This window comes from Electrona antarctica (assembly GCF_951216825.1).
Source record: "Electrona antarctica genome assembly, chromosome: 21".
NCBI lineage: Eukaryota > Metazoa > Chordata > Actinopteri > Myctophiformes > Myctophidae > Electrona > Electrona antarctica.
Window position 1 is genome coordinate 25,537,746 of NC_136802.1, and position 53,168 is coordinate 25,590,913.

The following is a 53,168-nucleotide window of genomic DNA, read 5'->3' on the forward strand; positions in this document are numbered from 1 at the left end:
CTAGAAACTCCATTCACACTTTTTTATAATTCAGCTTACTGTGGAGACACATGCTGGAACTTTTGGCTTTGAAATGTTTTGTAGTTTCTGAGTTATTTAACTTAAACGCTCAATGCATTCTCTATGGCAATAGCACAAACTTTGGCATGCTATTAGTCCTACATACTTACACCTAGAAACCCCATTCAAACCTATTTAGGTTCATCCTACGGTGGACATGTTTGCCTGAAAAGGAAACTCTGAAATGTTTCATAGTTTTAGAAATATAGTGCTTTCAAATTTGGGACATTTATAATGGGGCTCAATGGCAGATAATGGCACATCAAAAGGTCACTTTCACCTAGAAACTCCATTCACACTTTTTATAATTCAGCTTACTGTGGAGACACATGCTGGAACTTTTTACTTTGAAATGTTTTGTAGTTTCTGAGTTATTTAACTTAAACGCTCAATGCATTCTCTATGGCAATAGCACAAACTTTGGCATGCTATTAGTCCTACATACTTACACCTAGAAACCCCATTCAAACCTATTTAGGTTCATCCTACGGTGGACATGTTTGCCTGAAAAGGAATCTCTGAAAAGTTTCATAGTTTTAGAAATATAGTGCTTTCAAATTTGAGACATTTATAATGGGGCTCAATGGCAGATAATGGCACGTCAAAAAGTCACTTTCACCTAGAAACTCCATTCACACTTTTTATAATTCAGCTTACTGTGGAGACACATGCTGGAACTTTTTGCTTTGAAATGTTTTGTAGTTTCTGAGTTATTTAACTTAAACGCTCAATGCATTCTCTATGGCAATAGCACAAACTTTGGCATGCTATTAGTCCTACATACTTACACCTAGAAACCCCATTCAAACCTATTTAGGTTCATCCTACGGTGGACATGTTTGCCTGAAAAGGAATCTCTGAAATGTTTCATAGTTTTAGAAATATAGTGCTTTCAAATTTGAGACATTTATAATGGGGCTCAATGGCAGATAATGGCACGTCAAAAAGTCACTTTCACCTAGAAACTCCATTCACACTTTTTATAATTCAGCTTACTGTGGAGACACATGCTGGAACTTTTGGCTTTGAAATGTTTTGTAGTTTCTGAGTTATTTAACTTAAACGCTCAATGCATTCTCTATGGCAATAGCACAAACTTTGGCATGCTATTAGTCCTACATACTTACACCTAGAAACCCCATTCAAACCTATTTAGGTTCATCCTACGGTGGACATGTTTGCCTGAAAAGGAATCTCTGAAATGTTTCATAGTTTTAGAAATATAGTGCTTTCAAATTTGAGACATTTATAATGGGGCTCAATGGCAGATAATGGCACGTCAAAAAGTCACTTTCACCTAGAAACTCCATTCACACTTTTTATAATTCAGCTTACTGTGGAGACACATGCTGGAACTTTTTGCTTTGAAATGTTTTGTAGTTTCTGAGTTATTTAACTTAAACGCTCAATGCATTCTCTATGGCAATAGCACAAACTTTGGCATGCTATTAGTCCTACATACTTACACCTAGAAACCCCATTCAAACCTATTTAGGTTCATCCTACGGTGGACATGTTTGCCTGAAAAGGAATCTCTGAAATGTTTCATAGTTTTAGAAATATAGTGCTTTCAAATTTGAGACATTTATAATGGGGCTCAATGGCAGATAATGGCACGTCAAAAAGTCACTTTCACCTAGAAACTCCATTCACACTTTTTATAATTCAGCTTACTGTGGAGACACATGCTGGAACTTTTGGCTTTGAAATGTTTTGTAGTTTCTGAGTTATTTAACTTAAACGCTCAATGCATTCTCTATGGCAATAGCACAAACTTTGGCATGCTATTAGTCCTACATACTTACACCTAGAAACCCCATTCAAACCTATTTAGGTTCATCCTACGGTGGACATGTTTGCCTGAAAAGGAATCTCTGAAAAGTTTCATAGTTTTAGAAATATAGTGCTTTCAAATTTGAGACATTTATAATGGGGCTCAATGGCAGATAATGGCACATCAAAAAGTCACTTTCACCTAGAAACTCCATTCACACTTTTTATAATTCAGCTTACTGTGGAGACACATGCTGGAACTTTTTGCTTTGAAATGTTTTGTAGTTTCTGAGTTATTTAACTTAAACGCTCAATGCATTCTCTATGGCAATAGCACAAACTTTGGCATGCTATTAGTCCTACATACTTACACCTAGAAACCCCATTCAAACCTATTTAGGTTCATCCTACGGTGGACATGTTTGCCTGAAAAGGAATCTCTGAAATGTTTCATAGTTTTAGAAATATAGTGCTTTCAAATTTGAGACATTTATAATGTGGCTCAATGGCAGATAATGGCACGTCAAAAAGTCACTTTCACCTAGAAACTCCATTCACACTTTTTATAATTCAGCTTACTGTGGAGACACATGCTGGAACTTTTTGCTTTGAAATGTTTTGTAGTTTCTGAGTTATTTAACTTAAACGCTCAATGCATTCTCTATGGCAATAGCACAAACTTTGGCATGCTATTAGTCCTACATACTTACACCTAGAAACCCCATTCAAACCTATTTAGGTTCATCCTACGGTGGACATGTTTGCCTGAAAAGGAATCTCTGAAATGTTTCATAGTTTTAGAAATATAGTGCTTTCAAATTTGAGACATTTATAATGTGGCTCAATGGCAGATAATGGCACGTCAAAAAGTCAATTTCACCTAGAAACTCCATTCACACTTTTTATAATTCAGCTTACTGTGGAGACACATGCTGGAACTTTTTGATTTGAAATGTTTTGTAGTTTCTGAGTTATTTAACTTAAACGCTCAATGCATTCTCTATGGCAATAGCACAAACTTTGGCATGCTATTAGTCCTACATACTTACACCTAGAAACCCCATTCAAACCTATTTAGGTTCATCCTACGGTGGACATGTTTGCCTGAAAAGGAATCTCTGAAATGTTTCATAGTTTTAGAAATATAGTGCTTTCAAATTTGAGACATTTATAATGGGGCTCAATGGCAGATAATGGCACGTCAAAAAGTCACTTTCACCTAGAAACTCCATTCACACTTTTTATAATTCAGCTTACTGTGGAGACACATGCTGGAACTTTTGGCTTTGAAATGTTTTGTAGTTTCTGAGTTATTTAACTTAAACGCTCAATGCATTCTCTATGGCAATAGCACAAACTTTGGCATGCTATTAGTCCTACATACTTACACCTAGAAACCCCATTCAAACCTATTTAGGTTCATCCTACGGTGGACATGTTTGCCTGAAAAGGAAACTCTGAAATGTTTCATAGTTTTAGAAATATAGTGCTTTCAAATTTGGGACATTTATAATGGGGCTCAATGGCAGATAATGGCACATCAAAAAGTCACTTTCACCTAGAAACTCCATTCACACTTTTTATAATTCAGCTTACTGTGGAGACACATGCTGGAACTTTTTACTTTGAAATGTTTTGTAGTTTCTGAGTTATTTAACTTAAACGCTCAATGCATTCTCTATGGCAATAGCACAAACTTTGGCATGCTATTAGTCCTACATACTTACACCTAGAAACCCCATTCAAACCTATTTAGGTTCATCCTACGGTGGACATGTTTGCCTGAAAAGGAATCTCTGAAAAGTTTCATAGTTTTAGAAATATAGTGCTTTCAAATTTGAGACATTTATAATGGGGCTCAATGGCAGATAATGGCACATCAAAAAGTCACTTTCACCTAGAAACTCCATTCACACTTTTTTATAATTCAGCTTACTGTGGAGACACATGCTGGAACTTTTGGCTTTGAAATGTTTTGTAGTTTCTGAGTTATTTAACTTAAACGCTCAATGCATTCTCTATGGCAATAGCACAAACTTTGGCATGCTATTAGTCCTACATACTTACACCTAGAAACCCCATTCAAACCTATTTAGGTTCATCCTACGGTGGACATGTTTGCCTGAAAAGGAATCTCTGAAATGTTTCATAGTTTTAGAAATATAGTGCTTTCAAATTTGAGACATTTATAATGGGGCTCAATGGCAGATAATGGCACGTCAAAAAGTCACTTTCACCTAGAAACTCCATTCACACTTTTTATAATTCAGCTTACTGTGGAGACACATGCTGGAACTTTTTGCTTTGAAATGTTTTGTAGTTTCTGAGTTATTTAACTTAAACGCTCAATGCATTCTCTATGGCAATAGCACAAACTTTGGCATGCTATTAGTCCTACATACTTACACCTAGAAACCCCATTCAAACCTATTTAGGTTCATCCTACGGTGGACATGTTTGCCTGAAAAGGAATCTCTGAAATGTTTCATAGTTTTAGAAATATAGTGCTTTCAAATTTGAGACATTTATAATGTGGCTCAATGGCAGATAATGGCACGTCAAAAAGTCACTTTCACCTAGAAACTCCATTCACACTTTTTATAATTCAGCTTACTGTGGAGACACATGCTGGAACTTTTTGATTTGAAATGTTTTGTAGTTTCTGAGTTATTTAACTTAAACGCTCAATGCATTCTCTATGGCAATAGCACAAACTTTGGCATGCTATTAGTCCTACATACTTACACCTAGAAACCCCATTCAAACCTATTTAGGTTCATCCTACAGTGGACATGTTTGCCTGAAAAGGAATCTCTGAAATGTTTCATAGTTTTAGAAATATAGTGCTTTCAAATTTGAGACATTTATAATGGGGCTCAATGGCAGATAATGGCACGTCAAAAAGTCACTTTCACCTAGAAACTCCATTCACACTTTTTATAATTCAGCTTACTGTGGAGACACATGCTGGAACTTTTTGCTTTGAAATGTTTTGTAGTTTCTGAGTTATTTAACTTAAACGCTCAATGCATTCTCTATGGCAATAGCACAAACTTTGGCATGCTATTAGTCCTACATACTTACACCTAGAAACCCCATTCAAACCTATTTAGGTTCATCCTACGGTGGACATGTTTGCCTGAAAAGGAATCTCTGAAATGTTTCATAGTTTTAGAAATATAGTGCTTTCAAATTTGAGACATTTATAATGTGGCTCAATGGCAGATAATGGCACGTCAAAAAGTCACTTTCACCTAGAAACTCCATTCACACTTTTTAAAATTCAGCTTACTGTGGAGACACATGCTGGAACTTTTTGATTTGAAATGTTTTGTAGTTTCTGAGTTATTTAACTTAAACGCTCAATGCATTCTCTATGGCAATAGCACAAACTTTGGCATGCTATTAGTCCTACATACTTACACCTAGAAACCCCATTCAAACCTATTTAGGTTCATCCTACAGTGGACATGTTTGCCTGAAAAGGAATCTCTGAAATGTTTCATAGTTTTAGAAATATAGTGCTTTCAAATTTGAGACATTTATAATGGGGCTCAATGGCAGACAATGGCACGTCAAAAAGTCACTTTCACCTAGAAACTCCATTCACACTTTTTATAATTCAGCTTACTGTGGAGACACATGCTGGAACTTTTTGCTTTGAAATGTTTTGTAGTTTCTGAGTTATTTAACTTAAACGCTCAATGCATTCTCTATGGCAATAGCACAAACTTTGGCATGCTATTAGTCCTACATACTTACACCTAGAAACCCCATTCAAACCTATTTAGGTTCATCCTACGGTGGACATGTTTGCCTGAAAAGGAATCTCTGAAATGTTTCATAGTTTTAGAAATATAGTGCTTTCAAATTTGAGACATTTATAATGTGGCTCAATGGCAGATAATGGCACGTCAAAAAGTCACTTTCACCTAGAAACTCCATTCACACTTTTTATAATTCAGCTTACTGTGGAGACACATGCTGGAACTTTTGGCTTTGAAATGTTTTGTAGTTTCTGAGTTATTTAACTTAAACGCTCAATGCATTCTCTATGGCAATAGCACAAACTTTGGCATGCTATTAGTCCTACATACTTACACCTAGAAACCCCATTCAAACCTATTTAGGTTCATCCTACGGTGGACATGTTTGCCTGAAAAGGAAACTCTGAAATGTTTCATAGTTTTAGAAATATAGTGCTTTCAAATTTGGGACATTTATAATGGGGCTCAATGGCAGATAATGGCACATCAAAAAGTCACTTTCACCTAGAAACTCCATTCACACTTTTTATAATTCAGCTTACTGTGGAGACACATGCTGGAACTTTTGGCTTTGAAATGTTTTGTAGTTTCTGAGTTATTTAACTTAAACGCTCAATGCATTCTCTATGGCAATAGCACAAACTTTGGCATGCTATTAGTCCTACATACTTACACCTAGAAACCCCATTCAAACCTATTTAGGTTCATCCTACGGTGGACATGTTTGCCTGAAAAGGAAACTCTGAAATGTTTCATAGTTTTAGAAATATAGTGCTTTCAAATTTGGGATATTTATAATGGGGCTCAATGGCAGATAATGGAACATCAAAAGGTCACTTTCACCTAGAAACTCCATTCACACTTTTTATAATTCAGCTTACTGTGGAGACACATGCTGGAACTTTTGGCTTTGAAATGTTTTGTAGTTTCTGAGTTATTTAACTTAAACGCTCAATGCATTCTCTATGGCAATAGCACAAACTTTGGCATGCTATTAGTCCTACATACTTACACCTAGAAACCCCATTCAAACCTATTTAGGTTCATCCTACGGTGGACATGTTTGCCTGAAAAGGAATCTCTGAAATGTTTCATAGTTTTAGAAATATAGTGCTTTCAAATTTGAGACATTTATAATGGGGCTCAATGGCAGATAATGGCACGTCAAAAAGTCACTTTCACCTAGAAACTCCATTCACACTTTTTATAATTCAGCTTACTGTGGAGACACATGCTGGAACTTTTTGCTTTGAAATGTTTTGTAGTTTCTGAGTTATTTAACTTAAACGCTCAATGCATTCTCTATGGCAATAGCACAAACTTTGGCATGCTATTAGTCCTACATACTTACACCTAGAAACCCCATTCAAACCTATTTAGGTTCATCCTACGGTGGACATGTTTGCCTGAAAAGGAATCTCTGAAATGTTTCATAGTTTTAGAAATATAGTGCTTTCAAATTTGAGACATTTATAATGGGGCTCAATGGCAGATAATGGCACGTCAAAAAGTCACTTTCACCTAGAAACTCCATTCACACTTTTTATAATTCAGCTTACTGTGGAGACACATGCTGGAACTTTTGGCTTTGAAATGTTTTGTAGTTTCTGAGTTATTTAACTTAAACGCTCAATGCATTCTCTATGGCAATAGCACAAACTTTGGCATGCTATTAGTCCTACATACTTACACCTAGAAACCCCATTCAAACCTATTTAGGTTCATCCTACGGTGGACATGTTTGCCTGAAAAGGAATCTCTGAAATGTTTCATAGTTTTAGAAATATAGTGCTTTCAAATTTGAGACATTTATAATGGGGCTCAATGGCAGATAATGGCACGTCAAAAAGTCACTTTCACCTAGAAACTCCATTCACACTTTTTATAATTCAGCTTACTGTGGAGACACATGCTGGAACTTTTTGCTTTGAAATGTTTTGTAGTTTCTGAGTTATTTAACTTAAACGCTCAATGCATTCTCTATGGCAATAGCACAAACTTTGGCATGCTATTAGTCCTACATACTTACACCTAGAAACCCCATTCAAACCTATTTAGGTTCATCCTACGGTGGACATGTTTGCCTGAAAAGGAATCTCTGAAATGTTTCATAGTTTTAGAAATATAGTGCTTTCAAATTTGAGACATTTATAATGGGGCTCAATGGCAGATAATGGCACGTCAAAAAGTCACTTTCACCTAGAAACTCCATTCACACTTTTTATAATTCAGCTTACTGTGGAGACACATGCTGGAACTTTTGGCTTTGAAATGTTTTGTAGTTTCTGAGTTATTTAACTTAAACGCTCAATGCATTCTCTATGGCAATAGCACAAACTTTGGCATGCTATTAGTCCTACATACTTACACCTAGAAACCCCATTCAAACCTATTTAGGTTCATCCTACGGTGGACATGTTTGCCTGAAAAGGAAACTCTGAAATGTTTCATAGTTTTAGAAATATAGTGCTTTCAAATTTGGGACATTTATAATGGGGCTCAATGGCAGATAATGGCACATCAAAAAGTCACTTTCACCTAGAAACTCCATTCACACTTTTTATAATTCAGCTTACTGTGGAGACACATGCTGGAACTTTTGGCTTTGAAATGTTTTGTAGTTTCTGAGTTATTTAACTTAAACGCTCAATGCATTCTCTATGGCAATAGCACAAACTTTGGCATGCTATTAGTCCTACATACTTACACCTAGAAACCCCATTCAAACCTATTTAGGTTCATCCTACGGTGGACATGTTTGCCTGAAAAGGAAACTCTGAAATGTTTCATAGTTTTAGAAATATAGTGCTTTCAAATTTGGGATATTTATAATGGGGCTCAATGGCAGATAATGGAACATCAAAAGGTCACTTTCACCTAGAAACTCCATTCACACTTTTTATAATTCAGCTTACTGTGGAGACACATGCTGGAACTTTTGGCTTTGAAATGTTTTGTAGTTTCTGAGTTATTTAACTTAAACGCTCAATGCATTCTCTATGGCAATAGCACAAACTTTGGCATGCTATTAGTCCTACATACTTACACCTAGAAACCCCATTCAAACCTATTTAGGTTCATCCTACGGTGGACATGTTTGCCTGAAAAGGAATCTCTGAAATGTTTCATAGTTTTAGAAATATAGTGCTTTCAAATTTGAGACATTTATAATGGGGCTCAATGGCAGATAATGGCACGTCAAAAAGTCACTTTCACCTAGAAACTCCATTCACACTTTTTATAATTCAGCTTACTGTGGAGACACATGCTGGAACTTTTTGCTTTGAAATGTTTTGTAGTTTCTGAGTTATTTAACTTAAACGCTCAATGCATTCTCTATGGCAATAGCACAAACTTTGGCATGCTATTAGTCCTACATACTTACACCTAGAAACCCCATTCAAACCTATTTAGGTTCATCCTACGGTGGACATGTTTGCCTGAAAAGGAATCTCTGAAATGTTTCATAGTTTTAGAAATATAGTGCTTTCAAATTTGAGACATTTATAATGGGGCTCAATGGCAGATAATGGCACGTCAAAAAGTCACTTTCACCTAGAAACTCCATTCACACTTTTTATAATTCAGCTTACTGTGGAGACACATGCTGGAACTTTTGGCTTTGAAATGTTTTGTAGTTTCTGAGTTATTTAACTTAAACGCTCAATGCATTCTCTATGGCAATAGCACAAACTTTGGCATGCTATTAGTCCTACATACTTACACCTAGAAACCCCATTCAAACCTATTTAGGTTCATCCTACGGTGGACATGTTTGCCTGAAAAGGAATCTCTGAAATGTTTCATAGTTTTAGAAATATAGTGCTTTCAAATTTGAGACATTTATAATGGGGCTCAATGGCAGATAATGGCACGTCAAAAAGTCACTTTCACCTAGAAACTCCATTCACACTTTTTATAATTCAGCTTACTGTGGAGACACATGCTGGAACTTTTTGCTTTGAAATGTTTTGTAGTTTCTGAGTTATTTAACTTAAACGCTCAATGCATTCTCTATGGCAATAGCACAAACTTTGGCATGCTATTAGTCCTACATACTTACACCTAGAAACCCCATTCAAACCTATTTAGGTTCATCCTACGGTGGACATGTTTGCCTGAAAAGGAATCTCTGAAATGTTTCATAGTTTTAGAAATATAGTGCTTTCAAATTTGAGACATTTATAATGGGGCTCAATGGCAGATAATGGCACGTCAAAAAGTCACTTTCACCTAGAAACTCCATTCACACTTTTTATAATTCAGCTTACTGTGGAGACACATGCTGGAACTTTTGGCTTTGAAATGTTTTGTAGTTTCTGAGTTATTTAACTTAAACGCTCAATGCATTCTCTATGGCAATAGCACAAACTTTGGCATGCTATTAGTCCTACATACTTACACCTAGAAACCCCATTCAAACCTATTTAGGTTCATCCTACGGTGGACATGTTTGCCTGAAAAGGAAACTCTGAAATGTTTCATAGTTTTAGAAATATAGTGCTTTCAAATTTGGGACATTTATAATGGGGCTCAATGGCAGATAATGGCACATCAAAAAGTCACTTTCACCTAGAAACTCCATTCACACTTTTTATAATTCAGCTTACTGTGGAGACACATGCTGGAACTTTTGGCTTTGAAATGTTTTGTAGTTTCTGAGTTATTTAACTTAAACGCTCAATGCATTCTCTATGGCAATAGCACAAACTTTGGCATGCTATTAGTCCTACATACTTACACCTAGAAACCCCATTCAAACCTATTTAGGTTCATCCTACGGTGGACATGTTTGCCTGAAAAGGAAACTCTGAAATGTTTCATAGTTTTAGAAATATAGTGCTTTCAAATTTGGGATATTTATAATGGGGCTCAATGGCAGATAATGGAACATCAAAAGGTCACTTTCACCTAGAAACTCCATTCACACTTTTTATAATTCAGCTTACTGTGGAGACACATGCTGGAACTTTTTACTTTGAAATGTTTTGTAGTTTCTGAGTTATTTAACTTAAACGCTCAATGCATTCTCTATGGCAATAGCACAAACTTTGGCATGCTATTAGTCCTACATACTTACACCTAGAAACCCCATTCAAACCTATTTAGGTTCATCCTACGGTGGACATGTTTGCCTGAAAAGGAATCTCTGAAAAGTTTCATAGTTTTAGAAATATAGTGCTTTCAAATTTGAGACATTTATAATGGGGCTCAATGGCAGATAATGGCACATCAAAAAGTCACTTTCACCTAGAAACTCCATTCACACTTTTTTATAATTCAGCTTACTGTGGAGACACATGCTGGAACTTTTGGCTTTGAAATGTTTTGTAGTTTCTGAGTTATTTAACTTAAACGCTCAATGCATTCTCTATGGCAATAGCACAAACTTTGGCATGCTATTAGTCCTACATACTTACACCTAGAAACCCCATTCAAACCTATTTAGGTTCATCCTACGGTGGACATGTTTGCCTGAAAAGGAAACTCTGAAATGTTTCATAGTTTTAGAAATATAGTGCTTTCAAATTTGGGACATTTATAATGGGGCTCAATGGCAGATAATGGCACATCAAAAGGTCACTTTCACCTAGAAACTCCATTCACACTTTTTATAATTCAGCTTACTGTGGAGACACATGCTGGAACTTTTTACTTTGAAATGTTTTGTAGTTTCTGAGTTATTTAACTTAAACGCTCAATGCATTCTCTATGGCAATAGCACAAACTTTGGCATGCTATTAGTCCTACATACTTACACCTAGAAACCCCATTCAAACCTATTTAGGTTCATCCTACGGTGGACATGTTTGCCTGAAAAGGAATCTCTGAAAAGTTTCATAGTTTTAGAAATATAGTGCTTTCAAATTTGAGACATTTATAATGGGGCTCAATGGCAGATAATGGCACATCAAAAAGTCACTTTCACCTAGAAACTCCATTCACACTTTTTATAATTCAGCTTACTGTGGAGACACATGCTGGAACTTTTGGCTTTGAAATGTTTTGTAGTTTCTGAGTTATTTAACTTAAACGCTCAATGCATTCTCTATGGTAATAGCACAAACTTTGGCATGCTATTAGTCCTACATACTTACACCTAGAAACCCCATTCAACCTATTTAGGTTCATCCTACGGTGGACATGTTTGCCTGAAAAGGAATCTCTGAAAAGTTTCATAGTTTTAGAAATATAGTGCTTTCAAATTTGAGACATTTATAATAGGGCTCAATGGCAGATAATGGCACATCAAAAAGTCACTTTCACCTAGAAACTCCATTCACACTTTTTTATAATTCAGCTTACTGTGGAGACACATGCTGGAACTTTTTACTTTGAAATGTTTTGTAGTTTCTGAGTTATTTAACTTAAACGCCCAATGCATTCTCTATGGCAATAGCACAAACTTTGGCATGCTATTAGTCCTACATACTTACACCTAGAAACCCCATTCAAACCTATTTAGGTTCATCTTACGGTGGACATGTTTGCCTGAAAAGGAAACTCTGAAATGTTTCATAGTTTTAGAAATATAGTGCTTTCAAATTTGGGACATTTATAATGGGGCTCAATGGCAGATAATGGCACATCAAAAGGTCACTTTCACCTAGAAACTCCATTCACACTTTTTATAATTCAGCTTACTGTGGAGACACATGCTGGAACTTTTGGCTTTGAAATGTTTTGTAGTTTCTGAGTTATTTAACTTAAACGCTCAATGCATTCTCTATGGCAATAGCACAAACTTTGGCATGCTATAAGTCCTACATACTTACACCTAGAAACCCCATTCAAACCTATTTAGGTTCATCCTACGGTGGACATGTTTGCCTGAAAAGGAATCTCTGAAATGTTTCATAGTTTTAGAAATATAGTGCTTTCAAATTTGAGACATTTATAATGGGGCTCAATGGCAGATAATGGCACGTCAAAAAGTCACTTTCACCTAGAAACTCCATTCACACTTTTTATAATTCAGCTTACTGTGGAGACACATGCTGGAACTTTTGGCTTTGAAATGTTTTGTAGTTTCTGAGTTATTTAACTTAAACGCTCAATGCATTCTCTATGGCAATAGCACAAACTTTGGCATGCTACTAGTCCTACATACTTACACCTAGAAACCCCATTCAAACCTATTTAGGTTCATCCTACGGTGCACATGTTTGCCTGAAAAGGAATCTCTGAAATGTGTCATAGTTTTAGAAATATAGTGCTTTCAAATTTGAGACATTTATAATGGGGCTCAATGGCAGATGATGGCACGTCAAAAAGTCACTTTCACCTAGAAACTCCATTCACACTTTTTATAATTCAGCTTACTGTGGAGACACATGCTGGAACTTTTTGCTTTGAAATGTTTTGTAGTTTCTGAGTTATTTAACTTAAACGCTCAATGCATTCTCTATGGCAATAGCACAAACTTTGGCATGCTATTAGTCCTACATACTTACACCTAGAAATCCCATTCAAACCTATTTAGGTTCATCCTACGGTGGACATGTTTGCCTGAAAAGGAATCTCTGAAATGTTTTATAGTTTTAGAAATATAGTGCTTTCAAATTTGAGAAACTTATAATGGGGCTCAATGGCACGTCAAAAAGTCACTTTCACCTAGAAACTCCATTCACACTTTTCACAATTCAGCTTACTGTGGAGACACATGCTGGAACCTTTTATTTTGAAATGTTTTGTAGTTTCTGAGTTATTTAACTTAAACGTCCAATCAATGTCTATAGCAATAGCACAATGCTAAATCAAATCTCACGACTCACGAAAAACTGTGTCCTAATGTTCAATTTGGAAAACTGTGTGAATGGAGCCACGGAACACTATTTCCTAAACAATTAACACAATATGTAAAATGATGATGTTATTGTAAATCCTACTGTTCTACATACGGCCAACCAGTTGAACAAGACCGAGGCTTTTAACCTTTGCTTTTTTTATATGCAATATACTATTGCTAGTTTGACCACTTCAAATGCTCTTGTGGAAGTAGTAAATGTTAGTAGGCTACTAGAGGTATACTTTATAGTACTGAAAAAGAAAAAACTCACGTCTTTAAATGCAGTTAAAGGCTTTAATGGGAAATCGCAACATTTCAGTATACGAAAATCATGTTAAATAAACAACAAGAGTTAGGGCACAATGAAAGATAAAAAATAAAACATGTCAGGTTGGAGCTTCACGTAAAACTGTTCCTGTAAAAGAAAATGGGAACAATTTGCGAATGTTTCAAGGTAAAATACAGCCAAAAAAGATTATAAGAACCAGCACAAGAAAAAAATCTGAAAATGTCCATAGTTTTTCCACTGTACAAAAATATATAATTTGAACCACATGTGCTACACATTTGTAGTTGTAGTCTTAGTGACTACTTACTGCAATAGTAATAACAAGTTCGATATAGATTTTCGATAAGTAGTCTGCTCCGGAATTCATCAAGGGGCAGCCAGGTGGGTGGTAGAAGTTATAGCAACATACTCTCTTGGCAGCTTGATTGACAGTGAAATAAATCATAATTCCCACATATAGATAGGCCTACTTTGCAAAATGCCTGCCAAAACTGCTCTGCCTCTGAAAGAATGTTGGTAAGATCTATATATTCTATATGACCCTTTCTTATAATGTGGCTGCAGGTATGGCAATCTCAGTGTCAAGGGAAAAACTGCACTTTCCAAAAGAGTGAAAGTCCAAACTAAAACCTTATAGGGATAATGCAGACCGCTGGGATTTTTCTTCGCAATGCTGTAAATGCGTAATTTTATGTTGTGTTCTGAAAATAGCAGATCTACAAGCTCAAAGTCGTCGTACAGCTTCCTAAGTTCCTCCTCCACATCACAGCACCTCTGATGGTTGACACACACGGCCACTCTTGACCATGAGGAACATTCCCCCTGCTGCGGCCAGAGTGCCCAGAGTCAGTCCCACTGCACATACCACATCCGCTGTAGAACTGGCCTTCACCACCTGCTCAGGTTCTGAATCTGCAGGGGGACAATAAATCAAAACACCACCAGAGACACAACAAAACTATCAAAGATTTAGCTGGAACACCTGGAGCCCCGTCAATGACCCCTATGGTTTTCCTTTATCTACAATGTTGCTGTAACAGACTTTTTACCTAAAACTTCCACTTCCTTGTTTAATGTGGAATTTCCCCTGTGCCATTATACGGTATCCAAAAGTATAATTTAATGTTAAATTTAACTATTCATTGTGTCTTAGAGTTTTGGGGTATAATGTACATGGTGCGTTAATGTTTGTTTTTTTGTTTTTTACCAGTGGTCCGGGTACCACCAGTGGTCCTTGAGGGGGTTCCAGGTGGTCCCCAACTAAATCATTGTATTTCTTCCAGTTCATGTATTTATGAGGTGACAGTACTTCATTAGAACCCTTGGTGTGGTTGTTATATGCAACGATGTCTTCCCTTTGTATTTAGGGTTTCTTCCTGGAGGCTGATCGAAACCTTGATAGCCAAACGTGCCAATGAATAAAACAGTGATAGTGACGTCACAATATCATCCCCTCCCCTAACCCCTCCCCCTTTATCATACAACAACATCTGCATGTGTGGCTTCACCCACCCACCCACCAGGCAAACCACTTAATGAACTGGTGGGCATGTCCACATAAAAACGACGTTTTAACAAATACTGTACACTTCTTCCTCCTTATATAATAATAATACCTGATGCTCATATTTTGGGGTGGAAAAAAATCACAGTAGAGCCTACTCCATCATTAAACATGCAACCAAGTGTAAAATGAAACAATATTACACGAGAGGCTGTGATTATCGGAACGATAGCGTTGCTGCAGGAACGAGGCTATAGTAGCCGAGTTACGTAAGCAGCGCTAAAACATTTCAGATGACAAAAATATGACTATAAAACAAAATGGAATTTTAGTCAAAAGACTACTAAACAAGAATGACTCACGTCATAACTACCAGGTGCAGCAAAGAGACTATGGGTTTTATCTCCCATTGGCTTAGAGGCGCTAGAGGCAGTCAATCATGAAAAGGTGTCCACTAGGTCCTCACTATAGTCTCAACATTGACAGTAGACAGGTGGCACGCAAGGCCCCAGTAAGGCTATCCAACGTTGAAGCTGCCATTACCTACATGCCGAAAAACGTTCAGTGACATCATGTGCGTAACGTGCATCATCCTGTACCTCAAATTTGAGGTCCGGGCTTAACTTCCGCTCACTCGAGCCATTGAGTTATAATTGTACCTCCGGCAGTCTTCCGGGTGCTTCAAAACGCCACTGAGCAACTTCCATCTAAATGAATAGTGGGGGGGCGGGGCAGCGGGGCTAACGCTCCGGTTCGGTCTCTATCCTTTTATTACTCTATGGTGGCACCTGGCTAAAAAACTAAATCAAAATGTGCTATGGCGGTATACTGACCCCAGAACCTGACAGTGGGCTGGTCCAGGGCAGGGTGCGTCACACTGCAGCTGTACTCGTCTCCCTCGTGGGGAATGAAGTCCAGTGAGGAGAACTGGTGGAAGGTTCCGTCCTCATTAGGGTAGAAGCGGCTCAGAGACGCTCCGCTCACCACCTCACCGTTCCTGCTCCAGCTGACCTGCAGTGGTGGAGGACAAGTACGTTTACTTGATAATTTGTATTTTTGTACCTCAGTACTTTGGTCAGACGTACTAACAGAACGCCAGGCAATAGTCCGACCCCCTACCCCAAAACTCAAACCCTAAACATAACCTCACCAGTCACCGGAAGCCACAGGTTAGTTTTAACCTGCCACGGCTTAGATTTTATCTGCCACGCATGTCGGAAGCCATAGGTTCGTTTTAACCTGCCACACATGCTGGAAGCCACGGGTTTGTTTTAACCTGCCACACATGTCGGGAGCCATGGGTGAGTTTTATCCTGCCATATGGGTTCGTTTTAACCTGCCACGCATGTCGGGAGCCACGGGTGAGTTTTAACCTGCCACGCATGTCACAGGAGCCACGGGTAGCCAGACAATATCACCCTGGGAAATTTACATTGCAAAAGCAGATAAGTCTGGCTACGCGAGGCTATAGTAGGCTACTACACTAAAGGACAGATATTGCGCTTTTGACTCAGCTGTGTAAGGAGTGTTGATTTTAGATTTTAGTTTTAGCCAGTCTTCTGAATAGTTTGCATTTAGTTTTAGTCACATTTTAGTCACCTGTCATCATAGTTTAGTTTCCATTTAGTTTATGTCAGTGAAAAAAGGTAGTCGACGAACATTCGTCATAGTATTAGTCGACGAAATCAACACTGGTAAGAAGTGAGAAAAGTACAATATTATGAATTAACCTAATTAATTTTAGTTCTATTTCAAATAGAGCTATTTTCACTAAATACTGCAGTGAGCTTCAAGATTTTTCAAAAATGTAAAAAATAGCAGATGTGCCACGCTGCAAGCTTGTGCATCTGCTGATTTTTAGAAGGTCACAGTTCCGCCCGCTTTCAGAATGATGAGGGCACCAGAAGAGAATTTCCCATTCATTTTTCCATAGACGTTTCAAGCCTCGGACAAAGCCAACTCGGCTCCTGACAAATCATGATAATAAACAAAAATAATTGGGCCGGACAAATAATTAAAAAGAAGAAAAACAAAGAAAAAAAAGGGTTTATTCTTTCTAATTTGTTCGGCCCAAAATGTTTTGTTTATTGTCATGATCCGAGTTGACTGTGTCCGAGGCTTAATGGTCTTTAAATAAATACTATCTGAAACGTCTATGTCAATGACAATGGGAAATTCTCTTCCGGTGCCCTCGAACGGGGCACTGGTAGCTCTATAACCAACGCAAAATGCTTTCCCGGTTTTAATTCCAAATTAAATTTCCACTTGGAGTTGAGGTCATATTTGAACTAGGAGTACTTGGGTTGGGTACTGACCTGGATGGATGGAGGGTAGAAGTGTTTGACGTAGCAGATGAGTGTGTTCTCCACCCCCAGCTCCACCTCCTCTGATGCGTACAGGAAACTGTCAGGAGCTTCTGTTGGGTGGAGAAATGGGTCCCAAAATGTATATGTGCAGTAAATATAGTGATTTTTTTTGGTAAAAACACAAAACAAGTGTTAATATTCTGATAGTAAGCATTGCTGGAGTGTTCATGGGTTTCATTTGACAGTGGTGAAAAGTAACTAAGTACATTTACTCAAGTACTGAAAATGAACGGGGAATTATTTTCTGGGCCCTCGCCGTTCTGAAAGGGGGTGGGACTGCGATGCTCTGAAAATAGCCGATCTACAAGATCACAATGCTTCACGATGCGACGCATTGTGAGATTGTAGATCTATTATTTCCTAAAGATCTTTTTTTTACATTTTGAACTTGTGAAATAGGATATTCTGCATAATGAGTACTTTCTACTTTTGGTACTTTTAAGTAACAAATGTGAATACTTTTTCCACCCCTGCTCTTTGGTAAACAAAAATATGTCAGGTCGGGATACCAATTGTATCGAGTGTGCGAGTGCGAGTGTGTGTGCGCGCGCGTGCGCGCGTGTGTGCATGTGTTTATGCATAATTCATTCGACTAATAATCGGAAGCCGAGTTAAAAATGTACTTACTAAATCGACTACTGAAACAAACAACCAAACAAATAGAAAATGTCCACAATAGAGCAAAGAAAGTGTATTTTGTCCTTTACCCCGGGGGTTCTCAACCTGGGGGTCGCGACCCCTTGGGGGCCATTTATTTTATTTTTTGGGCAACTGAATGACTGGAAAATGGAAATTAAGAGTTTGCATTTCCAGGGTCCCCAGCCAAAAAAGAACCCCTGCTTTATACCTTGTTCTTCTGGTGGATGCTTCTCCACGTCTGTCATCGCTGACAGAAGATCATGACACACTCTCTTGTTCTTCCCAGCATTGACAAACCAGTGGTGCTTGTCAAAGATTGAGGGTACCAAGGTGCTAATGAATGGAGGATAGGTGAACACGAGCTCTCCTCTCTGGAAGTCCACGTAAAGTGTCTCGTCGCCGTCAGCGGTCAACTCTATCTCAGTGCTGTTCACAAAGCAGCCCACCAAATACTGAAACTCGTGGATAACTGAAAAGAAATAATAAAACAATGTTACATTAATTAGTAGATAATGTATACATTGATAAGTTCCATGGTTGGTCATTAAAGGGGAATTTCACTATAAAACATTTCTGGGCTCATTTCCATGTCAACTCAGACATTGTTTTAGTTTCTTGATTCTATGATTAATTTTAACAGACATGTGATTGACAATGATTCCTTTACCATGTGTACTAGGGCAAGGGCATGATGACATCGTAGCACTGTGTTTACCATGTGTACTATAGGGCAAGGGCATGATGACATCGTAGCACTGTGTTTACCATGTGTACTAGGGCAAGGGCATGATGACATCGTAGCACTGTGTTTACCATGTGTACTAGGGCAAGGGCATGATGACATCGTAGCACTGTGTTTACCATGTGTACTAGGGAAAGGGCATGATGACATCGTTCCTTTACCATGTGTACTAGGGCAAGGGCATGATGACATCGTAGCACTGTGTTTACCATGTCTACTAGGGCAAGGGCATGATGACATCGTAGCACTGTGTTTACCATGTGTACTAGGGCAAGGGCATGATGACATCGTAGCACTGTGTTTACCATGTGTACTAGGGCAAGGGCATGATGACATCGTAGCACTGTGTTTACCATGTGTACTAGGGCAAGGGCATGATGACATCGTAGCACTGTGTTTACCATGTGTACTAGGGCAAGGGCATGATGACATCGTAGCACTGTGTTTTGTTGGAGCAAGAACACAAAAACAATTGTATATATTTCAAATTGAAATGTATTGAATTTAATGCACAGACTCCCACACACTTTGGACACTTGCCAATACTTGATTAATTTCCTTGCATTTAAAATCAGTTTCTTTTTAAGCTTTCTACAAAAAAAAAGATTTCAAATGCAAAGAAATTAATGTGTCAAAGCCAGTATTGGTAAAGATGTGAACCCATGATGTAAAGTGTCTTTGCATTAAATACGTTTCAATCCATTTTGAAACATTCCCAGTGGGTATGGTCTGAGGTCCATAGGCTGATGGGGAAATCCCAGTAAACAGGGATGCTCTTCTATATGGGACAAGTACGTATCTTAATAGGTAAACATTCATTTTGTTGGGAGCCTTGACAGAGGAATGACGTGACTCTTTGATACAGAGACAGTCATGGCGGCAAGACTGTTCAGGACAGGAGAAAAACCTTTTATCCTAAAGCAGTGTTGGGCAGTAAAGTTATCCTACTAGTAATCTATTACTGTAATATTATTACTTTTCCCAGTAACGAGTAACCTAGTGTAAGGTATTACTCTGCCAAAACAGTAATATTATTACTATTTACCTTGTAAAAATAGCACATATTACATATTACTTTTTTGTTTTTATTTTGTTGGCTTGAAAACATTTCATTTAAAAGGTTGAGAGAGAAACAAAATCTGCTGTATGAAAAATCTGCTTTTTTATTTCATTATATTTTTATTTTTTGTAATTATGTATGCATGTATTTTGTGTATGTGTGTATATATATATTTATTTTATTTCCTCCAGACTGTTCCGACTATCCTTGGGATTGTGGGTGGGGGGAGGGTGGGATAGGGGATTGAGTTTTATTTTTATATTTTATATGTCTGTCTAATACTTGCCCCTGGGCTACTGTCGAAAAACCTGAATAAAAAGATTTTGAAAAGAAAGAAAAGGTTGAGAGAGATTACTGCTTTATTGTATAGCCTTTTTAACTAAACAGTTTTTTCGCGAGTGGGAGGCGCAAAAGTAATATAAAGGTAATATGTAATATATAATATTATTAGTCTTGATTCCAATTAATAAGTAATGTAATATTATTACTTTTTCTAAGGAGTAATAAGTAATAAGTAACATATTACTCTCCTAAGTAATATTGCCCAACACTGCACAGAAGTGAACCTTTCAAGCCTGTTTTCTCAGATCGTTGTTTTCTGCAAGACATTACTCTATAAGCCATATCTCCAAAACTGGTGGGTCAAACTGAACAACCAATATGTCAATTTGAAACTATGATTCACTGCCTTCATATTACATGAAAAAACGAAAAGAAAAAAAAAGTCAATGACTTCAGTGGTTCAGTGAGAAACGGTCACATGTCATCTTTGTGATTGATGATTTATACAGGGATGCAAATTTTAAGTTATATCAGGAGTTGGGGAATCAATTTAATCTGACGGGGGGGTATGGGGTGAATTTGGGAAATATCTTCAACTAAGGAGTAGTGTTAGCCTGAAACTACTACACATTGCTATGGCTAGTGATTCAGGGCTGGAGCCAGGCTAGAGTAGTGTGGGAAATGTGTTCAACCTTAACATACATGGCGTATAGAGGAATCAAATATGTTAAATCTTTGTTTGACTTGCCACATACAATGTGTGCCTCTGCCAAGTATAATGGAATTACAAAGTGGGAAGACTGAAAATATAATACAAATATAATTCCCAAAGTGGGGTGGGGCACTAGGGATAATAGAAGCAAATGTACCATTATAAAATCATACAAATATTCTACTATACTCCTGTTGAAGCTGGGCATGGTAGAAGACAATAGATGTTGGAAATGTAAAGGTCAAATTATACATGCTTTTTGGGATTGTGGTTTTACGCTTTTGGAAAGAGGTAGCCTACTGAGGAAACTTGGAGAATGGTTTGGACAAAGGTAACCAGAATCTTTAAAGTTCTGTCTTCTGGGAGATAGCACATTTTGCCACAAGGGGTCATGATGAAATGATAGCTTTAACGCCTTTACATCTGACCCATTGACCCAAACATGAAGTAGTGAAAGTAGGCTACACATATTTCTTGTTAAAGTGAAATGTATGTAATTAAAATTACTCTTTTGCAACGACATATGTTACTACCAACCTCTGTCATTGGCATTGCTTAACCTGCCTTTTATATAAACATATTCGCCAACGTTTTATTATTATTATCATCATCATCATTATTAAATCGTGGCAAGATTCTTACTTTGAGAAGTGGCGTAGCAGATTGTGAAAGTCAGTGAGATGAAGAGGAGGATGGTGGCGGTAGGATTCTTCATCTCTTTCTGCAGTAAGGTGGCACAGTGGCACACATGCAGTCATCAGACACACACTGTGACTGGAGTCAACAGCACTTTGTGTTGTCTTTACTTCCCCCACCCGTGGAAGAAGTCAAGTCAAGTCACACACAAACATCCACATTGTTGCTGACAGGTTTTACCGTAATGATTATTTGCGTTCATGGATTCATTTAAAACAAAAACAAAATCTCACCACTGAAAATGTTTGTATGACCAAGTCCTAATATGAAACAGCATGAATGGAATTAACACAATTATGTAAAATGATGATGTTATAGTAATGTTTCAGCTGTTCTATACTGCCAACCAGGTGAAGAACAGATGGAGACTTTTAGAATAATATCGAAGACTATGAAGCTTATAAGGAAGATGGGTGCATTTAACACCACAGGGGTCCAGGGTGCATCTCTTTATCTAAGTAGTCTCTAAAAAAAGTACAAGTATCTGCTATTTTTTAATGCAAAAATCTACATTATATGCTCTGCTTAAGATCCTTAAGTATTTGTATACCAATTATACCAAATACTGAGGATTTTACTTTGATGGTAAGATCGAGTGTCAGCCTGGCATGATGCCAACCGTCAGGCCGGTCTGACTGGATTTACAAGAGAGAGCAGAATCTTTGCTCACTGCTGGGAACTGAGTAGGTTGAACCAACCCCGCTGATGGTAATCACGGGCAGATATATTTAGCTGAATGTCACAAAATGTCAGTGCTGTTGACTCCAGTCACAGTGTGGTAAGACATTATCGTACAAGTACTAAGCACCCTGGAAAACTTCAACTTTAGATTTCAGATTCACTTTATTGTCACTTAGATGCACTGTTTAGGTATATACTGTATGTGAATACATACGCTCGGAAACTCCAATACAATTAAAACATGATACAACAACCTAAAACCCTCAATAAACAATACACACAAGCAGTGGCGTATGCAGGAATGACATTTTAGGGAGGCAAAAATATGCGGACCCACCACGGGAGGTCTGCGATAGGAAATTACACTTTGCTAGCGTTGTCGGGCTGTACTAACTTCATTTGCATCCGACTTTTCAAATGCATTTTGAGGTTGCACAATCAGAAACACTAAACAGGTTTTCAAAGAGATTGTTCCTGCCAGGCGAGTACAGGTACCCCATGAGACAAAGCCATGCATTTGCATTCCTATGGGGGGGGGGGGGGGGGGTAGCACTACACAGAACGGGCGAGTAGCCAATCCGCCGCCCGCTAAGGGCCGATTCATACTCCTATTTTAGAGCCGAATAAAAGTCGGTTCGGCACTGTAGAGCCTACAATGTGACGTCATTTGAGGTTCGGGGGGGCGGGTACCGTCCTAAAGTCGGCTCTTCAGTATGAATCGGCCCTAATAGTTCTCGGATTTGGTGATTTTCCTCTCTTGTTTTTAAGTGTGCCTGCCTGGCTGGCTGGCTGGGTACCTGGGTCTGAGCACGGAAATTACATTTGGTTGGTTTTCAAAACCAAGTGTCACTGTTGTGCAGCCTAACACACACATACATATTAACTGTATGAAGATTTCAGGTGTATCAGTACAGTACAGTACAGTACAGTACAGTACAGTACAGTACAGTACAGTACAGTACAGTACAGTACAGTACAGTACAGTACAGTACAGTACAGTACAGTACAGGGACCCCCACATGGTAACTCTGTCATTTCTCGACCGTTTCGGATGCGGGCTCTATTATAAATACGCCTCTGAACACAAGGCAATAATGTCAGTTAAAGAAAGTGTAGTGCAAAGTAAGGAGAGTTAGTACACAGTCACTTTTCACTGTTAAATCACAAGTTAGATTACAAAAATAAACAATGTCAAAAATGTATGTGGTTTGAAAGCCTGGTGAAGGTGAACATCACTGTGGAACGGCAGGTCTCTCGTCTTTCATTAACGATGCTGTAACACACACAGAGACAGGTAGAGAGGTGAAAGGAACCACTAATCTATAATGCATTGTGAGCATTGTGAGCTAGATCTGGACACTGGGGGTGGTTAAATGTAATGTTTGAAGATAAAGCCTATAGTACGTACCTTCACTTAGTGGCACCTCCACCAGTCCAGCTGTGGAAAGTTAACGTGAACAGTTCAGAGATGTAGCTTAAAGTTATAACACAGATAACTCTTTGAATTACAACTGTATACTAAATTATTCTACTCATGACAAAGGAGAACACTCATCTGTGAATTCTAAATGATTCAAATTCAGTCTGAAAACCCACCTTTTCAGACTCCATCATGGCCCATAGCACTTACCCTACCCCCTTAGATAGCACTTTTGTAGACTTAGATAGCATTTGATACAGACTTATAGCATGTTATGTAGACAGCACTATAATCAGTAGTAGTCATAGCACGTCATAGTACATAGGCTATGTATAGCATAGTATAGTATATATGTATAGTTTATATGTATAGTTTCATTATATAGATATTCCACTGTTACGTTCTTAGCTTATGCATGTTTCATGATAAATGCTTTTTATATATGTGATGTATTCCCATGCTTTTTTGTTCTTGCTTAATGTAAGTCGCTCTGGATTAAGAGCGTCTGCTAAATGCCTAAATTGTAATTGTATATTAGTTTATTTTCTTTCTTTCTTTCTTTTTCTTTTTCTTTTTCTTTTTCTTTTTCTTTTTCTTTCTTTCTTTCTTTCTTTCTTTCTTTCTTTCTTTCTTTCTTTCTTTCTTTCTTTCTGTTCATAGTCTCACCAGACGTGTTCCTCATGTAGCAGATAAATCCAGCAATGAGAACCATCAGTCCCGCTAGCAGGCCAACTGTTCCCATCCCTATCTTAACCTTCTGGGACTCAGTCATACCTGTAAGATCTGACGACAACAACAACAACACAGTCAATAAACAACTAACATTTCAGACCACATCTATTTGTGATCTGCAAACATCAATCACACAACATATACACACTTTGGCTTACATACGACAGGTTATGTTTGAGCAAACTGCATCTACCATGTCATTATATAACATTACATTATACAGTTAATTCTACATTATGTACAATGCGACTAATATCAAGACTAGAAAAGTGCTTCTTCTAAGTGCATATCTCCGCCAGGCTGGGTTGCCTAGCCAAGGCTGTGTACTGTCTGTAAGCCATGGGTTGTGAACATGTGAGGAAGTTGGAAAGATAGCATGTGTACAGTATGAATACGGTGTAACTTCACTTTGTGGCACCCTCTACGGCCAGAAGTAGGATCTAATATAAAGGTCTAAAGGATTTAGAACAGCAGTTGTAATATACATTAGTTAGTAGCAGTACTTGCACGCTCTGCTTGCACACAAGTAGGCCATGTATGGTCTGCTTGTGTGCAAGGCGCAAGTTGGCACCTCGACAGAGTGCATTTCTAGTTGTTATTATTATTATTATTATTAATTACCCCAGTCTTTTAACATGGGCTCCCGGAGGCTGGCGTGCTCTACCTTACAGGTGATCTTTTCTCCAAATACGGGCGTGTACTCCAGGAAAGCGTGAGTGTGATACAACCAGTTCTCATCGGGCAGTACTTCCGTGAAGCTCACGTGCGAGGTCACTTCCTGTCCGTTCCTCAGCCATGTGACTCGGATGGTTTTGGGGTAGAAGTGGTGAACGCTGCACACCAGCTGGCCAGAATGATTGCTGCTGCTGTCTGGACTTTCTGACCTCAGTCTGACGTTGGGCGGCACTAGGTGACAGGCGCGCGCACGCACGCACGCACGCACGCACGCACGCACGCACGCACGCACGCACGCACGCACGCACGCACGCACGCACGCACGCACGCACGCACGCACGCACGCACGCACGCACGCACGCACGCACGCACGCACGCACGCACGCACGCACGCACGCACGCACGCACGCACGCACGCACGCACGCACGCACGCACGCACGCACGCACGCACGCACGCACGCACGCACGCACGCACGCACGCACGCACGCACGCACGCACGCACGCACGCACGCACGCACGCACGCACGCACGCACGCACGCACGCACGCACGCACGCACACACACACACACACACACACACACACACACACACACACACACACACACACACACACACACACACACACACACACACACACACACACACACACACACACACACGTAAGGTGCCTGAGGGCGTCTTACTGGTGTGTTTGTGTGTTGACGGCAGACTGCTGGGCGAGTGCTGGCGCTTTGGCATGGGGGAGTCAGATCAACATGGAATGAATTCTGTACTGGCCATATAAGGAGCATGTCTTGAGTGTACAGGGTTTGATGAGGTCAGATCAACAGGAATGTCAGAACAGGTGAACTCCATACAGTATATGGAGATCTAAGGGTGGTAGCGGGGACATTCTCTTGAGTGTACAGGGTTTGATGAGGGCCCAGGTCGGGCCTGTTGAGAACTGGCTGCCGGGCACGGCTGCACTAATAACTTTGGGGCAGGCCTGTCGAGAGCAGGGGTTTTCAACCTTTTTATACCAAGTACCACCACAGAAAATATCTGTCTCTCCAAGTACCACCATATAAACTGATTTTAAAATACAGGACCGTAGACCTGCCCCATCCAAGTATAATTGATTCTTTGAGTTGTTTTGTTTTTGTTACATTCCTAAGCCAATTTTGCTGCTGCTCTGACTAAACTCTGTCTAATCAGCACAACTGATAATATTTCTAATGGGATTAATCTGTCCTCAAATCTTCTATTAACGGTGCTAGGTGTGCTCTCATGCTCATTTCAGCATGGCTGGAGAGTCTATTTCAACTAATTGCTTCGTCAGAAGAACTACTAATATAAATATTTCATTCCACTTTTGTCTTTTTTCTTCTTTTTTGGGGGGACAAATTGGTCAATCGGTTCAATTTGTACACTCTCAGAGTTACAGACCTGGCTGTCTGTAATAGTCATTTAGGGCTAGCTCTTTATGCGTTTGTCTACTCATTTTGTATGTCCATGCCATGGCAAAAATATAATTTTGACAAAATGTCCACCACAAGCCAGTATGGCGATGACCCCTGGCCAAACCTCAGGTGAAATATGAATACAAAATAACAAAAAATACAGTTGACCCAATACATCATAGTTGACTGTTTGACCTCGCTGATAAGATAAAAGATAAGCGAGGTGAGGAGTGCTGGTGGCACATTTCGGCACTGATTAAATTATATTTCAGCAGCCCCCGGACAGTATTTCAGTATTTGCGCATTTTGTGCCGAGGGGGCTACAGCCCTTAAAGCCTGTGCATTAAGTTGGCTGTATGTCAGTACTCGGCTCATATACCCACCAGTAACTTTCAGTGCATCATACGCAGCAGATACATGGCTGAAACAGTTGTTGTTGCTATTTCTTCTCTGCATTTCCATGATGGCAGTGATCTTGTTAGCGAGCGCCGCAAAGCGTATGGTGTCCTTCGTGTAGCCAGTGTAGTTGCCCGTGGCACTGCTGTACTGCGCTACCAGCATCTTGTTGAAGAAGAACTTCTCCAGGTACAGAGCATCACTGCCGTTTCTGTCAGAGAACTGGCAGTGCACAACGGCATGAAAGAACAGACCATCTGCAGGGTGACAGACACAGACAGTGATGTTCAAAGGTTGGATTTCAACTTGTTCTAACGTCTCCTTTTTGTACACTATAGTCTTGCAGATGTTTTCCTTTTTAATTATTAAAGCGCATACATCAATAAATTAGTTACTTCATTACATTTCTCAATTTATATATTTAAAGAATCAGACCCGCATGAAGTGTGGGTCTGATTCTTTAAATATATACATTATATTATATCATATCACCACCTCATTCCGGCCAATCACCTTCGTCTTCAATGTTTGTGTGTGCACAAACTCTCAAAGCTAAATAAATACTAAGAACATGCACTAAAAAGCCTCCACCAGACCATTAGAATACTCTGAGGCCGTTTAACGCTAGACTGAATGGGTGAGGGAGGGGGAAGCGCTGGTTTTGCTTCACTCTCAACGGAATGCTTTTAACACGCACTTGTGCCAGCCAGTGATATGGACAGCCCGTGTGAACTTCAGCCGCCAATGACCCGAATGCTGTGACACACGCGCCGCTGTATCCAAGTCGGAAAGCCATTGTGGAAGGAATATTAGGTCAGTCAATGTGAATCTCAAAGTTGTTCATGGACCCCCAGTTTGATATGCATTAGGCCATGGACCCCAATTTGGTCCTCATAGATTAGTTTTTATTTAGTTTTCGTCTTTGAAAAAACAAAAAGGTAGTCGACGAAGATTCTTTGTCATAGTTTTAGTCGACGAAATTAACAACTGGTGTTGGAACCTTACCTTTGGACCACGGGTAGTCCTCGGACCTGACATTGACAAACATTGAACAGGGTTATCCCCCCTATTTTTTAATTGCACATACCGCACACAGGATGCGCAGTCAAACAAAACAAGTGCTCCCCTTTCCTCGCTCTGAAATCTTTGGCAAAAAAGGTTTTGAAACATGATGTTTCAAACGAGTTTTCCAACTTTTGTTCACACACACACACACACACACACACACACACACACAAACACACACACACACACACACACACACACACACACACACACACACACACACACACACACACACACACACACACACACACACACAAAAAGAACTCCACTCAACTCACCTACTGCAGTCAGAGACAGGAGCAGCCAGAGAACAGAGCAGACCCATTTAAACACAGCCATGATTTAACCAGGAATGAGGAAACATTCTGCAGTCACTGGCACTTTATATGAAGCTCCTTCTGGACTTTGACGTTCGACGGTGTAGCGCGTGCACCTGCAGGAAAGCTGATCTACAAGCTGTGATTTGGTTACTATAACAACACAAACATCAGATTATATGAATTGAATACACAGGATCCCCAATGGAAACAAGCCATAGTGCTTTCTTGGGTTCATCTTTTTTCCCCTTCTTCTTCTTGTATTCCGAATTAAACAATAGCCTAATTAAAACCAGACTACTACGCAGAAAAAAGGTTCACAACTTTGATGTAGTTGTTGTTGTTGGGTAAATGATTAGAGTTGCTTATTTTTTATGAATAATTATATTTTAAGTTAAAAGTTGCAGTACGCTTTGCACGCACGCCTGGAGGGGGGGCCCCGATTTTGAAAATCTTGTCGTCGTCCACCCCCTCAACCAAGAATCAGTCAAAAAGTCAGCGGGCCTGGTATAGGAGGTGGACAGGTGGTCTCCCTGGTCTTTGTCCAGGCATTGAGACATTCACACCCTGGTGTTTGGAGGACACCTACTGGAGGACAAGTAGTAAGCCATGTTTACCTACAGTTCTGAGGTTCCCAACCACTGGTACTATAGTAGCCTATACCACTAGTGATACTAGTACCACTAGTGATACTATAGTACCACTAGTGATACTAGTACCACTAGTGGTACTTGAGCCCCCTCTGGTGGTACGCAGAGGAGTCTCCCCAAACAAGAGGGGAAAAAAGACAAAAGTGGAATGAAATATTTATATTACTACAGGTAATTCTTCTGACCTAGGCTCTCCAGCCGTGCTGAAATGAGCATGACAGCACACCTAGCCGTTAATAGAAGATTTGAGAACGGATTAATCACATTAGAAATATCATCAGTTGTGCTGATTAGTCAGTTTCGTCAGATCAGCAGCATTATTGGCTTAGGATTGGAACAAACACAAAACAATTCAAAGAATAAATTAGATTTTCCTGTGGTAATAGCTGAATAGGATGGGGCAGGTCTATGCTTCTGTATTAACGTCAGTTATTATGGTGGTACTTGGACAGCCAAATATTTTCTGAGGTGGTATTATAACTAATAATAATAATAATAATAAAACTTTCATGACATGAAATGCAGCTCAAATTGCTTTACAGAGCAATGGAGAAAGAAAGAAAAGAAAAGCAAGGCATACAAAAAAAATCACACCCGTGTGAACTGAGTGGTGTAAGGTTTTATATAGCATGATCAGCTGTGGTCTGACGTAATGTCTGACGTAAGGTAAGGTATTATATAGCCTGATCAGCTCTGATCTGACGTAATGAAATCACACCCGGATGTGATTTCACAACTGGCTTTTTTTGTGCAGAAAAAATGAGCATGGTTGCTACGGTCATCCAGTTCACCCGGGTGTGATTTAATTACGTCAGAAATTATTTTGAACATAGCAACCATGCTCATTTTTTCTGCACACAAAAGCCAGTTGTAGGAGTGGTTTACACCACTCAATTACACCACTCAAAAATATATATATATATTAAAAAAAAAAGGTTGAAAACCCCTGCAATAGTTCACCCAGAGCGGTCGAAATTCGAAATTTCGAATCCCGGGTATAGGATGAAAAAGTGATGGATTCCAGCTTTTGAGCATTAATATCATTTTGACAACAATGAATACATTTAATGAGATGTGTTTAGTTGAGCTGTGTGACTCATCTGTCATGTATGGTGTCTGACTGGTTTAGTTTTTCAGCACCACCCTGTGGTGGACAGATAGCAGACAAAAGTGACAAAGGAATGGTTGTCAAAACATTTTCTTGTCATGAGGTCAGACAGCTCTTTGAACACACCCTTGAACCTTAGGCCTATACTACTTAAACTATTTAGCTTTAGTCTAGTTTTAGCCAACCAAAAATAAACACTGGCATAAAAGGAACTAAAACATAATTGCCCAGACTCTTCTTCAACAAAGACTACTACCAACCCAGACTATACTACCAACCCTAGCTATACCATTAGACTACTACCAACCCTAGCTATACCATTATTTTGTTGAGTGAACTACTGCCACAAGCAAGGAAAGCCTCACTTCACTGCAAGGGATGTGTTGGATGTGTTTCCAATGGAAATATCCTAAAAAAACAGCGTTGTATTATAATCGGGGACTAGACAATTTGACATTCATGTTATTTTTTCCACAAATGAGTCGATTTGAAAAATGGGGGTCGTCTTATAATCACAGTCGTCTTATATTCGGGACTATATACGGTATACTGTTCTGGGGCCAAATATTATTCATAATGTATACTATTCTGAGGCCAAATAATAAACCATAACCATGTAAATGAACCCTTAAGTATATAGACATAGTCATGTTATTCTGACTAAAATGGCCTATAGGAAATTCTGCTACCCAATAGACCCAACATCGTTTTTTTGTAAGTAGAAATATATCCGGGTCAGGTTAAGCTATATAGTTATAAGGTGAATAACATTTTTATAACACCCAGAATTAAAGCTGAATGGCCTCCTTGGGTTGATACAACAAAACAGCAATCAAAACAAACTTTAAAAAGTGGTTTATTGAAACAACACAGGCTAAAAAGCAAGCAAACAAACCCAGAGGGCATAGACCAAACAGCAACAAATATCATACAATCAAAGGCTGAAAATGTAAAGACACACAAAACAATCAGGCAAAGGAGTGGGTGTAGACTGAGAGTAGGTGTGTACAGTCAGTGGTTCTCAAAGGGGGTCGAGGTCAGCCCAGCTCCTAATCCAGACAACAGTCTTGTCAAAACTTGACTATTGTAACTCCCTCCTTACTGGCCTACCGGCATGTGCACTTAAGCCCCTCCAACTGATCCAAAATGCCGCAGCCCGCTTGGTCTTCAACCAGCCAAAATTCTCACACGTCACCCCCCTTCTCCACTCCCTCCATTGGCTCCCGGTCGCTGCCCGCACAGAATACAAAACTCTGATGCTGGCATTCAAAGCAACCAAAGGCATGGCCCCCCCATATCTCACACGTTTGATCGTACCCTACAAACCCTCCTGCCCACTCAGATCAGCCAACGCAGGGAAGCTGGAGGTACCTTCACTAAAAACGCCGGGACAACGCTCCGCACCATACTTTTTATATATGTAATGTATGCCATGCTTTTTGTTATTGCTTAATGTAAATCGCTCTGGATTAAGAGCGTCTGCTAAATGCCTAAATTGTAAATTGGTACCCAAGCTTTCGGTGATCGGTGAGATCGGTGAGATCCAATCAGGGCGTGCGCAAATCTCAGCCGCGACCCGCCCCTCTAGACCAGAAACCTAACATGTTAGCTCAGGCTACCGCCCAAGGGTCCTTGAGGGGGTCCCCAGCAAAATGCTTCCATTTCATAGGCTATTCAAAAAGAGCAAATCAACAAGCTCACAACATGCAATCGCAATGTGAGCTTATGGGGTCCCTGAATCCACATAATCTTTTCGGATGGGGGTCCGTGGCCTAATATGTATCAATTTGGGGGTCTGTGACATTCAAATGTTTGAGAGCTACAGTATACACAATTACACATGGACACCTCATTGGCTGCTGCTGTTCAGTATGTCTATTGAACACGGAGGTCACTCCACAATTAAAGTCACTGTAATTTATGTAGTTCTGTTCTGATTAAGCAACATTATACGAGAGGGTGTGCTTTACCCTGATTATTGGCACGCCAGCAATGACCCGAGTTCCACAAGCATCACTGAAGTGCCGATAATCAAGGGCCCCGCCTCGGCCGCGCGGTGTGCAAATTGCAAAGACAAAAAGGGGTATTTTGGTTTAATTTGGAAGCCCCCCAAAAGAGAGAGAGACAGACAGACAGAGACTAGTCGCTCTGCATGGTGGGCTTTAGACTGGATAAGGCTTTTCAAAGCTACCCCACAACATAGTAGGCATTAGGGACTTTAAGCAACGACGGCTACGCAGCCTGAAAAGGTTGAGAATCACTGTACTAATAGCGGAACTATCCTGGATATGAGAGAAAGAAACAAAGATGAAACAGAGAATATCACTAACTGGTGGTCTACAGGTTAGTTTGATAGGGATGGCCCTGGTTGGGACACGACATGGACGCACTTATGGGAATTTAAGTACTTCTGGCAAGAAAAACCCTTCCCACACTCGTAACAGCTGAACGGCTTCTCTCCAGTGTGAAGTCTCTCGTGTACCACGAGGTCAGTCCGTTGAGTGAAACATTTCCCACATTGGTCACAGCAGTAAGGTTTCTCTCCGGTGTGAACTCTCATGTGTATCACAAGGGCACCACTTTGCCTGAACCTTTTCCCGCACTGCTCACAGCTGTACGGCTTCTCTCCAGTGTGAATTCTCCTGTGTGTCGAGAGGCCGTTTCCTTGAGCGAAGCACTTTCCACATAGGTCACAGCGGTAAGGCTTCTCTCCAGTGTGAATTCTCATGTGCGACATGAGCTCAGACCTTTGAATGAAGCTTTTCCCACATTGGACACAGCAATAAGGCCTCTCTCCAGTGTGAATTCTCTTGTGGTTCTTAAGGCTACTGTTTTCAGAAAAGTTTTTCCCACATAGGGAACAACAGTATGGTTTCTCTTTAGTATGACTGCGTTGATGAACTTTTAATGTTTCATGCCGAGAAAAGATCTTCCCACATGTTTCACAGCCGAAAGGTTTCTCTCCAGAGTGAATTATCTTGTGGGCTTTGAGGTTAGAACTGTAATTGAACCTTTTCCCACATTGGTCACAGCTGTAAGGTTTCTCTCCAGTGTGAGTTCTCTTGTGTGCCACAAATGCAGACTCATAAGCAAAACTTTTTCCACATTGGTCACAGCAGAAGGGCCTCTCTCCTGTGTGAACTCTCTTGTGTTGCACAAGTTGATTGATTTGAGTGAAGCTTTTCTTACACTGGTCACAGCAGTATGGCCTCTCTCCGGTGTGAATTCTCTTGTGACTCGAAAGCCCACATGCATGAGCAAAGCTTTTCCCACATTGGTCACAGCCGTAAGGTTTCTCTCCAGTGTGACTTCTCTTGTGTGATACAAGGTTTTGCCTATGCGAGAACATTCTCTCACACTGGTCACAGGAGTGAGGCTTCTCTCCAGTGTGAATGATCTTGTGCGAAGCGAGGCAAAACATTGTAGCGAAGCTTTTCCCACACTGGTCACAGCAGTGAGGCTTCTCTCCAGTGTGAAGATGCTTGTGGTTAATAAGACTAGAGCTGTGACGGTAGCTTTTCCCACACTGGTCACAGCAGTATGGCTTCTCTCCAGTGTGACTTCTCTTGTGCGCGATGAGGCCACTCTGTTGATTAAAACTTCTCCCACATAGCTCACAGGAGTAAGGCTTCTCTCCAGTGTGAATTCTTTGGTGTCTTGTGAGACGAGAGCGTAGAGTGAAGCATTTACCACATTGGTCACAGCTCCAACTTCTTGGTTTGACTGAGGACAGGGCAAGACGGGCATCTGAGATAGAAAACAAAAGAACCGGCTTCATGCATCAACTAGCCTTTGAGTTCAGAGCCAGCATTACAAGTCAGTTTTACTTAAAAGAAGAAACACACAAATAACACAATTAATATTCTTCTTAGGTTTTCTTTTTTGAGCGGTGCTCCAACATGTGACGTTGTGTGTCTGGGTGTCTATTAGTCGGTAGCAGCACAGTTACTGTGGTCATGTGAGATCATGTGGGTCTATACATCATGAGAAGTGGGAGATGAGAACAGATTAAAGCAAAGAAACAGAGAGGGCATAAAACCTACCGAGTTCCACCAGTTTAATAGCGACAACTGGGTCTATAGAGTTCAACGTCATCTGCAGTCTCGTGGTCTTCATAGACTTGTCTGTGATGAAGGAATTGAAATCCCAGGGGAATGCAGGATTAATTAACTCAATTCAATAATAACAGACAATCTGGCGGGTGGGCAGGCCGGCGGACCATGGCCACGTCAGTGTGACTCAGACATGACCATGAACAAACTCGATACGCCCATATATAGGCTTGTCACTATGACTCAGACATAACCATAAACAAACCCGAATGCAGTTATGAAGAACTTACAGAGTTCCTGCTGGTATTCAGGTTCCGCCTGTTTATAGATCACGTAATCGGAAATCGGGGCCGATCACGTCATCATTTGAAAATGATCGGAATCGGATCGAGAGCAAAAAGACGTGATCCCTAGTATCAATATTATATCCATATCATATTAGACTGGATATTGTCTGTAATTTTGGATATTGTACTATTGTGATATGGCATAAGTATTCTATAAAAATATAAATATCTGATCGGGAAATATCGGTATCGGCAGATACTCAAAATCAAATGATCGGAATTGTATCGGATTCGGGAGCAAAAAACGTGATCGGGACATACCTAAATGAGCACCTAATAGAGTCTGACGTCAATATCGGTAGAGGGCGCTAATTCCACAGGTTACTGTACTTTTTATTTGCATTGTAATCCCCATAGGGGAATTTTAGATCGCCTCATATAAGAACTGTGATTGAAAAATAAGCAAATCATCCCTGGCATTTCACTCATATGGATATGAAGAATCAACTGACTGTGAGAAAAGGCTAATGTTACTGCTGCTGAATTAGTTACATTTTCACTAGAAACAGACTGTCTCAAATATGAGTGACTGACTGTTATAAACGATACAGAGACACATCCCCGACAATATCGCAGAGAGAGACAGTTTGTTTACTTTTGGACGACAATACTTATATGAGATGATTTTAAGATGACCCCATGTTATTCTCCATAGAGAAAAACTTCCATGAACCAGGGTCTGAGCGAGTGACGTCAGGACTTCGGCGCTCTATAGGCAAACTTAAATATGGAGAACTTACTGAGTTCCTGCTGGTCTTTAGGTCCCGCCCGTTTAAGAACAGCTGTATCTGGAGAGTTCATCTTCACTGGTCTAGTCTTCATAGACTTGTCTGTAATGAAGGAATTGAAATCCCAGCAACCGTTACAACCGTTACAATCCCAGGAATACAGGATTAACCCAACTTCAATAATAACAGCAGGCATGCAAACAGACCAGACACACATTTTTTGGGGGGCCCAAAAAATATTTTAGGGGGTATGAACACTGTGGTGTTCCCGCAACTATATATTGCCCAGTATTCTAATAGCCGGGGAGCCAGCCATCCAACATTTGAGAGGACCTGTGATGTCATGACATACTTTTTTGAGTGGTGCAAACCACTCCAACAACTGGCTTTGTACCAGTGTACCCGTGTTTGTTCGTACCTAAAAAATCACACCCGTGTGAACTGAGTGGTGTAAGGTTTTATATAGCATGATCAGCTGTGGTCTGACGTAATAAGGTATTATATAGCCTGATCAGCTCTGATCTGACGTAATGAAATCACACCCGGATGTGATTTCACAACTGGCTTTTTTTGTGCAGAGAAAATGACCACGGTTGCTACGGTCATCCAGTTCACCCGGGTGTGATTTAATTACGTCAGAAATTATTTTGAACATAGCAACCGTGGTCATTTTTTTCTGCACACAAAAGCCAGTTGTAGGAGTGGTTTACACCACTCAAAAACGAGCATGGTTGCTATGGTTAGCAACCAAAAAAACGAGCATGGTTGCTATGGTCACTGACATTACGTCAGACCACAGCTGATCAGGCTATATAAGACCTTGCACCACTCAGTTCACACGGGTGTGATTTTTATTTGTATTTTTGAGTGGTGCAAACCACTCCAACAACCAGCTTTGTCTGTGTCTATGTATGTGTGTACCTGTACGTGTGTGTACCTGTACGTGGGACCCAAAAAAAATTGCATGGTTACTATGGTCACTGACATTACGTCAGACCACAGCTGATCAGGCTATATAAGACCTTGCACCACTCAGTTCACACGGGTGTGATTTTTTCTATTAATTTGGTCATTAACAGATATTTACTCACAGACTCATAAATGTTAATAAAAATCACACCCGTGTGAACTGAGTGGTGCAAAGGAATTTAAATCCCAAGGGAGGAGGAGAGTTACAGGAGAAATGTCAACGTAAGATGTTAACGTAAGATGAAGTGAGGGCGCAGTCCTCGCTGCGCCCCTCACTTCACACGAGTGTGACTTTTTAATGTGCAGGAGTCCCCTTTTTGAGGGGCTCTAGCCCGTCCTATGCCCAGCTTTGTCTGTTTTTGTGTGAACACAAACACGATGATTTGATTGGCTGATCACCCCATAGCGATGATTTACATATTGAGGATAAAAGTGAGAGCAGAAAAGTGAAGACGCCAAAATGACAGTTGTGACGATTTGATTGGCTGAGCACGGAATGTGATGTATGATGTGTGATGATAAGAGCGCCCCTCACTTCACAGGAGTGTGATTTTTGTTTCTATCAATAAATAAAACTATACAAGACAATGGAGATACAATGGAGAGATGTTGCCTCCGTTACAAGCACGCACCTGGACTGTTGACGGACTCCTCAGCTGTTATTTTACTCTGCCTCTTGGACGTGGGAACAGCTGGGTCTGGAGAGTTCATCTTAACCTGCAGTCTGGACCTCATAGAGTCTGTAGTGAAGGATCCAAGGGAAATACAAGATAAATTAACTTAACTTCAATAATAACAGACAATATGAGGACGAGGAGAGTTGGTCAATCACCTGTGTATCACTTTTGGAATTATTTTGATCATGATGCAGAGCAAGTGTCAAGGAGAGCAAGCTCGACATTAATGTTTTGAGGAGCCCATATGGCCGAGATGGAATGTGTTTATTCATCGATTGTTAAAGGTAAAACATGAAAAGAAAAAAAAGAGAGAAGTGTAATGGAATTTCCAACTTTGATACTATATTGTGCAAAATATCGATATTCAATACCATGTTTGATACCACAGGGAATATCTATATACTATATAGCTACCGGTATATACTGTAACTATAGGTTTTCATAGTAATCTGCGACCTATGGTCGCAATTATTATTATATTACCCAGACTGTTCAAATAGATTTTTGGATCTATTTGTGTAAAATCACCAGTTATGTTGTCTCAGTAAGACAGCCCTCCCCCTATCCACAAGGAGGAGCAGTGCACCAAAGCATTATGGGAATTGTAGTCTAGGAATGAAGTGAGCCCAGTGTCCATGACATCATGGACACAGCCAATCTACAAGCTCACAATGCCTCGCGCTGTGAGCTTGTAGATCGGCTATTTTCACAATCTTTGCCTCTTATATTTTTTGACAATTTGGTCAATGTTTGACGAGTTTTTATAGTATAGTTTATGGTACAGTTTGTTACCTGGGGGTCCCGACCCACAGGTTGAGAACCACTGCTCTAGTGCATGTCCGGTCTGGTCGTGTGCGCGCTGACTAGTTTTGTTTACTTTCTGCTTGCTTGAAAGCCCGCTTGAAAATGGCAGCTTTATACTGTAGGAGTGGGAGTGTTTAGGAGTACCTGCTGGCGATCGTTCCCAGGTCGCCGGATTTGCACACGTAGCAGTCTAGGACTACACAGTTTATCGTTCCATTTCCAATGCACGCTGTGTGTGTGTGTTTGTGCAATCCCCACTAAAACGCACTTGCCCGTAGGGGCAACCTGAAAGCAAACTTCACTTGCCGGACCGTTTTATTTACCTGCCACGGGCAGTCGGTCAAGCATTAGTGTCAACCTCTTCAGTTTAAGAGGAACAGCAGGGTCTGGAGAGTTCATCTTCACCTGCAGTCTGGTGGTCTTCATAGACTTGTCTGTAATGAAGGAATTTAAATCCCATGGTGAATACAGGATTAATGAACTTCAATAAGAACAGACAATAAGGGAGGAGAGTTACAGGAGAAATGTCAACGTAAGGTGAAGTGAGGGGCGCAGCCCTCGCTGCGCCCCTCACTTCACACGAGTGTGACTTTTTTTAATGTGCAGGAGTCCCCTTTTTGAGGGGCTCTAGCCCGTCCTATGCCCAGCTTTGTCTGTTTTTGTGTGAACACAAACACGATGATTTGATTGGCTGATCACCCCATAGCGATGATTTACATATTGAGGATAAAAGTGAGAGCAGAAAAGTGAAGACGCCAAAAGTGATTGACCGGAATGACAGTTGTGACGATTTGATTGGCTGAGCACGGAATGTGATGTATGATGATGTGTGATGATAAGAGCGCCCCTCACTTCACAGGAGTGTGATTTTTGTTTTTGTTTCTATCAATAAATAAAACTATACAAGACAATGGAGATACAATGGAGAGATGTTGCCTCCGTTACAAGCACGCACCTGGACTGTTGACGGACTCCTCAGCTGTTATTTTACTCTGCCTCTTGGACGTGAGAACAGCTGGGTCTGGAGAGTTCATCTTAACCTGCAGTCTGGACCTCATAGAGTCTGTAGTGAAGGATCCAAGGGAAATACAAGATAAATTAACTTAACTTCAATAATAACAGACAATATGAGGACGAGGAGAGTTGGTCAATCACCTGTGTATCGATTTTGATCATGATGCAGAGCAAGTGTTAAGGAGAGCAAGCTCGACATTAATGTTTTGTGGCACTTTGAGACAAGTAGGCTATATTTCCCATTCACTTGTCAAGGCACAAACATCACTTGTTCGAGTAAAAACGAGCCCATATGGCCGAGATGGAATGCGTTTATTCATCGATTGTTTGTTAAAGGTAAAACATGAAAAGAAAAAAAAGAGAAAAGTGTAATGGAATTTCCAACTTTGATACTATATTGTGCAAAATATCGATATTCAATACCATGTTTGATACCACAGGGAATAGCTATATACTATATAGCTACCGGTATATACTGTAACTATAGCACCTGACAAAGCTATAGCTATAGAACCTGACGAAGCTCACAGCGAAATGCATCATGCTAATAAATAATTTTGTGCCGTAGAAAGCACAGTTCATATGCCTGCTGCCTAGACTTGCAACTTCTATTATTTGAATGTTTTTTTTTTTTGTGGCTTTCGCCTTTATTTTATATTTTTTATGGAGGGACAGACAGTAGGCTGACAGGAAATGGGGAGAGAGATGGGGGGAAGACATGCAGTAAAGGCCGTCAGGATCGGGAGTCGAACCCGCGGCACACTGCCAGACTGGATTACCAGCCAAGGTGCCTGGACCACTGAGCCATGGTCCAGGCCGCAACTTCTATTATTATGAAATGTTTTATGTGCAGGAGTCCCCTTCTTTGTTATATCAATAAATACATCTATACAAGACGATGGTGATACAATGGAGACGCACCTGGACTGTTGACGGACTCTTCGGCCGTCATTTTCATCAGCAAGGCCACCTGCTGCCGCTCGGACATGGGGTAATGCCCGGCACGGATCCCTGGCATCTCCATACCAAACGGAAAGCCTGCCTTTCGGGGGCTGGAAGGTTCCTTGTTAATGCGCTTCCGCACTGGACCTTGTTTCTCTGTGAAGAGAGAGAGAGGGGGGGGGGTAAAAACAAACCATGTCAAACTTACTGAGCAGCACACAAACACAATGCAACACGCGCACAGCACTGTGCAACGGCAACTCAATTTACAACACTAGGTTATGAGAATAACAGTAGGCTAAAGAAGGAAGCGTTTACAGCCAGATGGGCCTTAATTTCTCAGTGTTCCTCCACTGTGGGAAATTTGTCTATATACATACATTCATGAATCCACTTGCCGAGCAGCTGTCGGTATTGAGCAACTTTTTTTATAGGGGTTTCTTGTGACCCTACCATTAACATCCTATGTAAGGCAAAAATGTCTTTGCTATCCTATGTAAGGCAAAGAAAGTAGACTATATGCAATTGGCCGCCGACTTTCTGGGGTCCTTGACATGAAATAGTTTGAGAACCTGTACTGACATAGAAACAATTTAAAGACATTTGTAGTCCTAAATGGGTTAATATCAATATCTGCCTCTTTCATTATTTGACACTTTGTTTTGTTTCAGTAGGACAGTGGTTCTTAAACTATTTCATATCAAGGACCCCCAAATTCACACTTATTAGCCCACGGACCCCCACTTGAAAAGGTATGCGAAGGACCCCCATAAGAGAATATTTGTATGGCTCTGGCAGTGACTCTCAACCATTTTAATTTCAAGGACCCCCAGTTTGACCTGCATTAGGCTATACAGTAGCAGTTGATGGCATTTCTATATCTCTGTGACCCCAATTTATATCGTAAAATCAATGTTAATTTAACTCAGTGTACAAATGTAGTGATGTGTCAACACACAGTGTAAATAAATCTGATTCTGACATTAACATTATACACAGAGAGAGAGAGAGAGAGAGAGAGAGAGAGAGATGCAATACAAGCTCACAAAGCTTTAAAATACAATAACTGGATAATTATATATTTTGAAACTTTCCAAAAATGATGTAACAAATTAATACTCAAGTAGATCCTGCTTAGTTACTGTCTGTCACACGTAGGCCACTGCATGCACGATGGGCCATTAAGTCATCTGATCGACATTTGACAGTTAAACTGTCAAATTGTGGTAGAAAACGTGTTTCCGCCATAACTTATGAAATGTAGGCCTATATCCATAATCCATTACCCAGTTAAGTTTAGGACTAAAAACAGTATACTTAGACCAAACGTTTACAGTGAACAGCGAAAGTGACAAATGTAACTGCACATACCTGTTTTTCTGACTGAGTAACTTGTTCTCTGGTTTCAACAACTCTGTTGTAATAGTACGGTCAACTTCCTCTAAAACTTCACGAATAGCAGAAAACAGCTTTTGGTCAAAACCCCGTCATAGTCATATAGTTGTTGTTCTCCGTTTCTTCGGACATGTATACCGTCTGTTAGAATAAAAGACGCGCTTCTGAAATCTGAATACCTCTGTATGCCGAATAGTGTCTTGTGTAGCGCCAAGACACAAAACTTCCTGTATCTGCGTGAGGGTTTTAGACTTAAGCAGAGCCGTGTAATATCTACTTAGGCTCTGAGAGGAAGTAGGCAGCCGCCTTCTTTATAGGAGCTATTTATTTACATTCATTCGGCAGTAGGCCTATATTATAATCGTACATTGACACTGATGGCTCGTCGTAAACAAAATTCTGCTGCTCAATCTAAATCTCAAGTCTGTCTGACTTTATAGACCAATTATTTGTTTTCAAACATTGGGATGGGAGCTGCACGGGTGACTGTTTCATGTAATAAATTCCCAACAGATCTCCAAACCTGTTGTTTTGGGAGCGCTGGTTTCAGTTAATTCAACCTCCTCTTGTGAGTTGGCTGGTGAGGTGCACCCTAGGAGACATGTATACTTCAAAGCGAAACAGTGTTGCGCACAGAGAATATGCAAGCTGCTCACATCGCATCCAGCTTCCTTGATCGCATCGCGGATGCGACTGTTGTGAGCGTAGAGGTCTGCGTGCGCGACACCATCGCGGGACGAAGCATAAACTTGATGGGCTGCAAGTGCGCGTGCAGCCGTGCACAAACAGGCTCTGCTGCCGTGTTCATGAGCGCACCTCCCGTTCTTATGACAGCGACTGGAGGTGTGGTTTTGAGGACAACTGCTTTGAATTACTATTATTGTTCACACACAACAGAAACCAAACCATGGATTATATATATTTCAAGAGTGAGAGAATACAATAAAAAGCCTAATCATTCTTCCTCCACACTGGGAGAAAAACAGCATCTGAAGGTTTGATGGTGCATTTTTACATGCGAGTGCAGCTAGAACTTTTCCATTGCATCTTATGAGAGGCATGGTTCTTCTGCTGCCGGTATGCGCGCATGCTGTTTCTTATCAGTGTCACTGTGACGTCGTCTATTAAGGCGTCTATAGTCCATATCAAGAAAGAAAGTTTGTTTAGAGCACTTTAAACAGAGTGGCAGCAAACATTATAAAGTCTATGGACTTTATAATGTTTGTTTAGAGCACCTTGACCTTAAACAACCTTTGTTTAAGGCGCCCCTCACTCACACAGGTGTGATTTTTGAGGGGCTAGCCCCTCCTATATTCAGCTATTAGTGTATAGATTTCCGTCCTACACAAACATTAAATTCCCATTGACCATGAATGGAGAATTTACATCATGTGTGTCTGAGCAAATCAGTATTTTTGTTCTACAAAGATTACATTCCCATTGACAATGAATGGACAATTGTACGTATAGTGTCTGAGCAAATCAGCTTAGTGTCAATTTTTGTCCACATAAACCTTACATTCCCATTGACAATGAATGGACAATTTACGTCATAGTGTCTGAGCAAATAGGCATAGTGTCCATTTTACGTCATGATGTACGATAAGAGCGCCCCTCACTTCACACGGGTGTGATTTGTGACTCAAGGGTGCTAGCCCCTCTTATATACAGCTTGTTCCCACATGTCTCAAGATTTGCCATTGACAATGAAAGGGGAATTCAGGTCAAATGTCCGCTAAATCTCGTCCCCACACGTCTCAATTGATTTGCCATTGACAATGAACGGAGAAATCAGGTCAAAATTCCGCTAATTATGACGGAAATTAAACATCAAAACATTAAACGCCATTAACATTGAAGGGAAAATATGTAAACGAGCAAATCAGCTAATATTTTACTCATGATAGCTTTTCCATTGCTCCAGACTGTATGACGGAAGCATTTGGAAATTGCGAGAGGCAACAGTCTGGCAATGCGAGACTAGTCGCATTGCAATGTAGATCAGGTATTCTGGGCATTGTGAGCTTGTAGATCAGGTATTCTGGGCATTGTGAGCTTGTAGATCAGGGTATTCTTTTCTGGGCAGAGACATTTCTTAAAAAAAAAGAAAAGTCCATAATTTATATAGACATTCCCAGACCTGTGACGTCGCCCTTTAGGAAAGTTAACTTAAGTTACTGGTTAACTTAAGTTACTTAACTTACTGGTTAAGTTACAGAGACTGATAAAATACTGATTCCTCTGTAAACACAATAGAAGTTCAACTTTGACCAAATCTTCTCACGTCTCGTGAAATTCCTATACGGGCGCTGCTCTGGAAACAATAAAGGGCTTAAACCCTAGAATGTCTTGCTCTGCCAAGGGCCTGGGTGTGTCCAGCATCATGAAAGATGCAACCTAGATTTGAGACAAAACTGAGGGTGTAAAGTAACGTCTGGAATCAGGAATAAAGACATTGAAGGGATAAAGACATTCTGAGTCTGCCTTTTGTTGCAGATACTTGGACGACGGTCAAGGAAAGAAATGCACATCATTGTGTTTCGGTACCTGATAACACCAGGAAACAGAAAACAATGTCAGCTCACAGGGAAGGTGAAGCAGAGACAAACCTCTGGGAACCATCGTCAAGTTAATGAAGTGCCGTCCCATTTCAACACCGACCTGTCATGTCTACTGGGAGGATTGCAAACATTCCAGATCAAAGGCGTAGATATGCACCATCCCACCCCACCCCAACAGCGCTGAGATAGCCTTGAATGGCCCACCGATTAGCGATGGTTTGACCAATATTTTGGCAAAAAGTGCAAAATCAGTTCTAATCAATTTGAAACACTTTCGATTTGTTTAAAAATAATAATAATAATAGCCGTTCTACATTGAAGCTCACAATATGTTGTGAGTGCCACGCCGATATGTCGGCTCTAGATAGAACGTCTCGTCAATTTGCTGCTGGCTACTAAATCTGTCTTGAGAGATTACCTGTTTGCAGAGGGCGAGGCTGAGTGACATTTTAGTGCTCTGAGAAGATTGAAAACAGGTTCTGAGTCCTGACACAACAATGCTGCTGTCTAATATATAGTATAGCCAACTACGCCACCTAGTAGGGATAGCGCCCTAGGAAATTGTTTTAATAAATACTCCAAATACTAATAAACCACCTGTACAACAAACAGGTTTGTTGTACACTTAAAGTTATAATAAAGGCAGAAATGGGTATAACAAAGTACAAAGGGGTTTTATTAAAAGTTACATCATTATCATCATCATCGTTAAAAGAGTAATGCATTCAGGATAAAAGTATTAAAACCAATTAACCAATAACCATACTGGGCCTATAGGAACCAGTGCTAAGGGCAAGAGTAGAGGGCACCCCCACAAATCAAAGCAAACACAACAGAAAGGGGGTTACCACCACTGCCATGGGCTGTCACGTCACCTGGTCCCAAACAGGGCTCCCCAGCACCAGTCCTGTAAGAGGGAACAGAACAGCAGTTAGGGAGTCATAGTAGACTACATTCAAAGGACATAGTTTAGCCTACAACAGTGGCTTGTAGTCTGTTATGGACATAGTGCCTGGTGGCCTCACAAAACTACCAACTAAAACAGAAGAAACTCAAAATAATTCACAAGACAGAAAACAATAATAAGACCACATATCATAGTATTAGTCTGCTCTCTCTCTCAGTCTCAGTCAGATAGCAAGCCTCCCTTCCATCTCATGGGAGACCTTGCCGTGGATGGGACAGGATGGGAAGGAGTGTAGTAGACAGAATATGTTCTTTTCAAATGGTTGGCACAGCATAAGCTGCAGAAAAACAGCAGTGTTGTCGTTCACTGGCCATGCATTAAGAAACGTATCACTGGAACACACCACTCCATAAGGAGGAAGTAACGTTGAGGCTGCGTGCAGCAACAACCACCACCAGTTGTGCACATGGCTGTGGCACTGCTGCAGCCCCACAGGCTACTAGAGACAGACAGCTGCTGCTGGTAAGAGCTGTGCAGCCTAAATATTATTACTAATCAACCTACTAATGGGTGGGCAGAGGATGGGCTGCACAGCAGGGAACCAAAAGCCCATACTGCAACAATAAAGACAAACCTAATCAGTTAGACAGCAAAGTGATCTGCCACAAATGTTTTGCAGTTAATGACCAGTGGGACGTTGGGAAATAAGAGGTGGCGGGTCTTTCCCCTGCTCAGATGGACTGATTCTGGGAATAGAGCGAATATCTAGACACTGAAACCTATATGTTGTGTCTACTACAGAAAAGCTGTATCATTTGATATCAACGGGATTGTCTACGTGTGCGTCTACAATGACTTTCCTTGCTCAACAGTATCATGGTGACAACCACACAATAGATATATAATCCACACAAGACCACAGGAGGATAAGTGCTATTGTATTAGACAAGACAAGACACACAATAGGAATCATACGAGAGCGGATATTGTTTTGGGGGTTGTGTTATTAACAGAAATATGGAACTGACCCACTCAATCAAACTGAAGCCTTGGGGAAGTAAGGTGATGCTGCCGGGCCTGTCGGAAGATTAAAGTTTCATTTGGCTTCTACTTTAATAAAGGCTGGGACGGCCATATGTAGCAAGGACGCAGAACAGCCTGGCTGGACATGAGACACACACAGACGCAGAACATCACTTTGGACCAATGTCAAAGATACGCTCAGGACCAATATTATGCTCTTCAAAAAGTGAGTGTCTATGTTTAATTCAAGTTATCCTAAAGCGGCACAACTTTTTGACGAATAAAATGTAATTTTGTCCAATCTGTATGGTACAGAGTAGCCTACCGTATGTAAATACAATATAACTTATGCAATTGGGATGGTTTTATATGTCTGCCGCCTGCAATTCTATTGAGACATTTAGATTGTGTCAAAGGTCATGTCTCACCTAGACACAGGATCGGACCCGGACTGAAGGTCAAGATTCAATAATTGTATCCCCGAGCAGGGCAGGCTTCATGAGCTCAATGATGAAACATTCAGCACTTGTGCAAGAAAGTTAAAAAGAAGAAAAGTTAAATAGTGCAGCTTTAAATTAAAGTTGTTAGTATACTGAAGGATATGGACAAAATCAATTTAAAATGTTTTTGTCGAAATACGCGAATATTGATATTGTGATAATATCGTTTTCCTTTGTTTCAAAAAAGGTCTAAGATCGACAAGCTTATAACGGTTGTGAGCTTTTATTTTTTGACAATAAATGAAGCTTAATTGATTACAACCATGTCATTTCTATGTAGATATTTTGTATTTAATTTACAAAATAGTTTAGTTTTTTTCCCTGTTTGATGTCTTGTCGACTGCCAAAGTTTACTTTCCAAAGTTTACTTTCAGCATACGACGCCTTGATGGCATCGTATGCTGAAAATTGAAGATCTACAAGCTCACAGTGCGTCGCAGCTGGATCTCTTGTCCACTATTCCCTCCCTAAACATCTAGTTTTTATTTGTTGACATAATAATTGTAAAAATATTTAGTCTTAATTTTTAATCAGTGAAAAAAGGTAGTCGACGAACATTTTCCGCCATAGTTTAGGACGGTTGACGAAATAAACACTGGTGATATGTCTCTCTCTCTCTCTCCATCCTCCAGACACCCTCAGTGTCGTACGGCCGCCGCTCCCATCGCTCCTCCTCCTCCTCTTCCTCGTCCTCTGCCAGTCCTTCGCGGTCAGCGGCATGCCCTTGAACTCCACGAACATCACGCACATGGACATTGACGGCGCCGGTCGCGAGGGGCTGTCTCAGGGGCTGTCTCAGTCACGCTGTTCGGTCGTCACACAGGTGCAGTGGTGTAAAGTAACTAAGTACATTTATTTAAGTACTGTAATGAAGTACAATTTGGAGGTATTTTTACTTTATTTGAGTATTTCCAAATTCCAATACTTTTACTTCTACTCCACTATACATCTCAGGGGGAAGTATTGTACTTTTACATTTAGTTAAACTTCACGTTACTTTGTAGACTTTTGTAGATTGTAGATTTTGATTATTATTACAAAACATAGATTTGTCACTTCAGCTCTACATGTACAGCCATTTGAAAATAGCCGATCTACAAGAGGTTTATTTGATTGCATTTCCAAAAGATTTTTATACATTTGAAATTTTGAAACAGGACATTCCGCATGATGATTTTACTTTTGGTATGCTCTCATTACATTTTGATACCAATACTTTTGTACTTTTACTCAGATACATTTTGAATAGCAGACTTTGACTTGTAACAGAGCACTTCTACATTACAGTATTGATACTTTTACTTAATTAAGTTAGTGATGTGAGTACGTTGTCCCACCACTGCGCAGGTGGGGGAGGAGAGGGTGGGGAGAGCAGTGGTGGGAGCATACGTCCCGCAGTGCAGCCCGGACGGGAACTTCCTGCCGCAGCAGTGCTGGGCCTCCTCGGGCTACTGCTGGTGTGTGAACGTCCTCACCGGAGCGGAGATCCCTGCTACGAGGACGCCGCCTGGATCTCTACCTGTGGACTGCAGTGAGTTCCAGTGGTGTCAAACGGGAGAGTCTTTTTTTTGCTGAGCCTGGGAGTCAATGGTCGCTGGGGGGGGCGCTTGTTTCACAGGTTATAGGGTTAGGTTTAGGCATATAGTTTTACTGAGGTTAGGTTTAGGGTTAGGTTTAGGCATAGTTTTTGTGAGGTTAGGGTTAGGTTTAGGCATAGGTTATATAACCCCACCCTACTAGCAGTAGCCGGCGCCCTAAAACAAGCGTCCCATCAGCGCCCATCGAAACCGAGGATCTGCAAAAAAGGTAGTCCTGGTGTCAAACAGTGGTTTTCAATTTCAATCAGTGGTCCCCAGCTAAATGATGGAGAGTTGGTAACCAAATGGACCCTTATTAGATCTTTAACGCTTGAGAGCGTAAAATTAAACCAAATGGACCCATAAGGGTCCATTTGGTTTCATTTTACGCTCTCAAGAGTTAAATTATTGTTGAACTTAATTGATATTACTTAATTTACAAGAAGTCTACACAATTAGAGAATGTAGAAGAATTGTTATTTTGATCACTGTTATCTCCTATGGTACCAACATCAATACAGCATGGAGTTTTGGGTCTCCCCATTGAACACTGAGGCCCCTTTTCCACCAAAATAACCTCTAGAACTGGTTCTGTTCTAGATTCCTGGATTCTAGATTCCACCAAAGGTTCGCGTTGGGACAAAACGTGCTCCAGGTTCGAAATTCAATGGTCAAAGGCAGATAAAGTTTCACCATTTATTTTCTTTTTTTAATAATGATTTTTTAATAGTGACACGCCCACTTTGGTTCACAGTTCAGGGCAAGTAAAAAAGTAGTTTTTTTTGTTCCAGTTCCGAACCAACTTGTAGGGTTCTGAACCAATTCATTTTCAATGGAAACACTCTGAACTGGTTCAATATTAGGCTGGGGAAAAATAACCCAACCGATTCTATCTCGGTGGAAAAGGGGCCTGGCTGAGGGTCCCTGGGCCCCACTTGGAGAACCACTGATCTATCAATATACCCTATTGGCCTTAATATAAGACTACGTTTTTTTTTTCAATGGAAATATCCGGGTCGTATTATAATCGGGGCCTAGACTATATGACATCCAATGTTCTTTTTCCACAAATGAGTCTTGAAAAATGGGGGTCATCTTATAATCAGAGTCACAATACGGTATTCACCCAAGTCAGTCACCACCCACCCACCCAGTCAGTCACCCACCCACCCAGTCAGTCACCCAGTCAGTCAGTCACCCACCCACCCACCCACCCAGTCAGTCACTCACCCACCCACCCAGTCAGTCACCCAGTCAGTCACCCACCCAGTCAGTCAGTCACCCACCCACCCACCCAGTTACCCAGTCACCCACCCACCGGGCCTCCCAGGCAGTCACTCACCCATCCATCCATCCATCCTCTTCCTCAGCTTCCGGCTCAGAGGGATACAGAGAGAATGACTTCTGTGCGCCTGGCTGGTCTCGCTTCGGCATGCGCTGCTTCATCTTCATCAGCACCCTGAAGACCTGGCTGGAAGCTGAGGTGCGTAGAATGGAGAGAGAGAGAGAGAGAGAGAGAGGGGGGGGGGTGGGGGGGGGGGGGGGGGGGGGGGGGGGCAGAAATGGATTACTGTATATGTATACTATACTACCAAACTACTACTACTACTACTGCTATATAACATGTTATATGGTATAGCAACATTTCTATAGCCCTAATATACGTATACTGTCTGCCTGCCTGCCTGCCTGCCTCTCTCTCTCTGCCAGGCGTACTGTTTGTTTGATGGGGCCACGCTGGCGTCGGTCCACAGCGCGGAGGATAATCATTTCCTGCAGACTCTGACCAGAGGAGACAGCCATGACTTCCCTCGCACCTGGATAGGAGGAACGGATGCAATACAGGTACTATAACCAGTGGTGGAAAAAAAAGGACTCAATTGTTTTACTTAAGTTTTTAAAAAAAGTATCAATACTGCAATATAGAACTACTCCGTTACAAGTAAAAGTCTGGAATTCAAAATGTACTTGATCCGGAATTCAAAATGTAAAAGTAACAAAAGTACAAAAGTATTGGCATAAAAATGCTCATTGTGCAGAATGTCCCGTTTCAAGTTTTCAAAGGTATAAAGATATTTTGAAAATAGCAGATCTACAAGCTCACAATGCATCGCAATGCGGCACATTGCTTGTAGATCTACTATTTTCAAATGGCTAAAGTGGTTACTGGATGTTTTGTAATAATAATCAAAATCTACAAAGTAACTTATAACTAAAATACTCCAGTAAAAGTACCTCAAAATTGTACTTAAGTACAATGTACTTAGTTACTTTCCACCACTGACTATATCATAACATGATATGATGCCAGGATAGACCCCACCTACTCTGAGTGGACTGCAGCTTAGTTCAGCCTGATAATCAGGCTAGGTACTATAGCAGGGCCAGAGTAATATAGTAAGAGAGTGGCGACACTATAGCGTTGAGTCCCATTGTTAACAATGGAATGCGGAAGTGCTCATTCTATCTCAATGGGATAGTTCCAGCTATAGGAGCAATGTTTGGAACTATAGCCCATAGGCACCCACTTTGCGGCGAGATCAAAGTGTGTCGCTACTCTCTGAGCAGGGCATAGCAGTGGGCGTGGATTTCTGGTTCCACTGAAAGATATATTTTTTTCAAATTCATTTTTCCCATATAGAGATTTACAAAAATATTGATATCAATTATTTTAAGCCTAGAATCAAGAGAGCTGACGGAAAAAGACTCGCTCACTGTATACAAATAAAGGAGAACTCTTTAGATCGAGACTTAAGAAAACATGCTCATAAAGTCACCATATATGGTGCCCAGGTCATCGTGACATCATCAGGGATGGATATCAAACCCTGTAAGCTCAAGAGAATGTCCCCGCTACCACCATCTCCATATACTGTATGGAGCTGACCTGTTCTGACATTCCATATGTTGATCTGGCCTCATCAAGCCCTGTACACTCAAGACATGCTCCTTATATGGCCAGTACAGGATTCATTCCATGTTGATCTGACCCCCCATGCCGTCAACGAGGCGGATGCATCACACGACTTCGCCGCTTCTCACCCTCAGGCGTCTTACTGGTGTATATATGTGCGTGTGTGTGTGTGTGTGTGTAGAATGGATTCTGGCTGTGGAGCGATGGGAGCAGGTTCGACTATGAGAACTTTCGCCGGGGAGTGAACATGAGTAATAGTGAAGCCTGTCTGGAAATGAATGTTGGAGGTAAGCACATGCACGAGCGTGTGAGTGCGTGCACACACACGCACTCACAATGCCATTAATAATAAGTGTGCACAGTCCCATTAATAATAACTGTCTGTCGTCCTGTTCAGTGTCATTGGAATGGAACGACCTAGCATGCAACAACAAGAAGCCCTTCCTTTGCGCAAAGAACATCCACTCTCTGCCCAGCACGATGACAACAACATAACCACTATGATGTTCATGTTGTCACACTCAGTGGTGGAAAAAGTTTTGCAATTGATTTGCTCAACCCTAGAACACTAAACATATTTTTTTGTTACACCATCACTAAACACGGGTATATTTTGCCCAATGTAAAATATTCCATAAAAAATATGTATCATCAAAATATATTGAAGTACAGCAATGGAGTTTTGGGTCTCCCCATTGAACTCTATAGTCAAAAGTAGGCCGGTGGCCGATTGCGACGGGCACATACAGGTCTAGTGTATAAAATGTCAACAAAAAAACTTTTGAAAATACAAGCTCTCAATCGTCGCGATGCATTGTGAGCTTGTAGATCGGCTATTTTCAAATGACAAATGTATATAGAGTCGATAGATGTAGTGGAGTAGAAGTAAAATTATTGGAAATTGGAAATACTCAAGTAAAGTGCAAATACCTCAAACTTGGACTTAAGTACAGTACTTAAGTAAATGTACTTAGTTACTTTCCACGACTGGTCACACTACAGCGGATTTGTCACACACCCTATAGCCTATGGGAAAAGATAATATTTAAAGTGCCGTGATTTTGATACTTTTTCTGTTTTGTATGTGTACTAGACCTGTACGTGCCCATCGGCCTACTTGAGAACGATGCAACTTGGGAATCTAATAATATTAATACTCATTGTCAACTTGTCATAGCACCCGTTTTAACTATCTGTCTGTGTCCCACATGGAGATCACTGTATCTGCCGGTCTGCCTGTGTCTGGAGAGCGCAAACTGACTGTGAAAAGTGGAGTGGTTAAGTAATCAATTTGCAGGTGTGGGGTGGCCATGGCAATCAATAAAGGCAAAGGCTGGAAATTGCACAGGTGAGGGGACTTTGGCTCATTAGGCCCACTGGCAGAGCCTGAGAAGAGCCTTTTGTGGTGGTTCTGGAGAAGCGTGGGTCCGACCGACTCGATACCGTGCACTGCACTCCCTGTGGGGGTGTGGAACGCGTGTGTCGAATTTGAAGTCGGTGGGTCAAACGGTTCGCGAGTTACGTGCATTACAACCGCACACACACACACACACACGCACGTACGCACGCAGAGACGTGGCGCATTTATAGTATGATGGAGTTAACATTACTCGAATAGACCCCCAAGTGTGGTTAGAATATTGAAATATGTCTTCCCTGTGTGTATTTTTGGTTTCTTCCTGAAAGCCTTTGCCTTTTTCGCCTGGTTAGTGGTGATGAACTGTCATACTTAATGAACTGGTGGGTGTGGCTACATAAAAAAAACATTTTAACACTTTCTGTAAACGTTTTTGAAAAAAAAGCTTTCTCCTATAGTATAATCAATGTACTTTATGATGATGTTTTAGGGGAGGAAAAAAAATCACGCCACTCCATAAAATGGCCATAAAACATGGTTCATATATTTGTTTAGAACGTGCTTATATGTTGTCATCAGTGCATATTTAGTTTTTGCTGCACACATTAAAATGGGAGCCATAGAGTTACGACAACTCCGTTCACTTCATGGGGCCAGTCCAATGGTGGCTCTTCTACATACTTATATTGGCGAATAGTGACAAAGGCCTGAACGGGAAGTTTAAACGAGTTACTTGAACCGCACGTGACTGGGCTGTTTTCTGCCCCCCTCAATATCGTAACCCTTACCCTGTCTTACTCTATGGCTCTGCAAATGTTAAAACATATTATTAGTAAACTTAACCTCAGCAAAACTATGCCTATAAGCGTAATTTAAAACATTTAAAAATTACAAGAATACAAGAACCACCCCGTTGAGCATTTGGCGTGAGGTCGTCGGAATAAAAAGAGTGAACGTGTTTTAAGGCGAGCATTCCGGTTACCGGGCATTTTCCAGATGCTGGGGTTTAAGTGGTTAAAGGACCCAGAGCCATAGAGTAAGACAGAGTTACGACATTGAGGGGGCAGAAAACTGAGCACTCGAGCGCCGTTCATGCTGCCTGGAGAGTGACAAGCTAGAGTTTGAAATACATTGTTCCAACGAGGGCAGCGCAAATAAGAGCTATTTTAGGCATGCGAGTGTGTCCCACCAAATGACCAGAACTACACTCAGGCAATGAATTAATTATTTTGCAAC

At 40.6% G+C, this 53,168-nt stretch overlaps 4 protein-coding genes across 10 annotated transcripts in view; all 4 read right to left on the reverse strand.

Moving 5' to 3' along the window:
- Nucleotides 1-14,058: 14,058 nt before the first annotated feature.
- On the reverse strand, nucleotides 14,059-21,783 carry LOC306913709 (H-2 class II histocompatibility antigen, A-Q alpha chain-like). The gene is made up of 5 exons (XM_079490524.1): nucleotides 21,626-21,783; nucleotides 18,396-18,656; nucleotides 17,498-17,598; nucleotides 16,016-16,193; nucleotides 14,059-14,590 (listed from the first exon to the last, which is right to left on the reverse strand). Exons 1-5 carry the CDS (start codon nucleotides 21,696-21,698, stop codon nucleotides 14,442-14,444), a joined length of 762 nt encoding a protein of 253 aa, XP_079346650.1. The 5' UTR covers nucleotides 21,699-21,783; the 3' UTR covers nucleotides 14,059-14,441.
- Nucleotides 21,784-23,158: 1,375 nt separating this feature from the next.
- LOC306914044 (rano class II histocompatibility antigen, A beta chain-like) lies at nucleotides 23,159-28,445 on the reverse strand. Its single transcript, XM_079490932.1, has 6 exons — nucleotides 28,369-28,445; nucleotides 27,013-27,282; nucleotides 25,134-25,418; nucleotides 24,447-24,554; nucleotides 23,769-23,798; nucleotides 23,159-23,633 (listed from the first exon to the last, which is right to left on the reverse strand). The coding sequence occupies exons 1-6, from the start codon at nucleotides 28,427-28,429 to the stop codon at nucleotides 23,593-23,595; spliced, it is 795 nt and encodes a 264-aa protein (XP_079347058.1). The 5' UTR covers nucleotides 28,430-28,445; the 3' UTR covers nucleotides 23,159-23,592.
- A 2,570-nt stretch (nucleotides 28,446-31,015) lies between these two features.
- Nucleotides 31,016-41,883, reverse strand: LOC306913657 (uncharacterized protein). 4 transcript variants are annotated; one of them, XM_079490445.1, is made up of 8 exons: nucleotides 41,750-41,883; nucleotides 39,678-39,854; nucleotides 38,698-38,805; nucleotides 38,066-38,176; nucleotides 36,894-37,001; nucleotides 35,305-35,394; nucleotides 34,209-34,289; nucleotides 31,016-33,912 (listed from the first exon to the last, which is right to left on the reverse strand). In XM_079490445.1, the coding sequence occupies exons 2-8, from the start codon at nucleotides 39,778-39,780 to the stop codon at nucleotides 32,510-32,512; spliced, it is 2,004 nt and encodes a 667-aa protein (XP_079346571.1). In that variant the 5' UTR covers nucleotides 39,781-39,854; nucleotides 41,750-41,883; the 3' UTR covers nucleotides 31,016-32,509. The 4 variants fall into 4 exon arrangements, with proteins under 4 accessions (XP_079346571.1, XP_079346570.1, XP_079346572.1 ...); XM_079490444.1 differs by lacking the exon at nucleotides 41,750-41,883 and adding an exon at nucleotides 41,070-41,652; XM_079490446.1 differs by lacking the exons at nucleotides 38,066-38,176; nucleotides 38,698-38,805; nucleotides 41,750-41,883 and adding an exon at nucleotides 41,070-41,653.
- Nucleotides 41,884-44,422: 2,539 nt separating this feature from the next.
- LOC306914662 (RING finger protein 175-like) overlaps nucleotides 44,423-53,168 on the reverse strand; it is a 21,460-nt gene continuing 12,714 nt past the window's right edge. Inside the window, exons 10-13 of one of the 4 annotated variants that reach the window (XR_013788725.1) lie at nucleotides 49,378-49,478; nucleotides 49,004-49,139; nucleotides 47,422-47,610; nucleotides 44,423-44,561 (exon numbers count right to left, since the gene is read on the reverse strand). The gene's annotated coding sequence lies outside the window, so the exon portion shown is untranslated. Of the gene's footprint in view, nucleotides 44,562-47,154; nucleotides 47,611-49,003; nucleotides 49,140-49,356; nucleotides 49,479-53,168 lie in introns of those variants that run through there. The other 3 variants (XR_013788727.1, XR_013788726.1, XM_079491809.1) reach the window with 3 other exon arrangements.

Bases quoted from the DNA above. Each gene is read 5' to 3' on its own strand.
- LOC306913709 (XM_079490524.1), bottom strand. From the start codon at position 21,698: ATGAAGAATCCTACCGCCACCATCCTCCTCTTCATCTCACTGACTTTC. The intron at 17,599-18,395 runs GTATAAAGCAGG...TCCACCCAACAG, and splicing joins GCATCCACCAGAAGAACAAG to AAGCTCCTGACAGTTTCCTG. The intron at 16,194-17,497 runs GTCAGTACCCAA...CCACCACTGCAG, and splicing joins TCTACCCTCCATCCATCCAG to GTCAGCTGGAGCAGGAACGG.
- LOC306914044 (XM_079490932.1), bottom strand. From the start codon at position 28,429: ATGGCTGTGTTTAAATGGGTCTGCTCTGTTCTCTGGCTGCTCCTGTCT. The intron at 25,419-27,012 runs GTGGGTATATGA...CCTGTCACCTAG, and splicing joins TGATGCACTGAAAGTTACTG to TGCCGCCCAACGTCAGACTG. The intron at 23,634-23,768 runs GTACGTACTATA...TGTGTGTTACAG, and splicing joins GGAGGTGCCACTAAGTGAAG to CATCGTTAATGAAAGACGAG.
- LOC306913657 (XM_079490445.1), bottom strand. From the start codon at position 39,780: ATGGAGATGCCAGGGATCCGTGCCGGGCATTACCCCATGTCCGAGCGG. The intron at 38,806-39,677 runs GTGCGTCTCCAT...CCTTCACTACAG, and splicing joins AGAGTCCGTCAACAGTCCAG to ACTCTATGAGGTCCAGACTG. The intron at 35,395-36,893 runs GTGCGTGCTTGT...CCTTCATTACAG, and splicing joins GGAGTCCGTCAACAGTCCAG to ACAAGTCTATGAAGACTAGA.